Genomic DNA, 72,089 nt, shown 5'->3' on the forward strand with positions numbered 1-72,089 from the left:
TTAACACGTATGTATTTACCGTGAAAATACATGGAAATAAATGATATGATTCAATAACAAGCCCACCATTACCACACAGATGTTTACAATGCAAACCTTTACAACGCAACTTAAAATAGTAATGAATATGGATTTAAATCTTAAAATGTTTTTCTAACATAGGCAATAGAATTATAATGTGATATAACATCATTATTTAAAGCTTATTTATGAAAAAAATTATCCAATGCACATCTTGCAACAGAACACAAAACAACGCAACACATTGAAAGTTAATGCAATACATCGCAATCCTATGCATATTTTTCCAAGTTCATATTACCGAGCAACATAACACACAGAAATGCACATGTATGCTAATTCCATAAACATCATTATATATCAATGCAATATAATGCAAAATATTGTAACCCTTCACAAAAATTTGCAACAATAGATATAAAAGAAAACAACACATCAAAGCATGGAGAAAACATTTTCTACAGTAATTAAACAGTATTAATGCTTAAAAAATCCAAATTTCTTTCATCTCTACATAAGCAAACACCATGTTCCCAAACGAAATGGCTGACACATTTGTGAAAAGGTCAAAAACAATACATTTCACCACAAAAATAATTAGAACTTAAGTCATGATTTATTTCAGAGAAAAACACTTATTATTTTGTAAAAACAGGTGTCCACCATTTCGCTGTTAGCAGTACACTGCCTTCTTACATGACCACATGCACTAAAGTGAACAGGAGAGTTATATACCTCTCCAAGTAAGTATAACTTAGACATGTAATACACTTAGAAATTATTAGCTATATCATAGAACCCATTAATTTAAAAAATGTGCACTCACTTTTTTAGATATTGTGAAGTTTTGCACACTTGGAGTTTGTGAAGCTTTTTAATTAAACATTAATGTAAGTCAAAATATATCCTTTTTTATTTGCAAATGCATGATAATATTTCCTCAAGACTAGCTGTCACCATTTAAAGAAAAAAACCTGTAATCTACCCAGGGAAGGTGCTGGACAGTGGCTGGGGGTAAAATTACTATTCTTATTCAACATCGTGAAAGAGCTTTCCAACCCCAGCGCGGGAAACAACGACATCACCCCATCGCAAGACCTCTGCAACTCCCTTGCTTCATACTTCCACAACAAGATCGCGGACATACACAACAGCTTCAACAACCAACCAACGCACACCATGACCGAACAACCACCTCCCACCACCACCCTCCACGCCTGGACCCCGATCAGCACCGAAGACACCATCCTCACAATGAACTCCATCCACTCCGGATCACCGACCGACCCCTGCCCTCACCACGTCTTCAACAAGGCCGACGCTGTCATCGCACCCCACCTGCGGGACATCATCAACACCTCCTTCGACACCGCCACCTTCCCTGAGAGCTGGAAACACGCCGAACTCAGCGCTCTACTCAAGAAACCAACAGCGGACCCCACCGAACTCAAGAACTACCGCCCCATCTCGCTCCTCCCGTTTCCAGCCAAAGTCATCGAGAAGACCGTCAACAAACAGATGGCCGCCTTCCTCGAGACGAACGGATCCCTCGACCCCTCACAGTCCGGCTTCCGAGCCAATCACAGCACCGAGACCGCCCTCATCGCCGCCACCGACGACATCCGAGCCCTGATGGACAATGGAGAAACAGCGGCCCTCATCCTCCTAGACCTCTCCGCGGCATTCAACACTGTCTGCCACCGCACCCTAGTACAGCGCCTCAGCAACGTCGGAATCCAGGACAAGGCGCTGGAATGGATCATCTCCTTCCTCGACGGAAGAACACAGAGAGTCCGCCTACCACCGTACAAGTCAGAGGCCTCCGAAGTCATCTGCGGCGTCCCTCAAGGGTCATCTCTGAGCCCCACCCTCTTCAACGTCTACATGAGCCCCCTCGCGGCCATCGTACGCAAACACAACCTCAGCATAATCTCCTACGCCGACGACACCCAGCTGATCCTCTCCCTGACCAACGACCCCGCCTCCGCCAGAGCCAACCTGCACGAAGGGATGAAAGAGGTAGCCGAGTGGATGACGACCAGCCGCCTGAAACTGAACTCTGACAAGACGGAGGTCCTCATCCTGGGCTCTTCACCCTCCGCCTGGGACGACTCCTGGTGGCCTCCCGCCCTGGGCACCGCACCCAAACCGACAGACCATGCACGCAACCTGGGCTTCATCCTGGACTCCTCCCTCTCCATGACCAGGCAAGTCAACAACGTCTCCTCGGCGTGCTTCAACATCCTACGCATGCTACGGAAGATCTTCTGGTGGATCCCCACCGAGACCAGGAAGACTGTCACCCAGGCCCTCGTCACCAGCCGACTGGACTACGGCAACGCCCTCTACGCCGGTACCACCGCCAAGCTCCAGAAGAGACTCCAGCGGATCCAGAACGCCTCAGCCAGACTCATCCTCGACATCCCACGAACCAGCCACATCACCGGACATCTAAGAGACCTTCACTGGCTCCCCGTCAGCAAAAGAATCACCTTCCGCCTCCTCACCCACGCACACAAAGCCCTACACGACCAAGGCCCGAGCTACCTCAACAGCCGAATCAACTTCTACGCTCCCAAACGCCACCTCCGATCAGCCAACCACGCCCTCGCCGCCGTCCCCCGCATCCGAAGAGCGACTACGGGAGGAAGGTCCTTCTCCTACCTGGCCGCCAAGACCTGGAACTCCCTCCCGACCGACCTGCGCCTGACCCAAGACCACCTCTCCTTCAGGAAGAAGCTGAAGACCTGGCTGTTCGAGCAGTAGCGGCACCCCCCCCCCCCCCCAGCGCCTTGAGACCCTACGGGTATGTAGCGCGCTATATAAGTGTCACTGATTGATTGATTATTCTGCCAAGTACTTACCTAAGGGAGTTGCTGGACTGTGGCTGGGGTGGGTATAATTACTATTCTAATTCCACCAAGTACATACTAGGGGTGGGCGGCATTTGCGTAGTCACGCAATGCAAAGCTCAGAGAAACAGTAAAAAATCTCAGCGACCACGCAGAGTTCTGCGAACACACGGAATTGCTTGTTCGGTCCTTTCGTGATGCTTTTTTCCTGTTCGCGAACGTTATTTGCGTGCTCGGTGAGAAATATCTTGCGAACACGCATTTTGAAAGCATGAACAAGCAAAAAAATTCTGCAAAGCCGCAGATCGCGGAATTTTTGGCAATTCCGTGTGCTCCGCGGAACGCAAAATTACCCAAATTCCGCAAATTCCGGGGGCGGAACGGAATTTACCACCCAGGCCTAGTACCTACCTCAGAGAAGCTCCTGAACAGTGGCTGGGAGGTAAAATTAATATTCAAACTCCACCAAGTGCTTACCTCAAGAAAGGTGCTGGGCAGTGACTGGGGGTTAATATTTCTATTCTAACTCTTACAAGGACTTAGCTCAGGGAAAGTGCTGGACAGTGACTGGGGGCAAAATTACTATTCTACTCTGCCAATTACATACCTTGGGGAAGGTGCTGTACAGTGACTGCAGGTGTATAAAATTAACATTCTGAATCTGCCAAGTGCTAACTGCAGGGAAGGGGCTGTACAATGACTAGGGGGTAAAATTATTACTCAAACTCCCCCAAGTACTTACCTCAGGGAAAGTGTTGGACAGTGGCTGGAGGTAAAATTACTATTTTAACTTCTCCAAGTACTTACTTCAGGGAAGGTGCTGGACAGTGGTTGGGGGTATTATTACTATTCTAACTCAGCTAAGTACATACATCAGGGAAGGTGCTGGACAGTGGCTTGGTGGCAAATTTCTATTGTAAATCCGCAACATGCATATGTCAAAGAAGGTGCTGGACAGTGAAAAGAGTGCATATTTGTTCCTTAGAGCATAAAAGCAAACTGCATCTAATGAGCACCGACCCCATAGTAGGAATTACGGTGCAACATCACCCCGATCAGAGATAGCAGTGTTCCCTCGCCCTCTGACCACCGGCATCATAATCTGGCAGTCAGACCACTTCTCTAGATGTCAGGCCGTCAGTGATGGTCTGCCCGACATCATAATGAGGGCCTAAATATAAATGTACAATTATAATAACTTTCTTTTCACACTACACAAAAAGATTTAGGGGCTTATTACGAGTACAGCGGTCACTTGGACCGCCGTACTCGTGATGGTGGTCTAACCACCACCTCAGTGTGGGCGTATCCACAGTATTCAGAGTGTGTTGGCCGGACTGCCACAGGACCATTGTGTCTGCCAGGGATCCAGGATCCCACGGTGGTCACACAGCAGTCAGAAGCAGGAATATGCTGGCCGTGCTGCTTTGGCACCTCCGAGCATATTCTGAGTTTCCTGCCCACCGCCCTTTTCATAGCTGAGTATGCTATGAAAAGGGTGGTAGAAAGGGAACTAAGGGGGCCCTAACAGGGCCCCTGCCACTCCTGGGCCAGGGGGTGCATGCAGAGGGTAACATGTACTGCCTCCCTGGAATTGCACCCCGGTTCCTGGATGGTATGGCATGCAGTGCCACAGCTTGCATGAACATGCTGCAGATGCTCTCACAGCAGCGCTCTGCATGACCACAGCCTTGAGACTACCTCAGCACAGCCCGCCCGTCCAGGGTTACACTCATAATCCAGCAGGCGCACCAGACTTTGGTGGTCCTCCAGCGCACCGAATGGTGCAAGCGCAGCTGGAGAACCACCAAAGATGTTATAAGGCCCTTAATTTCTTCTCTTTCACTAGGGTAATTAAACATTTTGTTGCTCAACTGACTACATCAATTATCCTTATGATTTTATTTCTTAGCAGGACCAGTTTCAAAGAAAAAAAGAAACCTCCAAGAATTTACAGTAAATTCATATTTTTCTGTTTTGTTTTTTACAGACGATTAAAAAATAGAAAACCCAAGGCGAGTCAGCTATATCAAATCGAAATTTTGTAATAGATTGTTTAAGTATGGTAGCTACATTTATTATAAGGAGAGATTAACTGAACCTAGGAGTCACTGGAGATTTGGTGAGTATTTATCATCCATTGCAAAGGCGGAGCAGTTACTCTTGGTGATACACGGGAGAGAACCACAGAGCATAACCACTCTGCCTCTGTAATGGTGATTAAAGTTAGGGAAAGTATTCAACAAATAAAGACACTTAAGGCAACGCCAATGAGCACTGTGGCTCAGTTTTGAAGGAGGTAGTCCAGAACATCCCCATGCACGTTGCCAATATTATGCCTACAATCCCAGATTTAAGAAGGATGGTTCAAGGACAAAAACAGACGAGTAATCCCAAAGAGTAACTCCTCAAACCTATGCAGACATTAACATTCCTCTGGTTGTACTGTTAGTTTTACTAACACACCTTTTCGACTCAATGTTAACAAGAACTCTCAAAAAAAGAATACTAATCTTTAGTATATTACAGTACGCAGTAACCCTAGAAAATAGTGAAAATTGAATGAAGGATGGAACTTTTAAATCAACCACCCATTCATTCAAACAAATTTATACTATGCATGCAAACATTAATAACACAGAAAGTACGGAATAGACGAGCACTCATCATGTATGAATCCCTACAGCCATAAATCCTTCTTAAATCTAAATCCTTTTATGAGTCCATTAATACATCATTGTATATACAACATTTATATTACTTGGATAGTATAGAAATAATACCTAACTAATTAACTTCTAACACTCAGGGTCTGGTATGAGTCACTTAATTACAGATACATTTGTTTGGTGACAATTTTTAAATATGTTGCTATTCATTCTCCATGGTGTATTTCGTCCTTAATGGGACTTTCTCAAGGCTATGTCCAAGTTGAATGTTCAGGTTGAACATCCCTTGCATCCCTCTCCTAAAACTTTATTTTTTATATTTTTAAATTCATTTCCAATAATTATTTTAAAAAAAATTGAATTATTATTACATGGATTACAAGTTTAATAATTAGGTATCACTGTTGATACTTGAGTATTAATACACTTCCCCACCCATTACCTCTATATCCCTTGCATTCCGCTCTTAAAACTTTATTTTGTAATACTTAAGTGCCACAGTTGATACCTGAGTATTACTACTCTTCCACACCCTTTACCTCTATATCTGTATCATCACACTCCTAAAGTTTTACTTTGATATTTTTAAATCAATTTGCAATAAATAATGGATTACAAAATTGACATGCAGGCCTCACAGTTGATACCTGAGTAATAATACACTTCCCCACCCATTACCCCTATATCCCTTGTATCCCACTCACAAAACATTATTTTAATATTTTTGAATTCATTTACAGTAATTATTTTAAAAATATTAAAACTGTCCTTAAATGGATAGCACCTTTAATACTCAGGTATTTCAATTGATGCATGAGTATTAATATACTTCCCCATCCATTAACCATATATTCCTTGCATCCCACTCCTAAACTTTTTTTTGTTTAATTAATTAATAATAATTTCTTAAAAATAGTTCATTTATAATGATCATGATTACAAATGTAATGCTCAGGTATCACAGTTGATGCCTGAGTAATAATACACTTTCCCGCCCATTACCCCTATATACCTTGCATCCTACTCCTAAAGGAGTATTTTTATTTGTAAAATATTTTGCATCTAATATATATAAAAATATTCATACATATAAATAATATGTATATACAAATACATCAAGTGAAAAAAGCCCATACTTACATATGCTTACCAAAAATGTGTGGCAAAGGAATGCGGGGTAAATGCATGTGTAGTAAAGGCATGAGTGGTACAGGCATATGCATGGTATAGACTGTGTGGTAATCGCACTGCTTGGCAAAGGATGTGGGTTTAAATACATGTTTGGCGGTCTTTGTCTGGGACCATCACAGTCGCAGAAAGAACACCAAGCCCACGGTGCCAATGGTGCACCCGCCTCCTGGATTCCGAGTTGAATCCAGGGCAGGCAGGTGGTGCGGCGGCGGTGTCACAGCGGCAGTCTGTTATGCTCATGGGTAAGCCTAACAAGCAGACTACCACAGTGACTGCAACTACTGAATGTTCCTGCATGGTTTGGCATGCACCATGTTTTGCATGCAATACTATGCATAATCAGAGGTGCAATTACACCGTCAATTTTGAGCCGCCGGAGTCTCACTTTTTTTAAGCTCTGGTGGGGCAATATGCCACAGCATATTCACCAGGCCAAACAAGCAGGGCCGGACAGGCTACCGGGCAGTTGTGTGTGCTGCCGAGCAGGGGGATGATTTCGTTGATGGGGACCTGTGTGTGCGAAACGAAATTCGTTTTGCTTTTTTTATTTCAAAGCGCACGTGGGTCCCCATCAACGAAAGAGGCCCACACCACAGAGAAATCATCCCCCTGCTCGGCAGCACCCACAACTGCCCGGTAGCCAGTCCGGCCCTGCAAGCAAGGCCACTTTACGTGGCTTTGCATGGCCTGGTAAATATGTGCCCCTGTCATGCAGAACAATGCGCGAAAGAGGCATTCCAAGGGTGTTGGTTTGGGTGTTCCCATGCAACACCCATGGAATCTGAAGCATTCCCAGATTTATGAGGAATCTAACACCACCCCAGGGGTGGCATTAGGGAGGCACAAGGAGGAGAAATATCCTTATTTCTCTTCATTTTCTCCTCTTTCTATGTATTTTGCATTCTGCAGCACACATAGAAGGAGGAAATTGACTTCATTGATTGATTTCGTGTACAAAGGTATCCCTTCCTGCACAAAATCAATCATATTCACAACACAGGCACCCTTGCAACATGGCACACATGGGCTTGCGTTGGCACTAGACTGCTTTTTTAGTGCTGTTGCAGGGGTCAGTATAGGATAGCACCATATTTTTGTACACACAGCGTATTTCTGCGCTTTTTGAATGACTCAGGGCGGTGCTGCAAAATAGCTTGCGGCACCATGCTGTGCCATCATATTGTAAATGAGGCCCACCAAATGCTTGAGAATTGCTAATTGCCTTTTGGAAAGGAATGTAAATTGTATTTAGTGATTCCTATTTTGAAAATATTTATTTGTGACAATTTATACTTGTCGAACTTGAAGACGCAAATTGATAATTTTGCAAAATTTGAACTTTAGACTAGTTGGTTACATACGGATCCCTGCAACTAACAAACTAACCCACTGAGCTATCATATTAACATACAATCTTATGACTTGCAGGTTGCCCATGGCCCTCTGCAGTAGCATAATAATCCACTAAGCTATTTTCTAAAGATTGTATTGTATTGTATTGTATCAAATATTTATATAGCGCAAAGCTGTCACCCTACGGGTATTCTGGCGCTTGACCTTCAGATAGTACGACAATTGAACAGATCCACATTGGCAGCAAAAGGTCTAAATATCCCCCCTAGGGAATATCCAGGTTTTCACAAGCTTTCTAAAACAGGTTAACTAATTAGCCTGTCTAATGGTCTGGGGAAGGTCATTCCAGAGTCGTGCGGCGGCCACGGCAAAGGCTCTGCCCCTCATCCTAATTCTCTTGAAACCAGTAGTCATTACCAAGTTTACATTGGAAGAGCGGAGATGCCTTTTCGGATTGTACGAAGTGAATCTCTCCCGTAGAGGAATAGGGCCCACGCCATGTGCCGCTTTGTACACAATACAAAGGGATTTAAAGCAGATTCTCTCTTTAATAGGCAACCAGTGTAAATCTTTCAGGGCTTCGGTCGTAGAGGTCCTGCGTTGCCTATTCAAAGTCAATTTTGCTGCCATAGACTGGACTCTCTGTAATCTCCGTACGATGTACTGTGGTGCTCCCAAATACAGAGCGTTTCAGTAGTTCAGTTTGCTAAGAATAACACTCTGTACCACAAGTGAACGAGTGTCCTTAGCCAAAAGCGGGAGGATCTGTTGTAACATCCGCAGCAACAAACTTTATTTGCCTGGGAATCCATTTGGAGACTGCCCTCCATTTGTACCCCCAGATTGGGCACAGTTTTGGCCGGAAACAGGGGGTCATCCTCTGGTGTGAGCTTAAACTCTGGCATTAACGATTGATGCACACTGGAGGATGGGCAGAAAAGCACCTCAGTTTTCCCCCCATTAAATTGCAAAGAATTTTGCCTGAGCCAGCCTACTGTCTGGCGCATACACTCTTGAAACTTGTCCATCGGCACCGCCTATTTCCCTTTCAGGGAAAACACCAATTGGGTGTCGTCCGCATAGTTAACCAGGTCGATGTCGTAAGACTTGATCAAAGAGAATAAGGGGTGCAAGTAGATATTAAAGAGGATGGGACTTATCGCCGATCCCTGCAGAACCCCATACGCTACTAGAGACTGACTCGACTCATGTGGAGGCAGAGACACTACCTGTTGCCTCCCAGTTAGATAGGATTGTATCTACTGCAGGGCTCGTCCTTTTATCCCCGTAGTTTTTAATCTCTCCAACAGTACTCTATGGTTCACAGTTCGTATGCGGCCAACATATCTAGTAATACTAGGACAGATGATTCGCCCTGGTCTGCTCGCATCTGAAGATTATCCATAACAGTGACCAAAGCAGTCTCAGTACTGTGGCCTGGGCGGAAGCCAAATTGATCATTGTCTAATAGGAGATTATCCTCTAAATATCCGGACAAGGTTTTGCTGACTATTTTCTCCAAAATTGTAACCGGGTATAGCAGGAGGGATATAGGTCTAAAGTTGGCTGGGACCAGGATATCAAGGGAGGGTTTCTTAAACAAAGGAGTGATTACCGCCTTCTTCCATATGTCTGGGACCACTCCCTCTTCCAATGATTGGTTGCAAATTAGGCGCAACCAAGGGAGGGTCTCCTTTCCAGATGTTTTCCAAATTCTATGAGGCAGGGGATCCCGGGGGGAGCCTGAGGTGATACTTTGAGCCAAGTCATTAAACCGGTCCTCGGAGGGAGCCTGAACGTTTTCCAGACAGGAGACGGCTATAGGCTCTTCTACTGATCTTCCAGTCCGGTCATCCCAGTTGTTAAAATATTGGGGCCTAACTCACTCACAATTCTACTGATTTGTTCTTCAAAATGTACGGCAATCGTATCACAGAGTTTCTGTGAAACGACCACCTTATTTCTTGTGCATGTTGGATGTGAGAGATTCTTCACAATACTAAAGAGTGCTTTGGTGCAATTCGGGACATGCAGAATAGAATTGGCGAAGAAATCTGCTTTGGCCTTGACTATGCCTTCCTTATAACTGGCCTGAGCTAATTTCAGTTCCTTTCTGTCTGTATCTGAATAATTCCTCCTCCATTTTCTCTCCGTCTTCTTACAGCTGAGTCGTAACGATTTCAGTCCCTATGTAAACCATGAAGCAGAGGCTTTCTTCCTGTTTTTGAATCTCTTGATTGGCACTAAATTATCCAGGGAACTACCTATAAAATTACAATATTCCTGATAGTTTATCTCGACTGAGTTAGAGGGAACAAACAGATTTTGATTCGGTGGTATCAAATATATCTAATTTTTAACTAGCTTAGTCCACTCTCTTCCCTGTCGGTAAGTAGTCCGACAGTTTTTGCTAATCTCCTGTCTGGGTATTAAAATATGAAAATGAACTAGGAAATGATCCAACCAGCTTTGGGGTAGTATGTCCATTATCTTGGTATCTGTCTGATTGGCAAATAAGAGATCCAGCACGTGTCCTCCATGATATGTCAGCTTCTGTGCAAATTGGCACAGATTACAGTTCTCACACGTTTGGCTCCGCTCTCTCAAGTGATTGCCTAGAGTCCCATTTTCTCAAAATCCCCTAATATAATCATTCTGGAATGTGCTAGGGAGAGATCAGTAATTATGTCAAAAAGTACTTGATCCAGGGGGTCTAAAGCAGATGATACCTGTGACCAACCTCCCCTAAGTCTCCTGCTGTGAAAAGATTCAAACCACTAAATGACCAGCAAACTACACATAGATTTCTGCAGCAAGTGCATTAGCCTTCGAACTTATCTTATCAATATTAAACCTTGAAATTTGCTGGAGGCACTTGTCTCTGCTCCAGGTGTCATTACACTCTGAGGCACCTTAAAGTGTGTCTGCTTCAGACCGAAAAAATAATTCCTAACAGGTGTCGTTTGTCAAAATAATGCTGCAGCACAGATGAACCATAGGCAGACTGTCACTGTTTCCATTCTGCACAACTCCACCCTTTTTCTATCACTTCCTCTCAATATGTAATTTTCTGGTGACATGGAGCATTATGTTTATGCCTCTTGGTGTCAGATTGGAAAAAACTTCAATTTTGCAAGTATCAAAACAGTGAAATCTCTTACAGAAAGAATAATGTCAGAATTTACCTCACTTATGTGCTACATCCATACAACACAGTATAGGGCTCTGTGCATCCAATGCTGTCCACAGGCTAAATAGCTCTATAAAGGTTAAAACATAAAAGAAGACAACATCTTTCATGCTTTGCGATAGACAATGAAGTAATTCACTGCATTTAGTGGCTCTTTAGTGCTTCAACAAAAACACCAAGGTAACTCTCTTACTCTGAGCCTGTATCAAGGTTGCTGTCAATAAACCGGAAACAAGAGTCACATCATCATTCATAAGATGTTACATGCATACAAATTGTTGCTGGAATATGAATTTACCTTGAAAAAACAAAGATAAGAGGCGTTTGGCAAACCAGGAACAGTTGGTTTAATCAAACACTACAGCCGAGAGTACAGCATAAAGAAACAGCTCTGAGGACTGACTCAAAGTGCTATAATTTTGAGCTTCTTAATATACATTTCTTGAAGCATCATAAAACAATTCATTGATCCTGCTTTGGAAGAGGAATGTTAGGCCTAGTCAAGGAGCCATAAATTACTCCCACCTGATGACAAAGGCAGGTGGATCTCGACCTTGCGTGGACGCAATGAAGGCCAGTGGGTAGCGTGTCCAGGTGACCAGCATGGGGAGGGGATTATCACTGGGTGTGATGTGTGTGCTGTGTTGTTTGCTGAGTGTTCCTATCTTCATGTGGCAGCTAACTTTATGATGTTTTGGCAACACGCACCCCATGGGTGTTTTATTGGGGCCAATCTCCATGGACCATTGTGGTTCCTATTCACACCTTTGTCCTGCTGGTTTTGTGCCACCCCACCTGTGATCTGTCAATCAGTAGCCTCAAGCCTAGGTCACAGGGCCTGTCTGACCACATATTTCAGACTCAGGGCATGAATACAACTTTGGAGGTGCTGCGCCGGGTCCGCAACATTGCCACACCGCCAAAGCCATGGTCGGACCACCCGTCAGATTAGGAAATTCCTCCTGTCTGCCTGTTTTTTTTTTGGTGTTCCCGCGGCGTTGCCTCTAAAATGGGCACTGCAATGGAAATACCAAAAACAGTTCCTGCATGGCATGAACTGAAAAATCCATGCTGTAAAGGAACTGGTGTGCTTGCGCACAGAGGGCACATATTGTGCCCCTCTGTGTGCATCCACCGGGTCCAGAGGCACCAGAGAGCCCTGTAGGGCTACCTTTGTTTCCTCTCCACCAGGGTTTTCATGGAGGAGGAACTGCCATGAAAACCCAAGCAGAGAGAAAACTCAGAATATGCTTGGTGAGACCGTGGACCAAGCATATGGATGTTTCTACACTGCTGCAACACCACCAGGAAATGGTGGTTCCCGGGCAGCGGGGCTGTGGTGGTCCGACCGCCTGACTCCCAATACGGCAGTCAGGAGACCACTGCTTCCCTGCGAGTCTAGCAGTCCGTGTACCACCAGACTAGTAACCAGGGTCTCAGGGTTGATGGAGAGGTCTTATCCGGAGATTTTGCCAAAAGAGATTCTATTTTGTTATTTTGCATACATGTATCATTATGTACATTGACATCAATATTAACAAAATCTTCTTTAGATGTATATTGCGTGTTAATCAAATCCTAGGTCAAAAAAACACCTTTGAACTTAATGAACAAATCTCTGTTTACACACAATGCTTATAATGTAGTCATGGAACAAAACCCACAATAGCTTTGAAACTTTCTTTTTAGTGAAGAAAAAAATGTAAACTATATCTATTATATAACATATGTTTTCCCAAACATCATCCAAAGTAAAAGGTTTCATGGTGCCAGGCTTGGATGCACCGTATTCATGTCCTTATGATATATTCTTGCTGCTCCTGAGCTCCTGCGATCCTGAGCCTTGCGCACCAGCCAATTCACCTGCTACAAGTCTTAGGACCCGATTATGACATTAGTGGTCACACTGCCAGCCCGCCACAGCAGTCGAGAAAATGCTGCCAAGCCGCCAGCATCCCGACCACCAAATTGCAACCTTCCCACAGGGCTGTTGGTGTGTCGGCAGCACTGCCATGGCAGCGACATGCTCCAGCACCTCCAGTCAGTCCGGCCAACTGTTTCCTTGCATAATGTCATGCAACGAAAACAGTGTGCGCACCAACACAACGTCATCGGAGGCCATCGTATATGCCCAGCCACATCAAATAAGCGCAATACTCACCCTAGTGCCATGTATTTTTTGGCTCACTACCTACCTTTCCTCTTACCTTTTCATGGCAGTGTTCCCGCCATAAAAAGGTAGTCGAAAAGGCAGGTCATAATTTAGATGGCGGCACAGCCAACATTGACTGCCGCTGTCCTCGCCACCACGGAAGCTTGGATCTTGGCAGTGGCAGCAGTTAGAAGGCGGAGTGGAGGTGCTATCCCCATCCACCTCATAATCCGGTACTCGGACCGCCTGGTATGCCGACAGTCAGACCTCTCGAAAGCAACGGCAGGTCCCGGACCGCAAGGGTCATAATCAGGCCCTTAGTCATCACCATAGTGATCTGAGATCAGACAGGCCTCCTTGTAACCCAGCTGAAAACCATAAGAGGTTAAGTCTTTCCTGTCAGTCTACTCAGGTTTCCTAAAGAACAGCATGCCTAATTGATGGATAAGTCCTCTTCTGTATCACTTTTTACGAACATTGAATCATGTGTAAAATAGTATGTAAAATATTATCACCGGTAAGTGGTATTCATGAAGTCAAGGTTCAATAGTTCAGTGGTTAGTAGCCAAGCCGTGCCCTCATTTTTATTTATTGAAAGATTAAGCCACAGCCAATGCCGTTTGAGAAATAATCTGAGCTGGTTTTTTTGCATCTATGACTCCAGGGGGAGTCTATACTCAGAAGTTCTTTCCAGTTTCAGCACCCAATGTTCCCATTGTGTCAGCATTGGATATCTCCCCAAATGGAAAGTCATGATTCTCGTCTTGAATTACTAGGCGGATGCCCTCTACTAAAACATATATGTGAAACTTCTTTCTTATCTGAAATGCAAAAGAGGTTCTTATTTTAGGAAAGAAATTTCACCAAACCAGCACTAATGTGTGGCATGCTTCATCCGGGGGCGGCCCCTCCATTAGGGCGGAGGAGCGCCGCCTCCTTGCTACCACCCTTAACTAAAACGATATAAAACATATTTTAAATCCATTTCATTATCTTTTTTCATAATCCCCTGGACCCACCGCCAGGACTCTGATGAGTCTTGTGGGCGGGTCCAGGGGATGACACTGCTGGTGGGGGAGTGGTAGTGCACTCCCTTCACTGTGCATGAGGGTTTGGCCAGCCGACTCACGCAGATGCAGGAAGAACGCGAAGTGAGGGCGATGGCGGGAAGGCGGCGGTGTTAAGGTACTTCTTAAATTAATTTTTTGTCCCCCAAACCCCCTTTTCCCTTCCCACGTCCCCTCCCCACTGCCCTCCTTTGACCTGTTCTGCCACTTTGGCAGGGGACGGGCCGCTACTGGCTTCGTCCTGCACATGTAGCATTACTGGGTGGGCCCAACCTCACTTTTGGAGGGATCACTTTGAGGATATTTGAAAGAGATTTAGGAGGGATCTGGAGGGTAGGTATAACATGTAAATTATATATCGGAAATACGTAATAATAAGGTATGGTAACCATACAGAACAAGCCAGATATAGTAGAAAATATTTTTTCTGTATGGTGTGCTCCCGCCTGATCCATGCGAGATACATGATGCTGACGTGATTAAATCACACACCACCCTCCCTGTCCCCAGGACACAAATACCATCTTTCTTTTGTAAGGTAAGCTTTATCATCTCGTTATTAGCATGTTTGAAGAGTTGAATTTAAAAAATAATAACTCTAACATACAAGTGGAATGAAATACCCTTAAGACCTGAATCACCAATGGTAAACACCAGTATCCAATACTGCCTAGGTCCTAAAGAAAAGGTATCACCATCTCATTCTGCCATTTTTCCATTGTATGCAAATATTTGGAGTGAAATGGGCACAATAAAAGTAGTAAATGCTATAAAAATACCTTGACAGGATCTCCTAACAAAGTAAGCAATTCACTCGGGTGGGCAGACCCCATCACCAGGCTTAACATTTAATCGTGGTTTTACCACCGTGCAAAATATACTGCTTGTACCCTCAAATATTACATCACTCATGACATGGTCAATGACTAAATTGATAACACGCCTAATGACATCTGAAAAACCATGATTGATAACCCTGTGCATTGCGAGGGTGTGTGCTATAGTTTCTTCAGAGCACACATTATAGTTACTTGAGGTAACTATAACTTTTGAATTGCAGTGATTTTGTTAGTTTAACCCCTTCGCTGCGGCGGCAATTCCGCCGCAGTGCTAGGGGGGAGGGGGGGCCGAGTGGCGCTCTCATGCTGGTGATGGAACCGCTCTGTCACCAGCCTCGGTAGCACTGTGTTTATGACGGAGCGGTTCCGTCATGGCCCCGCCCGCGTCAATAGAATGTGCCCACAGGAGCGAAATCAGCGCCGTGCAAGCGCGCCGAGCGGGCCATGACGGAACCGCTCCATCACCAGTACAGCGCCACCGAGGCTGATGACGGTCATCAGCATGGAACCGGTTAAAATGTTATATTTTAAATGACATTTACGCCTAATGATAATGTCCCATTAACCCTAGTTTTTGGGACCCGAGACCTCACCTGCGGGCCTGGAGAGGTACTGTGACCCGATAAGACTTTGGCAGCCTGCTCAGCAACCCCAAATATTTTTATGCCTAATCTCTATTTATGACGGATATTAATCCAGAAACACTTGTCTAGAGATGGCCAGCATTGATGTGCACCAACCTGGTGAAACACTCGAAAAAACATTTGTGCATGCACACGCTTGATGAACTGCATCCACCATAATGCTTAGGGGCAAACCCGCTGGGAGGTGAAGCAGTGTGATCCCACATTTGTTTCCTGTTTTTTTCAGGGAATGTCTAAGGGTTTTTTAATCTAAAGTAAAATAGTATTAGAATTCCAAATTATAAAGTCACTTTAACCTTTGTTTCATGCACACACATGTACGCACACACACACACACACACACACACACATTTTGTGGGATATTTAATTAACCCTATTCATCACTACACTAAATTTTGTGTCCATTTGCACATCATTGCCGCTTTTTCTCAGTTCTTCAAAACAAGGAAGGAAGTTAAAAACACTAACCCGAGTATTAAAGGTAATGCAAAAACCGACGCATACCAGACCTGAACCTTGTATTGAAGGATAAAACTAGACCTGACCTGCAAAGAGACATTTGCCAGAGAGGGATGACTCGGGCTATCTGCTCTGTGATACAAACAACTCCCAAATCAGACAAAGTTTGTGTTTTCATATTGCATAATTCATGATTGATTGAGTCGCGGCCTGCCTGGCGCACTCCTCCAGCTGAAACATGTGCAAGTGGAAGGCTTGACAGGGAGCAGGAAACCAGGCAGCGGATAGCAAAGTCTATGTCCTGCTTTGGAACATCCTCCTCCCTCTGGGCACATTAATCAGACATGGGCTGTAACTTCGGTCATCAGCGCCCACCTGCTGGCACATAGTTGCCTGCACTCTGCAATCAGTCATGGTGCCACTGAGCAGTTACCCCCACCCCCATGTGTATTACAAATGCTGGTAATGACAGCTCTTGGCTAAAAACTTACATTTTTCAAAATCATAAAAGCATTTCTCCACAGGCAAGCAGTACTTCTGAAGAGGCAGCAGCTGCACTTCACCGCAAACGAGGCTGCATTAATGGGGCTGCAGCAGAGTTTTTGAGCAGTCGTCTGATAGGCTGTCTCTGGGAGTGGTTCAGTTTTGACTCATCTTTCAATCAATTTTGGGATCCAGACTTACAAAGACTTTGTGCAGGGTTTGTGTTACCTTTTTAACGCAGACCTGACGCAAAGTTTACTGGGAGTATTTCCAATGTGCTGGCATGTGCTACTTTGTGTCAAGGGCTGTTCCACGGTTGGTGGTGAATAGGTGTTCCCATACAGCCACCCACGGGTTATGACACAAATCCCTATCTACAAAGAATCATAGAAGGGGGTCTATCCCACAATCCTGCACCTCCCGAGACAGGCGTAACGAGGTAAAATGTTTTAATTTCTCATAGTTGTTTCCTCTTTACACGATTCTGCATTCCACAGCACACATACAAAGAGGAAAATGCCGTAAGGCATAGTTTTTGTACAGGAAGGGACCCATTCCAGCGCAAAACTATTCCGACAACAATGCAGACCCATTGCACTATGGCACTAAGGTGCCTGCGTTGGGGCATGGATGCCAAGATTGCACCAATGCAGAGAGAGAGAGCAAAACTGCCCCACATCTTAGTAGAATTGACACAGGTCTGCCCTCTCCCATCTCTGCAACACAGCACTGCAACTTTACTTGCTGCGTAGCGATGCAAAAACTCTTTGTAAATCTGCCCTAGATCTTCAAGATAACCAATATCTATGTAAGAGATTCCCACATAGGCCCGCTTTAAGAGTTGCCTAGTGAGGTATCTGGGCAACTATGAGCGGTCTTGTGTTTCCGCACCTGAAACTACCAAGTGTGCAAACATTGGGTTCGGTTTTACAAGATGCTAATCCACACTCTGTACAACCATAAGTCCAAAAGGAGCTGGGCTGCAGGTTGAGGCTCAGCCCTATTAGGAGAGGAGACAATGATCCCCCCGGAGGGGCCATGGCCTCCACACACTGTACTCATCTTCCCACCTCCTAACCAACCTCTCCTGATCCGTACTGCTCTCCGCCGAATGCTCAGAGCTCCGCACCAGCAGAACATTGTTGCATCTCATTTTGACTTGGAATGAGGTGGCTACTTGTTTCAAGACCCCTCCTCTTTTGCAATTAACAATTAGTAGCACAGTGTAGTTTATGAATCAGAAAAGCTTTTCCATTTTGTAAAGCACGCTCAGGGCCTGATTATGAGTTTGACGGTGTGGGTACAGGCCGCCACGCCCAACCCCACACTCACCAAACACGACTGCTACCCGCTCCAATATTCTCGATGGAGGGTGGCGTGGCGATCCCGCAGCAGGCAGTTTAAATCCTCTTTAGTGATCCTTAGAACTGCACTGCTGCTGGGCTGCCAATGCACTTTCCTGCCTGGCGTGGACTAAGCAGTCCATGCCATGCAGGAACAGGTGTGCATGCACACAGAGGGGCACTAGCATGTGCCCTCCGTGCTTACAATAAGGGCAGGCAGAAAATTACGCTCTGCCAGCGGAGTGTGCGGAGATTTGCCTACTCCGCAGAGAACGCATAGTATAGGGCAAAACTCCAACACCGCAGCAGAGCTGAGTTGGCCATCCCCCACCTCCACCCCCCTAAAAAAATATGTACAAATGAATGTAAAAAGAAATAAAAACACACTTACCTGTACAATGGCGTCCCCGGGCTGCCCTCCTCCTCCTCACTGACATCGGACATACATCTTGCGAGAACTACGCATCCGCGTGCGCATTTCTCACAAAACGTCTTGCGAGAACTGTGCTGCGCAGCGGCACCACCATGCATATTGTTTCCTGGGACTGCCCTACCGTCACCAAGGATCATGGATCGCTGGCAGTTGTGGCAGTCCCAAAGTTGACCGACCGCCGCACTCCTAATACGGCAGTTTGACCGCTGGTGAAGAGCTCCACAATGAAACGAACACCACACCTCCACCACGAATTTGGCAGTCTGATGGGCAAACAAACTTATAATCAGGATCTTAGTACATTGTGCCTCACTCTTTCAAGGTCGAAAAGTCTGTGATTTTGCAGATTGCAAGCTTTGCTACCACGGAAGTGCTTAGAATAGCAGGTACAACAGAGCTTTAAATGTGTCGGGACAGAAACCTTTCTGCAGGATGAAATATTTTTTATGGAATGAAAGTACTTTTCTATTGGACTGTAATACACATATCACCTCAGGTATTACACTGTTATACATTCACTCACAATTTAGCAGTGACACATGACTTTTGCCGCTTCAGCACAGGAGCAGCAGTCATTGCCAACCTACCCTTTTGATCTAGACTGCTTCAACTACTGGCCCCTACTGGCCAGTGTCTTTCAACTTTCTGAATTAAGCTAACTTCCTAACATACACCCTTCAATCTATGCATCAGCCAGTAAGTATTCCAACAAGGGCATTGCTATGCAGAGTGTAGCAGGTGCAGTTGTACCAGGGCCCATGGGTTTGAGCGGCAGTCTGGATCCCAATCATGGATGTAGCTCAACGTTTGCTGGGGGTTGCACATTCCTTGCTTGTATGTAACCCTGGGCGTAGTTTGCGTAGTAGCGATACGCGAAGTGCACTTCGCACTATGCGAGCTACGCAAACTGCGTAGTGCGATAGGGAAAATGCTGTCCGCATATTTGCACAGTGCCGGATCCTTGTCCGCACTGTGCAATCATTGCAAACAGCATCTTGCACAGTGCAAGCAGTTGTTTTCTGCCGCTCGAGTAGATTTGTATTTGAGCGGCAACTTTCTCAACGCTGACTAGTAGTTTCTCATCGCAAGCGGTCGCGAGCATATGCGCCCACTCGCAATGAGAAACCTGATCTCCCTGCATTGAGAATCTTGCCGGGAGTTTTATTTTCCATGCTCGCAATTGGTAACTTTGTGAGCCATCTCACTCCCCGTCGAGAAGAGGGTCACCTTCAAACTCCTCACCCACGCCTACAAATCCCTCAACATTATCGGACTCAAATAACTCAATGAGAGAGTATCCTTCCACATACCCAAGAGGAACCTCCGCTCCGCCGATCTCGCCCTGGCCGAGGTCCCTTGCATCCACAGAAACTGAACAGGCAGGAAAGCTTTCTTCTACATCGCAGCCAAGACGTGGAACGAGCTCCCTGTGAACATCAGACGCTCCCAGACCCTGCACGCGTTCAGGAAGGACCTCAAGACCTGGCTTTTCGACTGATCAGGAGCTGACCCCCCTTCTCCCCCCCACGTCCCAGCGCCTTGAGACCCTCACGGGTGAATAGCGCACTCTATAAACCACTGATTGATTGATTTAAGAACTTGTCACCAAAATGTTATAGTTGGATAGTTGGGTCATCGCATAAGTGTCAGATGGGAGGGAAGTTCAGTACTCCATGTTAGGCCCCAGGTTACGGTCGAAGCAGGTAGGTCTTGCTAGGGGTGCCTTCTCCCTACAACTGTAATCATCTTCCAGGCTTCAGCCAGCACACAGACACCAACATTCCACGCATCATCCAATGTCTACCACACCCACTCTCACTATCCTACCGCAGTCCCACACCACTTCACCTCTCCCATGGGTCTATCTGATGTTTACATTTCAGCATGTTCAACGATCAGCCCTGCTGAAGGGCCTATAGCTTGAAATCCACTGGGGGTAACTTCATCTGGATGTCTTGAACGATTATAACCATTTTAAGAGAACATTTCTTCATGGATGAAATGTTTCTATGCATTTTTGCTGTGCCGTGTAGGCATGCGCGACTGTTGTGAGTTAAGGATAGGATTGGACTGCACCGACCATCGTGTTGGGTTGGCCGATGGGACGCCATATTGAAACATCTGCCAACCAATGAGATGCTTTCTTGATGTGTCCCTGCTCCAACACCGGATACCTCATCTGAGAAGATGGCCAGAGGTCAAACATGCCTCTCCTCATCCAATCATTGAAATTACGCACGCAAGGGCGCACGAGCTCATACACAAAAACTTGGAGATGGAATCCGTGGGGTAACAGTGCAATATATTAGTAGGTACAGAGCTAGGTGGTGGGATACCGGAACTGGAGAGGCAACGATGATAAGCAGAACCAAGAGGAAACTATAGCAGGAGCACAAGAGAGTTAAAAAATAAAGAAAAGTGGAATATATGTGAGAAATGTGTGCACATCCATTTGCTCCCATTTGTACATTTTTACACCACTGGCAAGAGCGTTCCAGAAGTTTCTGTCTTCCCTTACACCCTTAGGGCGCTATTATAAAGCTGAACACGCCGCACAACCTAGGCCCCAGTTTCCACTTAAACATTAATTCCAATGTAAACAACACTCGTTAGAGTGAGCCCCAGGGGGTTTCTTTGCCAAGCTCAATGCGCCGACTCCTGTCAGTCACAATAACCAAACCTTTTCACGGGGCAAATTCACTTATGATGGCTGCTTACATGGCTTCAAATTTAGATCAATTTCATTTTAAAGACCTCATTCATATTTTGTTTCTATAGACTCTAAACAAAGTAAGACAAAGTGTGTTGTGATTCTCTTTTTATGCCTCGGACCAATTAAAGAAAGGCTGAGCAAGCAGTTTTATAACAGTGCTTTTCCTCTAGAATATACAGTTTGCGGAAAGGCCCATAATTGTTTATATACGTTGGTATGATTTTTAATGGACTTTAATTCAGTGCAGAACACGTCATTGGGGGCATCAGAGCGCTCTGCAAGAAAGAGCGGGTGCCAGAACTAGTTAACAGAGCAGAGAGAGCATCATGAAAAGGGCACCCAGATGAAGAAAGCGCAGCGATGCCCTACGAATAGTAAGAAGCGCTATACAAACGCTGTGCACATAATATAGGGCCCGATTCACAGAAGTTTTGCACACATACATGAAAATTACACATATATAAAATCTATTTGCAAGCAGAATTTTCTTGATCCTTATTGTAATTGTATTTATATAGCCCTTACTATCCCTGACAAAGCATTGAAGCACTTTCGGCGAGTAGCACGCTACTCCGGAACCCAAAAAGGTTTAGTGGTGCATTACCAAAGGGAAACATGCGTTAATTTGAGTATGCAATTCAACATTATCAGCAGATGTTTCTGCTTGCACCACCCCTGCCAGACATACAACAGAGCATTGTACTCTGAAACTGGGGGTAGAAGAGATGCATTTCTGGGAAGGTGAGACTGGAATAGATTGTGAAAACCTCAGATATCTTTCTGACTATTCAACAACTTTCTGCATGTCGTTTTCTATCCAAAAATGTACCCCTGCAAATAGGAGTAGGTCGCTTTCCTCTGTTGGAAAGGAAAGGGTACAACTTCCTTTTTGTGGTCTGACTTGACAGCGGAGATGACGCCAGGCAATTATGTGAGCATCACTAGAGGGGAATTGGCTCCCCCCACATGTTGGGAACCAGGGGTACATGTTTTGATTGGGCGGAAGTTGTGTGCTCCACACAGCTGTGTTAATTTTATTTATCCAGCTGCCTGAGGTTAAACTCTCTGGGGCACACACATGACACTGTAATGCTGTTAAAGTGGTTTATGTAACTAGATAACTAATGGTGTTTTTCTCAGGCAGCAGCACAGATGGGAGAAGGACAGTCATTAACCTACATGCATGTTTAGATCTGGTTTGACAGTGCAACTGTCACCTGACCTTTTAATCTAAAACAATATTACTCTACAGTTCTTTCCTTCCAAACACATATCTATTTTCATGTCATTGAATTATGATGCTTCGCATTATTGTATAACCGCCTTTTAAAGCCAGATCTATTGGAATTGCCTCGATTGTCTATGAAAGTTTTGGTGGTGGGCTTCCTTTTTGCTGTTGCGAAAAAAATGTGCTTTTAAACTTCACCATCTTGCACCCGCTGGCGACTTTTCCCACATGTGCGCAATCTCCAAAGTATATGTTGAAGTTGTCTCACCGCTCAAGGCACATTACTATAAGAGTTGCATTAGGAATGATAGCATATTATCTAGTTATCAGCTAAAGGTACAGACTTTTGTACTTTTTTTCTTTTAGATTTTTCTCTCCTCAATTTTCTTGGTACCATCGTGCATTCATTTTCCTACACTTAGAAGTGCTACATACCTGCATAAAACCTCCAAATTTATACTAGACATAATGCAAAATACAGACATCCATTGTGCCATACATAAAGAAACAGAAAAAAGAACAAGCATGCAAGCCATATAATTTAACTAAAAGCATACCTGAAAAGAAAATGAGCTGAGTCAGCTGACACAAAGAGGAAACAAAGCTGAAACTGGAGAGACGCTGTAAAATGTATGCTAAAATGTTAGCAACTAGATTTTTTCACTATATGCCACATTATTCACCTTGAACAGACTGGTTTCCAGAGAGGAAAATTATCTTCACACAACACTAGATTACTATCTCACACGTTATCTTACTTTAAGAAAGCCCTGCTGGCTTATGAGCATTAGATGTTGAAAAAGCCTTTGATAAGCTTAATTGGTCATTTTTATTTAGAACTATGGAAAAAATTCTGTTTTGGTGATACGTTTATTTTAACAGTTAAAGTGCTGTATTGCTCACCCATGGCAACCATTTTTGTTCAGAGTATTAGCTCTTCCCCTTTATGATTGTTTAGAGGCACAAGACAAGAATTCCCTTTTTGTCCTTTACTTTCTATGTTGGCCACTGATTCCCTTTGAACTCTTATTCGTTCTTCTACGGAAGTCACAGGTACCATAATCAATGCTATAAGACCTTTTTACGATGTCGGCGGAAGGCCATCTGACAGCTTGTCGTGACGGTCCGCCCAACATCTGAGCCATTAATCCATCTGCTGCACTATGAAACAGGCGGTCCAACAGATGCGTTCTGAGGGATTCCGCTCAACCTCCAACAGGCTCAAGGAGCCCATCGGAGCAGAGTGTTGTTAGAATTGGGGGTCTCTGGTTGGCGCAGGTATGAACTTGCGACAAGCAGGGACCCTCTTCTCTAAGTCAGGGCGAAGGATTACCCTCTAAAAATAACCCCTGCTTACCCTCGAGGTAGTGTGGCGCAAGCAGTCAAGGCTAATCTCTAGAGCACATAGGGTTAAACAATTGCAATGTCACATACACCCACCATCAACCCACCACACAATGACACCAGACTGTATTCTTGTAAAAATATATCTTTATATATAGTTTCAAAGCAGGCTTGTAAATACAGTCTTTCAAACTTCAAATAGCGGTTCCAGTTTACTTTGGTTTAAGTTGCCACAGTTCTTTTTAGCAATAAGCAATCTTTGTTCAGCGTTTTAAAAGTAATTGTAGTTCTTATTCAGCTTACAAAGGTCTTAGGGTGCTCGTTATTACTCATGGGCCAATGTTCTTGAAAAATGACCTTTCCCAGATTACTTTAGGCTTTACAATGGTCCAGGCACCGTGTGCCGCGTGTGGGCCCCCTTCGCTGGCTCTGGTACGCTTCGCAGAGCCTCCGTGCGACTCGTTCGGTAAACTCAGCGCGGCCCCGCTAAACCTCACGCATCTCGCGTGAGAAGCGTATGGCGCTGAGGAAGGGGGGCGAGGCGTACTGTGCGCTGGAGCTTGTGCGAGTCATACCGAAGCCGGGAGACAGGATGGGGACATCTCGCAGGTACGGCCACACAGCGGAGGGGCCTCAGGGGGCTCGAGGGAGTGCGCGCCTCACGGACTTCGGGTCCTGAGCGCCGCGCACTTTGCACACAGAGTCACGGTACCTTCTTGGGGGTGAGGCGAAGTCCACAGCAGCGGGGTCAGTTCTGGTCACGTGGCGGTGCTCCTTGGGGGCAAGGCGGGCTACGGCTCGTCAGGCGTAGGCGCGGGGCTCTCAAAGGACGGTGCGTTGTGGGGCAACAGACGCATCCGCAGCGTAAGCTTCGACCCTGGAGGGAGAGCGGCTGCAGGTGGGCTGATGGGGGCATGATTCCAAGAACCAGACGTACCAGCCAGGCGCGGCCCCGCAGCACTTCACTTCACAGCTGCGGGGAGCAGGTCTCAGCGCACGGGTCAGGGAGGGCACAACTTGCAGGCAGAGTCCGTCTTTGCTGGGTAGCCTGCGACACGGGGATCAGCAGGCGGCGGTGCTCGGACCGGACAGGTCCACCCTCACGGTGTGAGCTACGGCTCAGGGCGGTGACAGTCACGGTGCTCGTACCAGCGAGGGGCTGGTCTTCACTTTGTAGCTGGCGCACAATCAGGCCACAGTCACGGTGCTCAGGGGACACAGATGCTCAAATTGGTAGAAAGCGCGGCGTAGAAGCACGACGCTCTCAGCTCTCCTTCACTCGGCGCTGCAGGGACAGACAGCCCACACCAGCAGCAGCTTCCTTCAGGGGGAGTAGCGCCCAATGTTCCTGGGGCGCAGTTCAGGGGGCAAGTTCCACAGCAAGCCCTTGGAGATCTTTAGTAAAAGTTTGGCACAAAGTTCAATAAAAGCAAAAGTCTCTTGTAGTCTTTTCTTTCCTCTCCTTCTGCAGCAAGGCACCAGACACAGGCCAGAGACAGCACTCCTCCTTGTAGTCTTCTTCCAAGTCCTTCTCTTCGGGCAGAGTTTCTTCTGTAGCGCAAACAGGATCTAATTTACAAGGAGCAGGGCTCCTACTTTTATACCCCATTTCCTTTGTCTTCTCAGGCCAGGGGGGCCTCTGCATAATTCCTTTCAGTCTCTGAGCACTTGATGGGTGTACTCTGGCTGTTGCTTTCAGTGTGAGGGCAGGCACATCAGACGCTCCACAGGAGGTGGAGCCAGCATTGTGTGGCCAGGGGCAGCCAGGAGTACCTTGATGATGGTGCTTCGCCCTTCCTGGGCCAGGTGCAGGCTGAGTCATCAGTCGCTCCCCAGGGGGGTGGAGCCAGCATTGTGGTGGCAGAGCACAGCCTGATTAGAAGTCCAGGGCCACTCCTACCTCCCACTAAGGTGTAATCCTTGCATTCACCACCTGTCATCCCCAGCCCTGTCACTCACACATCCCAGACAGTCAGATACACAAACTAGCAGAGGCGGGCTGAAATGGTTAGGCAAGCAAATGCTAACTTTCTAAAAGTAGCATTTGCAAACACAGGATATTAAAATAAACTTTACTAAAGGATGTATTTTATTATTCTGAGTTCAGGCATACTAAACATTATTTTCTACCATGTTCCCTGAGCCTGCTGGGATTATAGAGTGTAATAATTCCAGCAGCCCATTCTGGCCTAAGGGGAGCAGGTAGCCTTACAATAGTGAAAAACGAATTTGGCAGTAATTCACTATTAGGACATGCCACACACATCAGAGCATGTCCTACCTTACACTTACAATGCACCCTGCCCTAGGGCCTACCATAGGGGTGACTAATAGGAAGTTAAGGGAAGGTTGAGGGGCTGGCAAGTGTGTGCACTTGCCCAGCCAGCATGACAGTACCAGACTGCACGCAGGTTCTGCAATCGCAGACCCTAGAACACTTTAAGGCTGCTTCTGTGGGTGGCGCAACCAGCGCTGCAGGTCCACTAGCAGTATTGGCATTCACAAGCCCTGGCACTCCTGGTGCACTTTACTGGGGACTGACAGTAAATCCAATGAACCAATCAGGTATACCAATCACAGTTATACTTTTCATAGGGAGCACTTGTTGTTATTGTTATTGTTATTTTTGATTTGTAGCGCGCTCAATCACCTACAGGCCTCTAAGCGCTCGGGAATCGATGGTAAACAACAACTTTGACAATACAGAAGGCATCCACTAGCCTAAGTGGCTCATAGTGCTCTCCTAAATAGCAACGTTTTCAACCCCTTTCTGAAACGTAGGAGGTTTCCTTCCTTATGTAGTGGCTCAGGTAATGTGTTCCATAGGTGAGGAACCAGCACCGAAAAGGCTCTTCCGCCCTTGGTGGCAAGTTTGTACCGAGGGCAGACCAGTAGCTGAGAGTCTGAGGATCTAAGAACTCTCTTTGGGCTATACACTGCCAGACGATCTTTAATGTATGCGGGCGCCATGCCATAGATGGCTTTATGGGCTATGCACAAGTTTTTAAATTCCACTCGCTCCTTGATGGGGAGCCAATGGAGACTTTGTAGCAGGGGGGATGCTTTGGTACGTCTTGGCAGTCTGAAGATAAGACGAGCAGCGTCATTCATCACCACCTGTAGCCTATTTGTCAGGGTTTTTGGTAGGCCAAGGTAGAGGGCATTTCCATAATCTAAACGTGAGATCACAGTGGCTGCGACGATGGAACGTAGCATAGATTGGGATTCTATACTGTGCAGCCCATACTCGCCAGGGAGGCAATCAGAGGCTGTAGGTATAAATTAAACAGCAGTGGGGATAGGGCCGAGCCCTGAGGCACCCCACATTCTAACTCTCCCACTGTGGAGACTTCTTCTCCAAGTTGTATTCTTTGTGTCCTTCCTGACAGAAAAGACTGCAACCACCTAAAAGCCAGGCCTTTGATGCCAAAATCACTCAGTCTTTCCAGTAACAACGCATGGCTGACGGTATCGAACGCCGCTGAAAGGTCTAATAAAATCAGGGCGCTCGGTTTTTTACCGTCAGCTAGGCCTCTCAATTCATCCAGCACCGAGAGCATCACCAACTCGGTGCTGTGATGTGCTCGAAACCCTGCTTGTCGTTCGTGAAGCAGGGAATAGGACTCCAAGTACATGGACAGAGATTTTAGTACATGTTGTTCCAGTACTTTAGAGAGGAATGGTAATTGAGAGATGGGCCTGTAATTTTTTAGTATTGCGGGGTCTGCACCTGGTTTTTTCAATAGCGGTCTTACACGCGCTTCCTTGAGTTCTGCTGGTAGTTGTCCTGTTTCCAAGGATCTATTTAGGAGAGAGATGACATGCTCCTCCAATAGAGGACGGGCTGCCTGAAAGACTTTAGGTGGACAAGGGTCCGCTGGGGATCCAGACTTGATTCTGACCATCAACTGCTGCAGGCTCAAGGTGTCAATCTCTGGAAACAGTGTGATAGTACAGTCAGTTTGATTTCGAGGGCCTATAGGTATGGCCATCCCATTAAGCGTCCCACTTTTTATGTCCTGGATGATGGTTCTTACTTTCTCCAGGAAATATTCCTGAAAGGAATTGCAGTTTATGGGGGACTGAACACTGTCCGGTTTTTTGGTCAACTCCGACAGGATCTTAAAAGTCTCTTTCTGCACGTTTGCTGCCTTAGTTAGACGGGATTCGTAGTACTCGGCTTTGGCGAGAGTGATATGTTTTTTGTATGCGTTCAAGGAGGTTCGGTAGAGGTTCCTGGCTGAGTCCTGTTTAGTTTTCCTCCAGCCTCTTTCTATGGCTCTAAGTTTCTTTTTGTGGTCCCTCAGTGCTGGCGTGAACCATGGGGCATCCTTACCCGGACCTTTTAACACCTTCATTTTCATTGGTGTATCTGGTCAATAGCTAGTGTCAGACATCGCGTTAGATCCGCGTATTGCTGATCTAGAGTATGATCTAAGCTCAGGGGGCAGTCTCTGGGCAGGAATACCTTGGTCAGGGTCCTCAAATCGACCTCTGCCCATTTACGAGTTTTTCTAGCCTCCAATGTTGGTTTAATTATTTGGCCCTTGATACTTATCTCACAGGATATTAGATAGTGATCAGACCAAATACATGGGGCTACTTCTTTCAGTGTTAGGGAGGGGTCTGTAGTCCACACCAGGTCAAGGGTGTGACCTTTGGTATGCGTGGGGACCTTCACGATTTGTTTAAAGTCTAACGCTGACATCAAGGTGTCCAAGTTGCGCATAGCAGCGTCCCAGTGGGGTTTATCCCAGTGCAGGTTGAAGTCTCCTGTGACTAAAATTTTCGAGTAGCGAGTTCAGAGGTCTGATATAATGGGGGCAAATAGGTCCTGGAATATTGGGGTTGCATTGGGAGGGCGGTAAACCGCTAGCACCACCCAACATGATCTGTTTACTGTAACTTTCACCCCAAGCAAATCAGCCAGGTCGACTGTCTCTGATAGTAGAATTTCCACTGACAGCGTCTTTTTAAAAATCACAGCTACCCCTCCTCCCCGTGTATTTCCTGGGCGATTTTGCCATAAAGCATCATAGCCGCTAGGGAGAGCGGCCAGGATGTCTGGCATTGAGCTCTCACTCATCCAGGTCTCTGTTAAGGTCAATATATCTGTGTCGTTATTTTGCAACAGGTTATAGACCTCAACGTGGTGAAAATGGAGTGATCTGGTGTTTAGGCTTGCTATTTTCAGGGTGGAGTATGCATCTAGAGGTGTAGTATTCAACGGTTTATAGATCGCATATGTTTTTAGTTTCTTCAGGGTGTCGTTATCCAGGCATGCCTCACCCTTGCACTGCGGCACGGGTTGGCCGTGGCGCAGTGCCCTGAGCGGCGGACACCAGCAAAAACATCTGAGGCACATCAGCAAAAAGTGGAAGGGAAACTCACGCTAAGGTGCCAGGTCTAACACGTGTCCCCTCCAGCTGAAATGTGGGGAGAACTACCCTTCCCCAGGGAGTTCCTCATCACTAAGGCGGAAAAACCTGGACAGACCGTCAGCATTGGAGTGATCTGTGCCAGGGCGATGTTCCACCGTGAAGTCCATACCCTGTAGGGAGATGGACCACCTCAACAGTTTTGGGTTCTCACCCCTCATTTGCATCAACCATCTGAGGGGCCTGTGGTCTGTCTGAACCCGGAAGTGAGACCCAAACAAGTAGGGTCTTAGCTTCTTCAGTGCCCAGACCACAGCAAATGCTTCTCGCTCTATTGCACTCCACCTACTTTCCCGTGGAAGTAACCTCCTACTGATGAAGGCTACAGGTTGGTCCCAGCCCTCCTCAGTCATCTGTGAGAGAACAGCCCCTACACCATGCTCTGAAGCGTCTGTTTGCACTATGAATTCCTTGGAGAAATCAGGAGCCAGGAGCCAGGAGCACGGGCGCCGTGCACATGGCAGTCTTCAGGGTGTCAAAAGCCTTCTGACCGGTGTCAGTCCAAATCACTTTCTGGGCTGCTTCTTAGAAGTCAGCTCTGTCAAGGGGGTCACAATAGTGCCATAGCCCTTGACAAACCTCCTGTAATACCCAGTGAGCCCCAGGAAGGCTCTCGCTGCAGTCTGGGTCTTGGGGGGTTCCCAAGCCAGGATGGTCTCAATTTTGGGTTGCAAGGGTGCCACCTTGCCACTCCCCACTTGGTGTCCCAAGTACACCACTGAACCCTTCCCAATCTGGCACTTGCTTGCCTTGATTGTGAGGCCTGCCTTGCGCAGGGCCGTCAACACTTCCCAGAGGTGTTGCAGGTGTTCGGGCCAGGTACCACTGAACACCGCGATGTCATCCAGGTAGGCGGCACTGAACTCATCCAGCCCAGCCAACACCTGGTTGACCAACCTTTGAAAGGTGGCAGGGGCATTCTTCATTCCAAATGGCACAACCCGGAACTGGAAATGCCCATCTGGTGTAGAGAATGCTGACCTCTCCTTTGCCCCATCGGTCAAGGCGATCTGCCAGTACCCAGACGTTAAATCAAACGTGCTGAGGAACCGGGCAGCCCCTAGCCGATCAATGAGCTCATCAGCTCTGGGGATAGGGTGCGCGTCAGTCTTGGTGACTGAATTGAGTCCTCTGTAGTCCACACAGAACCGGAGTTCAGGTGTGGCTCCCGGCGCGGCAGCCTTTGGGACCAAGACCACGGGGCTGGACTAAGGACTGCTGGAGGACTCAACCACCCTAAGAGCAAGCATCTTGGAGACCTCCTCCTTGATGCAGGCCCTGACCCTGTCAGTTACTCTGTAGGCCTTATGCCTCACAGGTAAGCTGTCTCCTGTGTCCACGTCATGGACGCACCAATCTGTGACACCAGGAACCAGGGAGAACAGATCTGGAAACTGCCCCAGCAATTGGCTGCAGTCTTCCTGTTGCTCAGGCGTCAGGGTGGGTGAGAGGTTAACTCCATCCACTGACCCATCTTTCCCAGAGGCTACCAAGAGGTCAGGAAGAGGCTCAGACTCCTCCTCCATTCCATCATCAGTTGCCAACAACATGCCCACTTCGGACCTCTCCAAGTGGGGCTTAAGGCGGTTAACATGTAGGACCCTCAAAGGGTTCCTGCGAGACTGCATGTCCACCAAGTAGGTGACTGGACTTTTGCGCTCCACAACCTCAAATGGACCTGTCCACTTATCCTGAAGTGCACAAGGCTCCACTGGGGCCAAGACCCACACCTTTTGTCCAGGCTGAAGCTCTACCAGAGTGGCATTCTGGTCGTACCACGGCTTCATCTCTTCCTGGCTGTCTTCCAGATTTGCCTCAGCAAGTTGTCTGAAGCGCCTGGTCTGGTTTCTGAAGGCCAGCATGTAACTGTATACATTTTGGGGAGGTTTCCTGGGAGATTGCTCCCAGCCTTCCTTTACCAAACTCAGAGGTCCTCTCACTGGGTGACCATACAGCAGTTCAAAGGGACTGAACCCTAGGGACTTCTGTGGTACCTCATGGTATGCAAAGAGAAGGCATGGCAAGAGGACATCCCACTTACGCCTCATTGGACCTTCAAGGCCCATGATCATGCCTTTCAGGGTTCGGTTGAATCTCTCAACCAACCCATTTCCTTGGGGATGGTAAGGGGTAGTGAACTTGTATGTTACACCACACTCTTGCCAAAGAGACTTCATATATTTGGATATGAAGTTGGTCCCCCTGTCACTCACCACCTATAGAGGGAATCCCACTCGTGAGAAAATTCCCAGCAGTGCACGTCCCACCACGGGGGCCGTCACTGTCCTCAGAGGGATGGCTTCAGGGTACCGGGTGGCATGGTCCACCAAGACCAGGATGAACCTGTTGCCCATGGCTGTCTTGGGGTCCAGAGGCCCAACAATGTCAATACCCACTCGTTGGAATGGCGTACCGACCACTGGGAAGGGTTGCAGAGGAGCCTTGTGCCTCCCTCCGCTCTTACCACTTGCCTGGCAAGTCTGACAAGATCTACAATGAGCATCTGAGCTCTTGTGCATTTGGGGCCAGTAGAAGTGGGTGACAAGCCTGTCATAGGTCTTGTCCATCCCCAAATGTCCTGCTAATGGGACATCATGAGCCTGCCCCAGTAGGAAGGCTCTGAACTTCTGTGGTACCACCAGCACACGGGGTGACCCAGGTTCAGCAGCCTTAGGCTCTGAATACAGGAGGTCATTCTCCCAGTACACATAATGTGTTTTGGCCTGAACACCATTGGCCTGGTCTGCAGCCTGCTGCCGCATACCCATGAGAGAAGGGCATTCTTTCTGCTCCCGGCAGAATTCCTCCCTGGAGGGGCCTCCTTCTTGCTGCCAATGGGTCAGCTCATGCAAGTCCCCCAGTTCAGCAATCTGTTCCCCAGTAGGCTCCAGGGCATCCCCCTCAAGGGCTGCTTCCTCCTGGACCGTGGGAACTTCAGGGGCCGGTTTCCCGCGCCCCCTGCGCCTTCTCCCTAAGGCCGGTTCCTGGGCCTCTCCTTCAGGCCCCAGGATCCCTTGATCACCCCTACTGGCTGCCATTGACCGGGTGGTCACGCACGCCCAGTCAGGCAGACCCACCATCCTCAGGTGAGTCGTCTTCTCCACCTTTTCCCAAGGGGAGTCCTCCAAGTCATTCCCTAGCAAACAGTCTACAGGCATGGTTTTCCTCACACAGACCTGCAGAGTACCAGAGACCCCCCCCCACTCGAAGGGAACTTGAGCCATCGGACACTGACTCTCTGAATTATCAGCATTGATAACCCTACAGTAGGCATGGGGTACAACCTGCTCTTGAGACACCAGGTGCTGCCTCACTGCAGTCACACTGCTCCTGTATCTCTAAGAGCCTCAGCTTTCTTACCATTGATGGTCACCACCTGCCCATATTTTTTAGTGTTAGAGGGCAGGTAGTTCTCAGGGACCATCTCACTGTCATCCTAGCGAGACTAGGGTCATCTGAACAGGATCTCCACCCCCAGGGACCACTACTTCTTCTCCCAAGTGAACACTAGTCACTTGCCGGGGTGGAGCACCAGTGGGTGCTGGTTTACCAAATAGGCGACACTTGGGGTCAGTGGAAATGTGACCTGGGTTACCACATTTGTAACAATTGAAGGGCCCCTTTGGAACAGGTCTACCTGTCGGGGCCCCGTTCTGCTTCGGGGGTGGGGGAGGCTGAGTACCTTTCTGCTGGTTCCCTTGGGGATTACTTTGGGGGCCTTTAGGGAACCCTCTCTGTTTACCCCTGTCCCCCCCACTCTTCTGCTGGGGACCCTGCCCACCCTTGGCGGAGTCTCCCACTGGACCCTTGTGGACCCTCGTGCTGAGCCAGCGGTCCGCCTCCTCAGCAAGCTTCCTCGGGTTGGACAGCTTGCTATCAATCAGGTGCTGGCGTAGCTCAGGAAAACAGTGATCAGACAAGTGCTCCCATGCAATTAAATCAAACAGCCCCTGAAAATCATTTACCTTGCTACCCTTCACCCAACCATCCAGTGCTCTGCAAAAACCAGTCACATACTCCACATATGTACTCCCAGTACGCTTTACACTCTCCCTGAACTTCTGTCTGTACATTTCAGGGGTAAGCCCATACCGGGTCATTAAGGCCTCTTTCATGCGGGGATAGGACTGCTGTTCTTCAGGGGGCAAATCTAGCAGGGTGTCCCGCCCTTCGCTAAGGAACCTCCCCCACAACCCCGCTCCCCAATCCTTCTCAGGGACCCGGTGGGAGGACATGGCTACTTCATAAGCCCTAAACCACTGTCCTATGTCATCCCCCCTAAAGAACTCCTTAACTATATCTTTGGGGATGTACACCCTGGACTCTACCTGCACCGGCGTTGTGCTGCCACCAGAGGGAGGATTCTCCAAACTTTTCTCCTTCAGACTCATCTCCCTCAATTTCACTTCATGATCCATTTGGATTCTTCACTCTTCCAGAGCCATTCTTTTGCTCTCAAGCTCCAGTTGGCCCTTCAATTTTAACTCTGCCAGCTTCATTTCATGATCCCTAGTTTCCTGTCTGTCTGCCAGCTCCTCTGGCGACAAGCCTCTGCCAGAGCTATGGACGCTCTCTGCTCTTTCATGATCAACAAGATCCACAGGTATATTCTGATCCTCAGGTGCCTTCCTTGATTCAATCCAGGCTTTCAGGGCCTTGTAGAGCTCTGGTTTGTTTCTGCATCCCGCATGTGGAACCTTGAATTTCCTGCAAAAGAACCTCAGTTCTTTCTTCAAGTAGTCATCCAACTTTGACTCATCCCATTCTATTTCCAACACTTCAGAGGTTTCAGATTCCGCCCTCACTATGCTGTTGGTGCCAGGCATGGCTTCAAACAAAAAGGGATCTTCTTCCAGCAGAGGAAAACAAATTAAAAAGTCTGTGGCTAAGTTACTGGACTGTAATCACTGTGCAACGGTCAATAGTTAATGTATGGACACTGCAAATGTAAATTTGTGATCCTCACCGCTGCGTCCAATGTTAGAATTGGGGGTCTCTGGTTGGCGCAGGTATGAACTTGCGACAAGCAGGGACCCTCTCCTCTAAGTCAGGGCGAAGGATTACCCCCTAAAAATAACCCCTGCTTACCCTCGAGGTAGTGTGGCGCAAGCAGTCAAGGCTAATCTCTAGAGCACATAGGGTTAAACAATTGCAATGTCACATACACCCACCATCAACCCACCACACAATGACACCAGACTGTATTCTTGTAAAAATATATCTTTATATATAGTTTCAAAGCAGGCTTGTAAATACAGTCTTTCAAACTTCAAATAGCGGTTCCAGTTTACTTTGGTTTAAGTTGCCACAGTTCTTTTTAGCAATAAGCAATCTTTGTTCAGCGTTTTAAAAGTAATTGTAGTTCTTATTCAGCTTACAAAGGTCTTAGGGTGCTCGTTATTACTCATTGACCAATGTTCTTGAAAAATGACCTTTCCCAGATTACTTTAGGCTTTACAATGGTCCAGGCACCGTGTGCCGCGTGTGGGCCCCCTTCGCAGGCTCTGGTACGCTTCGCTGAGCCTCCGTGCGACTCGTTCGGTAAACCCAGCGCGGCCCCGCTAAACCTCACGCATCTCGCGTGAGAAGCGTACGGCGCTGAGGAAGGGGGGCGAGGCGTACTGTGCGCTGGAGCTTGTGCGAGTCGTACCGAAGCCGGGAGACAGGATGGGGACGTCTCGCAGGTACGGCCACACAGCGGAGGGGCCTCAGGGGGCTCGAGGGAGTGCGCGCCTCACGGACTTCGGGTCCTGAGCGCCGCGCACTTTGCACACAGAGTCACGGTACCTTCTTGGGGGTGAGGCGAAGTCCACAGCAGCGGGTCAGTTCTGGTCACGTCGCGGTGCTCCTTGGGGGCAAGGCGGGCTACGGCTCGTCAGGCGTAGGCGCGGGGCTCACAAAGGACGGTGCGTTGTGGGGCAACAGACGTATCCGCAGCGTAAGCTTCGACCCTGGAGGGGGAGCGGCTGCAGGCGGGCTGATGGGGGCACGATTCCAAGAACCAGACGTACCAGCCAGGTGCGGCCCCGCAGCACTTCACTTCACAGCTGCGGGGAGCAGGTCTCAGCGCACGGGTCACGGAGGGCACAACTTGCAGGCAGAGTCCGTCTTTGCTGGGCAGCCTGCGACACGGGGATCAGCAGGCGGCGGTGCTCGGACCGGACAGGTCCTCCCTCACGGTGTGAGCTACGGCTCAGGGCGGTGACAGTCACGGTGCTCGTACCAGCGAGGGGCTGCTCTTCACTTTGTAGCTGGCGCACAATCAGGCCACAGTCACGGTGCTCAGGGGACACAGATGCTCAAATTGGTAGAAAGCGCGGCGTAGAAGCACGACGCTCTCAGCTCTCCTTCACTCGGCGCTGCAGGGACAGACAGCCCACGCCAGCAGCAGCTTCCTTCAGGGGGGGTAGCGCCCAATGTTCCTGGGGCGCAGTTCAGGGGGCAAGTTCCACAGCAAGCCCTTGGAGATCTTTAGTAAAAGTTTGGCACAAAGTTCAATAAAAGCAAAAGTCTCTTGTAGTCTTTTCTTTCCTCTCCTTCTTCAGCAAGGCACAGACACAGGCCAGAGACAGCACTCCTCCTTGTAGTCTTCTTCCAGGTCCTTCTCTTCGGGCAGAGTTTCTTCTGTAGCGCAAACAGGATCTAATTTACAAGGAGCAGGGCTCCTACTTTTATACCCCATTTCCTTTGTCTTCTCAGGCCAGGGGGGCCTCTGCATAATTCCTTTCAGTCTCTGAGCACTTGATGAGTGTACTCTGGCTGTTGCTTTCAGTGTGAGGGCAGGCACATCAGACGCTCCACAGGAGGTGGAGCCAGCATTGTGTGGCCAGGGGCAGCCAGGAGTACCTTGATGATGGTGCTTCGCCCTTCCTGGGCCAGGTGCAGGCTGAGTCATCAGTCGCTCCCCAGGGGGGTGGAGCCAGCATTGTGGTGGCAGAGCACAGCCTGATTAGAAGTCCAGGGCCACTCCTACCTCTCACTAAGGTGTAATCCTTGCATTCACCACCTGTCATCCCCAGCCCTGTCACTCACACATCCCAGACAGTCAGATACACAAACTAGCAGAGGCGGGCTGAAATGGTTAGGCAAGCAAATGCTAACTTTCTAAAAGTAGCATTTGCAAACACAGGATATTAAAATAAACTTTACTAAAGGATGTATTTTATTATTCTGAGTTCAGGCATACTAAACATTATTTTCTACCATGTTCCCTGAGCCTGCTGGGATTATAGAGTGTAATAATTCCAGCAGCCCATTCTGGCCTAAGGGGAGCAGGTAGCCTTACAATAGTGAAAAACGAATTTGGCTGTAATTCACTATTAGGACATGCCACACACATCAGAGCATGTCCTACCTTACACTTACAATGCACCCTGCCCTAGGGCCTACCATAGGGGTGACTAATATGAAGTTAAGGGAAGGTTGAGGGGCTGGCAAGTGTGTGCACTTGCCCAGCCAGCATGACAGTACCAGACTGCACGCAGGTTCTGCAATGGCAGACCCTAGAACACTTTAAGGCTGCTTCTGTGGGTGGCGCAACCAGCGCTGCAGGTCCACTAGCAGTATTGGCATTCACAAGCCCTGGCACTCCTGGTGCACTTTACTGGGGACTGACAGTAAATCCAATGATCCAATCAGGTATACCAATCACAGTTATACTTTTCATAGGGAGCACTTGCACTGCGGCACGGGTTGGCCGTGGCGCAGTGCCCTGAGCGGCGGACACCAGCAAAAACATCTGAGGAACATCAGCAAAAAGTGGAAGGGAAACTCACGCCAAGGTGCCAGGTCTAACAAGTGTGAATCGTAATCTCCTAAATGGATGCAGTGCCTGCTCAGGCACCGCCATGAGGATTACGACGTATGTTTCTGACAGTCTTTTCATGTCAGTACTTCCACCATGAAAAAGCTGGCGTAAATGGTCTTTTGGGGCCTGTAGCAGGGCCCCCTGTCACCTATGGTCCTCAAGCTATGAGTGCTGGGTGGCACCTGAGGTGCCCCCGTAAACATCCATGCATCGTGGGGTAGGCACCGCATGGTGCCTGCAATACATTGCATGGATGTTAAAAAGTTTATTTGTTCTATTGGTGCTTGTGCTGCGGCCCGCAGCACAAGCCGCAATAGGAAAAATACACTTTCTGAAAACCACGAAGACAGTCGCATTGTAATTTGGGAAGCTGGACCGCCGACTCCTTGTTGGGCTGTCCCATTTTCGACACAATGACGGGATCCATTTGGCATCGTAACAGATCTCAAAGATTCTGAATATGCTGCTGATGTATTATTATATGTTGATATATTATTATATGTTGATGTATTATTATATGTTATGACCCCGATGCATATTGTTTCTGTGACTTTAGATATTATTGATGGTTATGCCTCAGAATCTGGATACACTTTAAATATTCATAAAATGTAATTCTTTCCTTTAAATATGTTTGCACTGCTGATATGTTACATGGCTCAGGCATTCTTTGGAATAATACAGCTCTTGATATTTTTTTTTAAAAATACTAATAAAATAAAGTTGATTTCAATTAAAAAAACACATTAACTAAAATTATGTTGTATAATGTGATTCTCAGTGCTTAAAATAGTTCAATACCAGATTCTCAGTATTCAGGCATGGAGATATGCTACAATATACGTAACCTCTTCAGTCATATAGTTTTTAATACATAAAAAGTGTACTTTTGCAAACTCTATCAAGTTGTCAAGTAGCAGTGCTTTCTGGAATCCCATCTTAAATAATAACTATTCCTTATCAACACAGAAGAAAATCTGGTTATGTAATATTCCAAATTGGATTCCGTCCTCCATCTGTCAGACCAATGCTTTTACATTCATTAATTGTTACTGGACTCCTGTTAAGTTGTATAATGTAAAGTTAATTGACAAACCTGACGGCTGGAAGGTCCATTGAAACACGTTATTTGAACGTCAAGTTATATGTAACTTTTGGCCTGAGTTTTAATGTATTATCTCTAAGATTATGACATTGTTATCAGCACATCTTCACTCATTTTATTTCCATTCTCACATATGGTGCCAAATTATTTGATGTTTTAATTTCTTCTGCTGTCAAATCTATGACTATGAATTGGAATTGTGATTAATGTGTCTTCAATTGCTTGGTGGGACTGGATATAATCTATAAGTAGCCCTATATTTGTTTCAGTTTTTTATGTTCTATAGGTTATAGAATATGCTAATATTGTTTAGCACTTCCTCCACTCTTATTCGCTTTACACTAAAGGGCCATTTACCATCTCAGTCACTTCCGACCGCTTAATCACAATTTAGGTGGTCGGAAGTGAAATCGGCTGGTCATTCCGGCTGGATTCTGATGGGCTCAAGGAGCCCATCAGCCAGTTGGAGACTGGCCCGTTATCCATTTGGACAGCATTTTAAGCCGTCCAGATTACGATGCATGGTTTCCGACAGGCTTTCCATCTTGACTTTCCAACCTGGAAATCCGGTTGCAAAGTGAGTTTGGGGGGCCCTAGCAGGGACCCCTTCTGTTTGCAGCCTCTGGTTTGGGGCAGAGGGAGCACCGATCCCTGCACTGTGTGCCAGGCAGTGCAAGGATAAATACAACCTCCCATTTCTCTATGAGAGCTTGTTCTTAGGCTGGTTTATGGCCTTAGCACATGCTCCCATAGGAAATAGGAGTATGTGATCACACCTTGTGCAGTCGCATCATAATTACGCGGTCAGGACCGCCTACCGGAGGTCTGTCGGATAAGTATCTGTGACAGTACACCCAACATCATAATAAGCCCCTAAGATGTATGACTTTTTTGCTTTCATTTTATGTATGTCTTCATGTTCTTATTTTAGAAAACTTAATAAAATATTTTGAACAAGAAATTGGAGAGACAATGAGGAAAAGTTAAATCAAGAGAAAATTATAACACTAGCATAAAAGAATTAAAGGTAAATAAAAGAGAAATATATATAGGTTTGAAATTTATACACATGCATTCTCATCAAACATATCTGGAGCACCTCCATTTATGCAACCCTGGAAACAGTGTTCTAGAAGTTTCTGTCATCCTTTATACTCTTAGCGTCTTCTTAATTAAGCTATTAAAGCTTATATACCATGTTTGCAAGTGCCGCTCACTGACCTGCTCATCTGTGCTGAAACGAGGAACTGCTTTTCTGCCCAAATCCCAAACCGCATTCCCTGGGGCAGAGGTCGGCTGGTGGGAGCGTCACTGCAATCGGCAGTTTTCCATCTCGCTCTCAGCGCGACCCGCCCAGGTAGCAGTGCATTGGTTGTGCCCAGGAACAGCCTACCGGGGGACTGCGAGGCCCAGAAACCACCGCTCTTTGCAGCCGGCGCCTCTTCCCCCGGCGGCCACGCCCACTGATTGGAACGCTGCTTTATAACCTTTCGCGACACCCGCTGCGCGGGTGCCGCTCACTGACCTGCTCATCTGTGCTGAAACGAGGAACTGCTTTTCTGCCCAAATCCCAAACCGCATTCCCTGGGGCAGAGGTCGGCTGGTGGGAGCGTCACTGCAATCGGCAGTTTTCCATCTCGCTCTCAGCGCGACCCGCCCAGGTAGCAGTGCATTGGTTGTGCCCAGGAACAGCCTACCGGGGGACTGCGAGGCCCAGAAACCACCGCTCTTTGCAGCCGGCGCCTCTTCCCCCGGCGGCCACGCCCACTGATTGGAACGCTGCTTTATAACCTTTCGCGACACCCGCTGCGCGGGTGCCGCTCACTGACCTGCTCATCTGTGCTGAAACGAGGAACTGCTTTTCTGCCCAAATCCCAAACCGCATTCCCTGGGGCAGAGGTCGGCTGGTGGGAGCGTCACTGCAATCGGCAGTTTTCCATCTCGCTCTCAGCGCGACCCGCCCAGGTAGCAGTGCATTGGTTGTGCCCAGGAACAGCCTACCGGGGGACTGCGAGGCCCAGAAACCACCGCTCTTTGCAGCCGGCGCCTCTTCCCCCGGCGGCCACGCCCACTGATTGGAACGCTGCTTTATAACCTTTCGCGACACCCGCTGCGCGGGTGCCGCTCACTGACCTGCTCATCTGTGCTGAAACGAGGAACTGCTTTTCTGCCCAAATCCCAAACCGCATTCCCTGGGGCAGAGGTCGGCTGGTGGGAGCGTCACTGCAATCGGCAGTTTTCCATCTCGCTCTCAGCGCGACCCGCCCAGGTAGCAGTGCATTGGTTGTGCCCAGGAACAGCCTACCGGGGGACTGCGAGGCCCAGAAACCACCGCTCTTTGCAGCCGGCGCCTCTTCCCCCGGCGGCCACGCCCACTGATTGGAACGCTGCTTTATAACCTTTCGCGACACCCGCTGCGCGGGTGCCGCTCACTGACCTGCTCATCTGTGCTGAAACGAGGAACTGCTTTTCTGCCCAAATCCCAAACCGCATTCCCTGGGGCAGAGGTCGGCTGGTGGGAGCGTCACTGCAATCGGCAGTTTTCCATCTCGCTCTCAGCGCGACCCGCCCAGGTAGCAGTGCATTGGTTGTGCCCAGGAACAGCCTACCGGGGGACTGCGAGGCCCAGAAACCACCGCTCTTTGCAGCCGGCGCCTCTTCCCCCGGCGGCCACGCCCACTGATTGGAACGCTGCTTTATAACCTTTCGCGACACCCGCTGCGCGGGTGCCGCTCACTGACCTGCTCATCTGTGCTGAAACGAGGAACTGCTTTTCTGCCCAAATCCCAAACCGCATTCCCTGGGGCAGAGGTCGGCTGGTGGGAGCGTCACTGCAATCGGCAGTTTTCCATCTCGCTCTCAGCGCGACCCGCCCAGGTAGCAGTGCATTGGTTGTGCCCAGGAACAGCCTACCGGGGGACTGCGAGGCCCAGAAACCACCGCTCTTTGCAGCCGGCGCCTCTTCCCCCGGCGGCCACGCCCACTTCTCTTCCCCTACATCTAGCCAGTCTCTAACGCGCCGCGGGTCGCGCGCGGGTCGCGGCCCGGGGCGAAGACCGGGCAAAGACCGGGCCGTTTTAGGCCGTTAGAGGCTGGTAGAGACTGGACTGGGCCACCCCCCTGACATTAATATTATTATCTGACCCTTTTTTTATAGTAACATTTTCACGATTTTCTTCAGTTCCACAACCCAACGAGAACAGCAATGGTCCTTACGAGAGGGAACAAAACCAAAACCAAAGCCCCTAGCGCTGCAGGCAAATTGCTTGGCCCTATGGATGATTTTCTAGCGAAGGCAAACACACTCATAGATGAAAGCATATCACTCATTGAAGAAAGGGTCTCCCTAGATCTGGCATTCGCAAAAAGATCCTCATTAGGCATCTTGGCGGAAGCCAGATCTCCAGCACTAGGAGTCCCAAATGCAGAGTTGGCGCCAACTAGAGAGAGACGCAGCCTACCAAACACAGTAGACCTGTCAGTATCTCAGCTAGCGGACTCTCAACTCAGCTTTGATCTAGAAAAAACCCCCGAACTGCTTCCAACAACACCTGCACAAATGTCTTCGTCAGAAAAAAGATTAGAAAGGGGTAGGAGGGAGGGAGCAATTAGCAAGAAAAGGGTACCTAGAAACCCCACCACCCCAGAAAACCTGACAATACCACCAATCATCCCACAAATCCAAGATGATAGGGCGACACATATTGAGATCCTAGCGTCAGTCCATCAGGTAGAGAAGGAGCCATCTTCCCTGATAGTCTTGGACCCTTACTCCACTAAACAAACTCTGGTGGACTTGAACGTTGTTGAGGCTCAGGAACTAACACTCTCTAGTATAGCCAATGTAGTCAAACATGCGTTACAACCCTTAGAACACCGGTTAGCAACCCTAGAATCGCAAATTTCTAAACTTCTAAAAAATCAGCAGTCATCTCTACCACCATGTCCTCAAAAACCAGTACAAAATAATAGCAAAAAACCAATAAGCACCAATGCATCTATTGTCAATCCATCTTTACCCAAACCACAACAAAAGACCCTCCGGATAACCACTCCAAATCCGCCGACCAATAAAAACACCTCAAATTCGACCAAAACAACAAAAACTGTAGTAGCCCAAAGCTCCACTAGCAATTCACAACAGACCACCACTTCGACTTCCCCAGCTGTGGCCGCTACTACTGCCGCGATTCCGACGGCACCTAGCAGTACAGCCAATAAAACCCCAGGGAAAGTCACGCATAAAACAACAACAAAAACCTTACCCCCCCCACCCGTACTACCAAAAACACCTGCGGGCAGGCCCAAGAGAAATACTGCGGGGAATCCTGGTCTTCCAAGACTCCCAGCAGATTTCCCTCCAGAGGCCTCACCCTATGTGGTAGTTATGGCTGGAGTTCCAGAACTAACAGATCTTACCCCAGAACCGGTCTGGTCCCTAAAAAATAAAGCTCAGCACTGGCTCCAGACCAACCGCCCAATCCCATCCTCTTGGCGTGGAAGAATCAGATCTGTTGCCAGGGTACCGTGGGTAGGCAATACCCGAAAAACCATTCCCGGGGACTGTATCACAATCACATTCGAGGACCCTCGAATAGCGGATTATGTCTGTGCCTGGGAAGACATCACCCCAAATGGAGGAATCAAGATCAAGTCCCTCTCCTTTTTTTACCCCTTTAGGCAAGTGGACGGCTATATACAGGAGCAGGAGCCTCCTTGGTCCGTCCCATTCCCCAGGCAGGATGACCTTTCAAACATCAGATATCATGGTCCCCCAAATCTATACGAGCCAGACTACTCCTGGCACACAGTGAGACAACGCCGCCAGGGAGGAAGGTGGGATGATAGAAGACCTTATACACATTGGCCCCCACATAGAGAGCAATCACGATGGGACCCATGGCAAAACATTCCGCTAAGCAATAGGTTTAGCGGCTTAGAAATGGTCGACTGACCATTAACAGAAATCCCTCCCATTGACATCCAATTATCCTCCCCTCTACAGCCCAATACCACCTCCTCACTTATCAGTAACAAGGATACGATAACCCCAGAAGTAGAACCTGGCGATGACTCTTCATTTATCATAGCCTCTTATTGGAACATCGCGGGCCTCCGAAATAAAATCGAGGATGGCTCTGCGCAGAAGTCCCTAACCCCATACCAAATAATCTGTCTCCAGGAGACATGGTCTGTAGAAGAATTTCATCTACAAGGCTATAAAACTTATAATGTTCCAGCCCTAACCAGTACAATGGGCAGACCAAAAGGCGGGTTAGCAATCTACATCTCAAATTCCCTACCTCTCAATAAAGTGGTCACACTCTCCCAGGACGCCAATCATCAAATTCTATCACTTACCCTTCCCAACAAAGACATTATCATTTTGACCAATACATATAATAATTTATCGGAAGAAAACTTTATAATTCTCCTCACTACCATAACCGATAAATTGAAACAAGCACTCCACCAGAGCCCTGCAAATAAAGCAACCCATTTAATTTGGGGAGGCGATTTTAATCTCCATCCCTGCACAGCTCCCAACCTACTGTGCTGTGGGATCGTGGACGACTTCAACGTCCCACTAGCACACCTCGCTCACTCTAAATTAGGAAATATAATTAACATCGCCCTATCAGATCTGGATCTCCAGATTGCCAATCATGTAAAAGCAGACCCAAATGAATTTACACCAACCTATGTGGGCAGAGGACATAAGACCACAGTAGATTTTATATTTCTTTCCCAAAGCCTAATGACGAAATTTAAAGACTTTGAAGTAATTGTCACTCCCTTCAGCGATCACGCAGCCCTAACAATAACACTGTTCATGCCTGCCAACTTCTCCCATAAATCGGAGATGGCGACCACTCTCATGCAGAACAAGATTGAGGTTGGTAAATGTAATGGACTAACAATCAGATGGGCTAAAATTAACCCATCTGATATAATGAAAAAATTAATAACGCGGTCCTATCAAAATATAATGAACAGCCTGGATCTCGCAACTAGTCATAAGGAAGTCCTGAGAAATTTTAACTTAATATTAGACGCTATAAAGGACCTGCTCACCTCAAAACCTAAACCAAACCGCCCCACAAAACCAAAGTGGTTCAATCATAACTGCACAGCGGCCCTATCAAAGTTAAAATCTGCACTCAAAAACAACCCACGCGATGCGGCTCAGATCCAGCTGCTCAGGCGCCAATACACAGGGGAAAGAAAGCTGAGAACTGCCCAACTCAAGCAAAAGCTATGGGATGATCTCCACCAAGGCGCAGTCTCACAAAACAGCGAGCTTTTCTGGCGCACGGTCAGAACCCCATATCTTACAGAAAAGGATACCCCAAAAATAGAAGTCGCCATCGACGAAAATATCTGGGTTTCCCACTTTGAGGAAATTTTCAAGAACACCCTACCAACAGAATCCCCACTCCCCAAGGTTAATTACCCTATCCTGATCCCCTTTGACATCCCAGACCTCATAGACGCTCTGCAGAGTAGCAAATCAGGCAAGGCACCAGGACCCGACGGGGTCCCGGTGGACCTTTTTAAAAGTAACCAAGACCTCTGGGCCCCCATCTTAACTAGAGTATGTATAGCAGCAGCAAGTGAGGGAATCTTAACTTCTTGGACAAAATCAATAATGGTTCCCATTTTTAAAAAGGGGGACCGACAAGATGTAAAATGCTACCGGCCCATATCACTGCTGGATTCGCTCGGGAAAGTAGTGGGGAGAGTGATTCTAGAGCGTCTCCAGCAGTGGACCGAGGACCGGGGCATAATTTCGGATATCCAATTTGGATTCCGAGAAGGTTTTGGTACCCTAGAGCAGGTCCTCAATCTTACCCTAATAATGGGGAAATATACACAGGCCATCCCCACTAAGATATATATGGTCTTTGTCGACCTTTCCGCAGCTTTTGACTGCGTCTCGCACACAAAGCTGTGGAGGGTCTTAGCACAATTGGGAGTAGATCCACCCCTTTTAGATTTCCTCAGAGAGCTCTATACCGGGGCTACAGCCAGAGTACGCTTCGGCGTTAATGGAGAGTTGACGTCCCCGTTTAGCGTAGGGCGTGGGGTCAGGCAGGGATGTGTCCTGGCCCCCTTCCTCTTCTCACTCTACACTAATGGCTTGGAGGAGGAGATGTTGAGGGGGGCCCAGGACCTCCCACGCATAAATCGCCGCCTGATCCCAGCCCTGCTCTATGCGGACGACGCCGTCATCCTAGCACGAACACCCAAAGAACTCCAGAAAGCAGTGAGCAGATACACGTCCTTTATGGGCAACTTAGACCTAAAGGTGAACGTGAAAAAAACGTTCGTAATGACAGTCGGCAGAGGCCAAAAAAGAACCTATCCCATTGTCCTCAACAACCAAAAGCTTGAACCTACCCCCCACTATCCCTACTTGGGGGTCATGATAGATGACCAACTCTGTTGGAAGCAAGCAGTGAGCACAAGGGCACTTTTATTCAGGAGATCAATTGCAGCTCTAATAACTTTCTCTCAGAGATTAGGCAAAAGACCACCAGTAGAGCTCCTTAAGATTTACAATGCCAAATGCCAGGCAATCGCAACATATGGTGCGGGAGTCTGGGGGTATACTGACATTAGTCCTATCCAGAAGGTGGAAAACACCTTCTTAAGATTCTTGCTAGCTACCCCCAAAGGCACCTCAATCTACGCAATGCACCTAGAATTAGCTATACCCTACCTAGAGGATTTAATTAAAATAGAACCTCTGATGTTGTGGCGCCGCATTTGGAAATCAAACAAAAATGCTCTGACTCAAGCTATCATCGCAGACTCAATGAACATGGACAATTCTGCAAAAATAAAGTGGCTCCTATATGTTAGGAACTTTTTCACCGATCTAGGCCTTGAGAACTACTATTCAGACCCGACATCTATAACGGACATTCCAAAAAAAGATCTTAAACGCCAAGCACTACGCCATTTGGAGTCGTTAAGACTCGCATCCAATTCCTCAAAAACGGCAGTGATCCACTCAAACATGATCCAAGTAGCCTTTGTCATTCACCCGTACCTGGAACTCCAAATACCAACTTACGAGAGAATGCTCATCACAAGATTTAGGCTAAATATATTCTTTAGAATGGTCACTTTTCCGTCACAAAACTGTTGGGATGCTATACTCCCGCCCTGTCCTTGTGACGGTCTATCAACGCAGTCGAACTTGCATGTGATCCTGCTTTGTAAATACCACCAAGCCCACAGAAAGACCTGGCTTTTACCGATATTAAAATCTTGGGGATTGAGACAGTGCAGACCTGCCCTTTTAAGACTGCAAATGTTGGAAACGGCAAATGTCTGTTATTTTATTAGTAGTTTCCTAAAGTGTATTATGAAACATAGAAAGAACCTCTAAAAACCTTGTCAGTTCGAGCATAAGCGGCACCTTGCACATTTTGATTAACTTTTTTCTTTTAACTATGAAATGAATTTTACCAGAAATATCTGTAACATGTGTATTTTTACTGTGTATGATACTTTGTGTACTTTTATGGTTTTTCCACTGTGAATAAGCCGAATAAAGATTTTATAAGTATCTGTGACAGTACACCCAACATCATAATAAGCCCCTAAGATGTATGACTTTTTTGCTTTCATTTTATGTATGTCTTCATGTTCTTATTTTAGAAAACTTAATAAAATATTTTGAACAAGAAATTGGAGAGACAATGAGGAAAAGTTAAATCAAGAGAAAATTATAACACTAGCATAAAAGAATTAAAGGTAAATAAAAGAGAAATATATATAGGTTTGAAATTTATACACATGCATTCTCATCAAACATATCTGGAGCACCTCCATTTATGCAACCCTGGAAACAGTGTTCTAGAAGTTTCTGTCATCCTTTATACTCTTAGCGTCTTCTTAATTAAGCTATTAAAGCTTATATACCATGTTTGCAAGTGCACATTTAAGGCTGCTGGGTGTCCACAAAAGAAGGTTGAGGAGCGATAAATTAATTCACTCTCGGGTAATAAGTGCATGTCCTTTGTAAGGGGTGTGTATTGGAATATGCGATGTTACATCACATGTGGTACAATGCCTGCGATTACAACGTGGTCGTTACAATGACGGCGTTGTTACAACGCATTCTATTACAATGCAAGTCGTTTCTTTGACTTGCAGTAGGGGAGCGCTGGACTTAGGAATTTTATAATTCACAATTCCAAATCCAGTCTGCGCAACAGTAGGGAAGGTGTTGGAATAGTAAATTACAATTTCAAAAGAAGGGGGGAGGTACAGGAATATGCTAGGTTCACCATCCTATTCTGGTTGTAGACATACAAAATCCGAAATCACGGATAAAGAACCTAGCTGTAGAGATAGATTTTCATCAGTGTGATGAACAAAATCTAGAAGTGAAAGGATAAATGTCCTTTCTTGAGTCCCCTCACTCACCGGGGTTTCCTCACGGTGACATGCTCCATCATAGGAACTATCCCAACCCGCTGCAGGTTGAGGCATGCTGCGACTTGCGAGAATACCTAGGAGCACTGTAGTGAGGAACTATGTTATGTTATGTTATGTTATTTTAAGGTGAGCTTATAGAGCGCTCTGTCACCGTGGGTTTCCTGGCGCTGATCTGGTGCTGAGGGAGGCAAGGGGGATTAGCCAGATTGTGGGAAGAGCCATGTTTTTAAAGATTTGCGGAATTGAATGAGCGAGATGGAGGATTTAAGCAGGGGAGGAAGAGAGTTCCAGAGTTTAGGGGCCAAATGTGCGAATCTCCGGCCTCCGATTCTGCAGAGTTTGATAGAGGGAACAACCAGGAGGTGGAGGTGAGAAGATCTGAGGTTACGTGAAGGGCAGTAGGGACTGATGAGGGATTTCAGGAAGGCAGGGCAGGGACCAGTAAGAGATTTGAATGTGAGGCAGCCGATCTTGAAGTGACAGGAAGCCAATGCAATTTGGCAAGAAGAGGTTTAGCAGATTGCCATTTCGGGACCCCGAAGGCCAGTCTCGCCGCTTGGTTCTGAACGATCTGTAATCTAAAAAGAAGAACCTTAGGCAGACCGTGGTAGAGTGAGTTCGAGAAATCCAAGCGGGAGAGGACGAGAGCCATGATGATTTGAATCAGGGCTTCGGGAGTCAGAAGATAGGCCACCTTCCTGATCCTGCGCAGCTGATACATGCAGGAAGAGACCACCATCCCTATCTGGGGCTTAAGGGATAGCTCGGAGTCAATGATGACCCCGAGACTCTTCACCGAGGCCACAGGGGTGGGAGGAGGGCCAAGCTCTGCCGGTCAGAAGTGCGGACCCCAGTGGGTAGAGCTCTTGCCCGGGAGAAGGAGCTCCGTTTTCCCAGGGTTCAATTTGAGTTGGTTCTGGCTCATCCACTGGAGAATGTGGGACATGACCGCCTGAAAATTAGAAATAGCAGAAGAAGAGTTAAGAGGAAAGATAAGTTGCAGGTCATCAGCGTAGTTAAAGACGGTGACGTCCCACTGCCTCAGAGAAAAGAGAAGAGGTCGGAGATACAGATTGAAGAGAAGAGGAGATAAGGAGGAGCCCTGGGGGACCCCGCAGAGTGAACACTCCCTAGGTGCCCTGAAGGTACCCGAGCTGACTTGCTGAGACCTCCCGTTCAGAAAGGATTCGACCCATGCCAGCGCCGGGCCCTGGATGCCGGCCTGCTCGACACGGCGGAGGAGGATGTTATGGTCCACCTTGTTGAAGGCGGCTGACAGATCTAAAAGTACCAGGGCCTGGGGGGTACCCCTGTCAGCGCCGTCTCTCAGAGCGTCCAACACGGCCAAGATCACTGCCTCCGTGGAGTGGCCGGGTCTGAAGCCGGCCTGGTTGGCTTCGAGAAAGTTGGAGCTCTCGATGAACTGTGAGAGACAGGGGGTGACGTGGTCTTCCAGGACTTAGAGAAATAGGGCAGAAGGGAGATAGGCCGGTAGTTTGCCAGGACTGCGGGGTCGGCTCCAGGCTTCTTCAGTAAAGGCACCAGGACGGCCTCCTTGAAAGAGCTGGGCACAGTGCCAGAAGAGAGAGAAGAATTCAGCAGAGGGAGGATACAGTCAGGTAAAGTAAGGCAGATGTCCCGTAGTATGGATGGTGGACAGCAGTCGTCCGGTGAGCCAGACTTGACGCGAACGGCCAGTGTGGCCAAGGATTCAGGATCAAGAGAGGGGAAGTGTGTGAGGGAAAGTGCATTATGAGGGGGACAAACAGAATCAGTGTCAGGAAAGGTGACCGGGATAGTGTCCTTAATCATAACAATTTTCTCTAAAAAAAACGTGCTGAGAGCATTGCATGATTCCTGGGTCGGGAGCGTCCTGGAGTCAGAAGTTAATTCGTCGAGAACTTTGAAAATCTCCTTCGATTTACAGGGGGCTAATAGGATTCTCTTGGAGGCATATGCTGTTTTGGCCGCAATGATGGCTTTTTTGTATTTATTACGAGCGGCCACATAAGTGTCTCTGCTTGTAGGACAGTAATCTCTCCTCCATTTGCGCTCCAATTGGCGTAGCTCCAAATGTTGGGTTTTTAGTTGGGAGTCAAACCATTTATGGGAGTTACTATGCCGAGAGCGGGGAAACTTGGTTAATGGGGCAAAGATATCGCTCGCTGACGTGAGCCAGTGAGAGATGTTGCCGTCTAGCTCATTGATGCAGATATCGTTAGGGAGGGAGGGACTGGTCTGTGACAGGTGGGAGAGCAATTTAGAAGAGTCAGCGGCCCTCCACTTGCGGGCGACACCGCCATCCCGTAGGGGGAACCCTGATATGACCATCGACAGAGACTGTAGTCTCAATCAGGGAATGGTCAGACCACACACAAGGTGTGATCAGCGGGCAAGAAGACTTAACCCCATGAACCCAGATGTGGTCGAGAATATGACCACCACTGTGGGTGGGAGATTTGACAAGTTGAGTGAAATTTAAGCTTGAGAGGACTTCAAATAGCTCAATGGCGTGAGGCCCGGCATCCTTGTGTTGGAGCCAGTAATTAAAATCGCCAAAAATGGCGACACGAGGGGAAGATGTGATGAGATTGGCAAGCTGTTCAGTGAAGGATGAGGGGAAAGAGGGCATGGGGTGAGGGGGGCGGTAAAGTATTATAAAAGTAACTGCACCCACCTCAGTTCCCAGGCTGAGAACCAGGTTATCCACTTCAGGGAGAATCATGGAAGCGGTGGCTATGATTTTTAAATTCTTGCGTATTACTGCTGCCACCCCACCACCGGAGCGGCCCCCAGGGCGATTGGCATTCAGCAGATAGTAGTCTGGAGGTAATGCCGCCAGGATGTCAGGGAGGGAGTCGTCGGTGAGCCATGTTTCTGATAGTAAAAGAACTTCTGGGCTCTCGGCCATGAGTAAGAGAAAGATGTCAGTTTGGTGTCTAACAAGAGAACTATGTGTAGCGCAGTGGTGTATGTGGAGTGGGGTTACTTCAAAATATGTAACTAGTAGGCGATTTGACTTTATTCTTGCTCCTAGCTGATATATTAAAATTAAATTAATTATTAGCTATGTAGAAGCATGTCACAATGGGGAAACCTCGGTGAGTGAGGGGACTCAAGAAAGGACATTTTTCCTTTCTCTTCTAGATTTTGTTCATCACACTGATGAAAATCTATCTCTACAACTAGGTCCTTTATCCGTGATTTTGGAATAGTAAATTATACGATTCCCTAGTTTAGAGCGCTCCCTACATCAAGTCTTAGAAACGACTTGCGTTGTAATGGTTAGCATTGTAACAGCGCAGTCGTTGTAACAACTGCGTTGTAATCGCATGCATTGTACCACATGCAATGCAAACGTTGCTTCCCGTGTGGTGGCAATATCAAGGTAGGGTTTGCCTTGTGAGTGTATGAACACCCACAAACGTCTGAACTTGATGAAATTCACAAACTCCTCTTCCACACTTTCTAATCTTTCGAATTGCCATAGATTTCCTCTTATAAAGAGCAGATTATATCTACTTCTAGGGCTGGGAGGAAAATTTACTGCCAACAAATTTGTTGTGGTTGTAGACAAAGGAGATTCATCACAGGGAAAAATGTTTCCCCATGGAAACAATGGAGAAATAGCTAAATAAAACAGAATTACGACATTATTAGTAGTGAGCACGGAAAGTAGGCCAGGGCAAAATTACAATTATGCCAACGTAATTTGTGTAATGTCAGGATTTTGTCATTACGTTTGTGAAACTCCAGAAAATTCATCATTATGCATTTTGTTGTAGTTAGTCATTCACAGTAAAAACAGCACAACGTGAGTGGTTGTTGTTTGTGGTCCCTTTGTTTGAATGTGTCCTGGTGCCAACAACTGACACAAGGACACACTTACACTAAAGTATAGAGCTAAATGATGGATTTGAATTGTTCATAACTACGCGTAATTACACAAAAGCAAATTACGCAGATTTCATAAACCCCTGAGAAAGCTACAAATGGTGCAGTTTTCGAGGCAAGCTACAGGGGTATTTTTTGTGAATAGGGAAAGCAATCATAAATCTGAAACCGTCCACAGTAGTTTCTGAGTGCAGACTTACAATTCCCATTGTGAATCAGACCCAAGGGCTCAAACTAGGAGGTTTCCTGTCTATGTGGCAGTAATGGCTGCAGCAGCATTGCCATTACTGGCAGCTCTTTCCACTCTCTTATGAATTGGGCTACACATTTGTAAGTAACCGGTGGCAACAGTTTTCTGCAAATGCACACATGGAAGCGAAACATTAATTTCAACATTTGGTTATAATGTTGAAAAGGGGAAAAACTGAAAACTGGACATTTGTGCTGCTCAGTCAGCACCCTCACTGGCAGGTTTGCAATTGTTTTTATTTTGTCATGTAGTGCCATTGTGGCCCAATAGCTTTAAAGTGCTCTACAAGAGCACCACATTATATTAAACTTTTTTTTCAAGCACATAGAGATTAAGTGAACTACCCAAAATCACAGGATGTTGAGCCAAAGCTTGGACTCAAACCTGATTCTTCAGTTCCACAGTCAGCAGCTCTGGCAGTTAAGCCACCTGCCCCTCCCCTCATCATCCCTCCCTCATCCCCTCCCCTACATAGTGTATTCAGAAATGTCTTAAGGTAATCCAATGTTGGGATCCCTGTGGACATCACACTCCATGAGGTGTGCAAATTACAAGAGCTCCCTGAATTCTTGGATGAATATATCCTCACTTTGCCCCAAAAATACCCAAGATTGATTATTTTAGTGTCCTTCGACTACATGCCTCTAACCCAACAAAACTAAACATACAAAAGAAATATTTTGGGCTCAGATATATACAAATCACCATCGACCCTGCTTCAATTGGAACTGTTCATCCCAAAATGCCATGCCAGATCCTTCTGGAACTAGAACAGAAGCACCGAGAACCAGTTTTTGCCCTAGTTATCAGCCGAATACAGCTTGGCCCTAGTGACACAGTATGCACGGGACCCATGTCTGAGCCTACCGGTCCCACTTCAATCAATCAGTAATTTGTAGAGCATGACTACTCACCTGTCAGGGTCTCAAGGTGCTGAGTGTGGGGGGTGCTGCAGTTAAGTTGAAGAGCCAGATCTTGAGGTCCTTGCTGTATTGCAGCAGCAATGGTGATTTCCGGAGATGCAGAGGAAGGGGGTTCCAGGTCTTGGCAGCGAGGCAGGAGAGGGATCTCCAGCCGTGGTCTTGCGGATCTGTGGGGTGATGGCCAGGGCCAGTTGGGCCGAGCGGAGATGCTTGATGGTACTGTTGAATGTGAGGCGGGTGTTGAGGTACGCAGGTCTGGCATCGTGGAGGGTCTCGTAGGTGTGCATGGGTGACACACTAAAGTATACAAAAAAGTGATGGATGGAATACTTGAATTAATCTCAGCTACTGGTAATTATTCAGATCGCATTGTAATCCATAATTTTTTTTAATTCCATGTCACCTCAGTTTGGGCCCAGCTATACACACATCAGTCTTGACCCTGCTCCAATCGGAACAGTCCAGCCTGAACTGCCAAGTCAGTTTTTCCCTGAACCCAAACAGAAGAACACCCAGCGACCAGTTTTGCCCTAGTTATAAGTTCATCAGCTGGGCACAACTCGGCTCTAGTGACACAGTGTGCACGGGACCCACGTCTTTGCATACTCATCTCACATAGGGCGACACACTGAAGTATACAAATAAGTGATGGGTGGAACACTTGGATAATGTAAAGCACTGGTATTTACTCAGACCACATCCCAATCAATCTTTTGTTTTAACGTTTGGCCTACTGACCCAGAAATACTGATCACAAAGCAATGCAGTTCTGCCTCTGACCCATGACCTCCTATATGTATGGATGTGCAATTTCTATAGCAGAAAACTAGCTAAGAGGCAGCAGAGTGCTGTACAGGCGTCAACAGCAAAGACACACTCAACACGTAAGGGCAGAGGTAGCTGGGTTCTTGGAGAAGAAGTGACCTGTTACTGCATCATCATGTAGTGTTCTTTAAAGAAGTGTGTCTTCATCTTTTTTTCCTAAATTGGAGTAGGCTTAACATTGAGGTATAGTCTGCTCTCTAGACCAGGGGCACATTGGCATAACAGTCTTGTTTTATATTTTGGTGTATTACTTGCCTCCAGCCTCGGGGCTTCCTGGCTGCAGTTGTGCCTTGAGCCTCCAGAGCTGATAGGCTTGTCAGCTAGATTGGGGAGGTTCTGGTTGTAATGGCTTTGTAAGTGATGCAGCTGGTTTTGAAGACTTAAGGAAGTATTCTTTTGAAAGCATTGAAGTATTGAAGGCAAATGACGTGAAGGTCCAAGAAGTGAGTCAGAAAGTTGTACACAAGTATTGTGCTAATCATAGCGTATAGAAACCAATATATTCAAGCAGAAAACATACATATATAAAAATTATACATTTAGATAGTCACCAAAAGGTGTAGATGGATGGTGTACAGGAACAATTGTTGTGGGAGGGTCAGTGTGGTATAGCACAGTATAGTATGATAAACACTGATAGCTCTGGGAGTCTATGGGAGCTGGTTTTGGGAGATGTGGGCTAATGGCTCAGAGGTCAACTTCTGATTCTGGGGCTCAAATCCCAGTTCCTGATTTCAATCAATCAAGACATTTATGGAGCGCACTACTTACCCATAGGGTCTCAAGGCGCTAAGAGGGGGGAGGGGTGCCGTTACTGCTCGAACAGCCAGGTCTTCAGCTTCTTCCTGAAGGAGAGGTGGTCTTGGGTCAGGCGCAGGTCGGTCGGGAGGGAGTTCCAGGTCTTGGCGGCCAGGTAGGAGAAGGACCTTCCTCCTGTTGTCGCTCTGCGGATGCGTGGGACGGCGGCAAGGGCGTGGCTGGCTGAACGGAGGTGGCGTTTGGGAGCGTAGAAGTTGATTCGGTTGTTGAGGTAGCTCGGGCCTTGATCGTGTAGGGCTTTGTGTGCGTGGGTGAGGAGACGGAAGGTGATTCTTTTGTTGACGGGGAGCCAATGCAGGTCTCTCAGGTGTCCGGAGATGTGGCTGTTTCGTGGGATGTCGAGGATGAGTCTGGCGGAGGCGTTCTGGATCCGCTGAAGTCTCTTCTGGAGCTTGGCGGTGGTTCCGGCGTAGAGGGCGTTGCCGTAGTCCAGTCGGCTGGTGACGAGGGCTTGGGTGACGGTCTTCCTGGTCTCCGTGGGGATCCACCAGAAGATCTTCCGTAGCATGCGCAGGGTGTTGAAGCATGACGAGGAGATGGCGTTGACTTGTCTGGTCATGGAGAGGGAGGAGTCCAGGATGAAGCCCAGGTTGCGTTCGGATGGTGTTCCTGTGGATGATGGCGATGCCTCCTCCCATCTGGTTGGCGGTGCGGTCCCTCCGGGTGATCTTGTAGCCCTCTGGGATGGCGATGGCGATGTCGGGCGCTGAAGAGGCGTTCATCCAGGTCTCCGTGATGAAGGCAACGTCAGGGGCTGTGGCGTCTAGGAGGTTCCAGAGTTCGATGGCGTGTCTGTGGACGGAGCGGGTGTTGAGGAGGATGCACTTGAGGTGGTGGCTGCTGGTGTTCGGCTTGGCAGGTGCTGGTGCCGGGCAGGTCCGGATGCAGGTGAACTTGCAGGCGTGGCAGCTGAAGGGTCCGTGGGTTCGTCTCGGGGTGGCTCGGTAGCATCCTGGGGGTCAGCCGGTGTTGAGTGCGATGAGGGTGGCGGCGTTGTACGTCAGGCGGTGGGCCGGGGTCGTCGAGGGCCAGGGGTCCTGGTGCTGGGCGTGGTCCAGTCGCGGACGGGCACAGACGGGCTTACCTTTGGCGCGCCTTCGGCGCAAAACCGGCGCGCCCGCTGCGCGTTCGCACGGTCGCCATATATGGCGAAGTGCGCGGGGGCGGAGCAGCTGGGAGGCGGGAGCGGGGAGGGTACAGAAGGAAAAAAGGGGCGGGGTTAGCGGCGGTGGCGGGAAGCGGGGAGGGAGGACGAGGGTCAGAGAACGGCAATACAGGAAGGAAAATACGAGTTACAGCAAAAATAAATACAGGCAATACAGAAGGACAAAAACAGAACAGTAAAACGGAAAAACCAACAGGGGCAGGTCGAGCGAGCACGGACCACGCCGCTCTAAGGCAGGGGGCTTGGTCACGTGGCGGCAGCGAGGCAGACAGGCAGGGGGGCACACGCAGCAGCTGGTGGCCGTGCGGCGTGGGGGTGTCCTAGAACTAGGTCTAGGATTTGGGTTGTACATCTTATAATTCTAGACAAAGTGCTTATACAACATGCACTTAAAGAGTGTTTATAATTGTGAAATGTAAACTGTAATGTCCTTGTGAAATGCAAATGTGCAGTTCCCCAACTAATTTACATTACTGTTTCAATACCAAGCTAGAAGTGTATACCAAGACGAACATGGATAAGATGTACAACAAATGAATGTTGAAAAGAGAAGTCCTTCACCTCTCTCTGGAAAATGACATATCTGAGTGCGAAGGGAGCACAGCGCAAGCACAAGGAAGTAAAGCTGGGAAGGGGGTTCATTGCTTCTTACAGCATGAGGGCTGACAACAAAGTTAGTCCTGGCTACCCAGTTCCACCTGGAATGGTTCTATTGGCCAAGTAGTTGGGTTTCCTAGATGGCCTTCCTTGCACATGTACGTAAGGCGGCCTGGCTTGAATATACATCGACCTCCAAGTGGATGCCAATTTAGGGAGTTCAGGACAGCTGAGATTGTGGACATGTTTGGCATGTCTCTCTGCTGGAAGAATAAACTACATTTCTACCCTGCACTGTATACCGGTGCAGCATACCTTTGACAAGAGCACAACGAGGAAGATTAGGAGGCTGCCTGTCGAGTGAGAACTGGCAAAACATCTGAAGCTGGTACTGGGTGCTTTAAGGATCCCATCAGGGACTGATCGTGACACCATGTCCAGGCACATTGTTGTGACTACTTAAGTGCATTGGGGTCTCTAAACCTACATTCCCTACCATATTCCAGAGATTTACAAGTAGGTTGTCTGGGCCAATTATAATTACATCAATACTCTCATACCTTTTAAGGACAGAGCACTGGACCTGTGCCTCGTTAGCAGAGACTAGGGCATTCCCAGATTAGCAATTACCAGTATCAGTCAAAACAACTGAGGTGATCAGGTAAAAAAGGAGGAGTTTCCAACAACTGCACTTTTGCCTTTGCGTTGCCTTTTTAAAATGTCCCCGTTCACAGGGAGAGAGAAGCCTTTAATCTCCATAATCCGTGTTTTTTTTCTGCACCTTGGCCTGTGCATTGCACTTGCAGGATGTACCCATTAACTGGGGTGGGAACCTTCGAATCACCATCACTCTGTTGACCCTCTGCCCTTTTTTTAATTATTATTTATTTATTCATCTTTAATTTTATTAATATTTCTGTTAATAGAGTTTTATATGGCGCAAACTTGACCCGAATCGGGTATCAGAGCGCTTTATATAGCACCAATTGCATTACATGAGGGCACATTCATTTTTGTTAGGCACGAGGAGATTAAGTGATTTGCCCAGAATCACAGCATGTTCAGTGTCATTGCCAAGACTCAAACCCAGTTCCCCAGATTCGAGGTCGACCGCCCTAGCTGTTAGGCCAACTCCTCTACCCTGTTTGTCCCTAGTACCTACTATCTTCTTTTGTTGTTGTAGCTGCTGCTTCTAGTGTCTTGGAGCATGTTCCAAGGAACTTTGGGGCATATTATCAAGGGGGTTTATCTCCGCTTTTTTGGCTTTAAAAGCCAAGAAAGTGGAGATAAAATTATCTCCCTATTACCTAGCTGTCGCTAACACCAGTTAGCGACAGCTGGTAGGAGATAGCGACCATCTTGGGCCCCACTTTGCATGTCAGAGAAATGTATCACTAATGACATGCAAAGTGGGCGTGCCAAGATGTTAGCCACTGGAAGCAGTCGCTAACATCGCTATCTCCTATTACCAACTTTTGGAGATATTCGCGCTAAGCGCAAATATCTCCAAAAGCTAACACCTGCCCTGAGCAGTTCTTAGCCATGTTATCCAAAGGGAGGTGGATAACATGGCTAAGAGCATTAGCTCGGTAATGCATGAATATCGCTGATTTTTCAGCGATATTCATGCATTTTGGCTGATTTTTTTCGCATTTGCGATAAACCTTGGGAATGCCAAGGTTTATCTGCGATAAAAACTCGCCGCAGGGCAACGATAAATTTTTGTCTCTAACCAAGCAATAGCGATAATTATTGCTATTGCTTGGTAATATGCCTCTCTGTTCTAAGCCTAAGACCTGTAAACACAACACAAATAACGCCACACCCGACCCACTCACACACATTTAACTACATCTTAAACCCATACCCACAAGGGTCAATGCTTGTAATCTGGTTCAGAATCAGTATCCTGGGTTGGTTGACAAGTCTTTGCTTGGGCCAATGACTCACTTGCTTTGCAATTAGCATCCCAACCAATAGTACTGTCTTTTCAGCTTCCCGGATGTGTTGCTAGATAAACCCCGTCCACATCATAAAGGACTATAGGTCATCATAAGACTGCATTAATACCCTTCTTTGTCTTGCTGTCAATCAAAAAAAGCCAAAGTACATGGTCCCATAAAGGCTGGCAGGTGGTTACCCGCAGTACATTTTTTGCAGCCACCACACCCTTATCTGCAGGGCATCAACATGCAATTCTTTCCGCCTCTAGTCAAGTCCATCTTGGCTTGGCCATCCGATTGCAAGGAATAAGGCCCAGTCAATTCAATCTTTGCTGGAGGCAACATTTGAAATATTGTCCCATCTTTGTGAAGAGAGAAGTTTTAATTTTGCTCAGTCATGGTGGGAATGACACTGGAATGCAACAGGACACAAGTCAGGCCTCAGTCCAAAGCACATCTGATATCCAGATACAAGTAAATGATAGATCACTCACAGCAGAAGTACCTCCAAGCAGGATCAGATACCTGATGTGGAACACCTCCCCTCAAAAGGATTCTATAACCCACCATCTTTCTGCATTTACTGATGCATACACCAGCTAGAACATTTTGTCAAAAACTGTTGCACATGATTAACATAAGGCTGGTGGCTATGTGAGGAATGCTGTCTAGAAACTTTGCATAATGTATTGTCAAACGTCACTAGTGTCACAGTGTAATGCTTCCAATGTGGACGGAAACAGTGTCATCAAATGGTCCTGCTGTCACCCACAGCCAGGAGCAGCAGCTGCACGTGCACCACTGCCAACAGGAAGTCAAGGGAGAAGTCAAATATCAGGCAATCTTCTCTGGCAAATTGCTACTTATTCTTTTAACAAGGGGATTGGTGTTTACTTTTCCTGCTCTGACTGCAAAGTGAGAGGATTTTGCTTAGCTCTACTCAGTAATGTGCAAATGATGAACATTGCCAGAACCCCGCCCAGTCTCGTTTATGTCTTATATAGTTTTATCAGAAAAACTGAGTTTTGCGTCCATTTCAATGCAAGATGTGCTCGCTGCACATAACTGTGCACTACCACACCATCATTTAGTAATATATTTGTAACAATGTTTTCCAAACCGCACCACCTGCTACATACCACCCTGTATCCCTCTTCTACCTAATGGGCGTGGTTCATTTGCTACATTTGTTTGTGTGTGATGCTTGGATTTTTCACAATCCTTATGACTTCAGTCATGTAACATTGATGGCAGCACCCCCCACTCTGAACAGTGCTCCAGCATCACTGGCTTTATCCAGGCTTTGAAAAAAAATGGAAAAACAGTGGTGGGTTGACCACTTCTCGCTAGGCATGGGCGGAAAATCCGTTCCGCTCGCGGATTTTGCGGATTTTCAGGAAATCCGCAATCCGCGAGATTTGCGAATCTCCCGCAAAATCCGCAAATCCTCGAGCAGCGGATTTTGCTCGCACTGCTCGCACTGTTCGCGTGAGTTCGCGTGAGTTCGCGCCCCGCGAATAAGTGCAAAATTGCAGAAATACGATTTTAGCAAAACTGAAAGTAACTACTTACCAGGTTCAAAAGTTCAGGCTCATCATTAGTAGCCATTTCCTGTAGTGCTTCCTGAGGGGCCCCTCCAGAGTTCAGTTGCCAGTTGAAACTATTATGTGACCCTGCTCTGAACCTCAGAATAGTTACACATATGCCACAAAGGTCCTGAATTACAGCTAAGGGAGACAAGCAGGAGCCAGGCTGGAAGTTAAAATCCATTAATCAGCCCCTAATTCATTATTGTCAGTTGGGGCAGGGCAGGTGTTGTAACTAATTTTGCAACAATGAAAGCACTTAGCAAGTGCAAAAGATCACTAATCAGGGCGCACTAAGGAAGCAGGTGCCAGCTAAAAAAATATTCTGTGACACATTAATCAGCCCCAAATTAATTCAGGTCACTTGAGGCAGGGAAGGTGTGCTTTGCTTTGCCGAAAATAATGTACACTGGACAACCAGAGGGTGTGGTGATGAAACAGAGGGTGGCATGGGTGGGCCAGAGGGTGGCATGAGTAGTCAGAGAGTGGCAGTGGTGACAGAGAGTGGCAGTGATGAAGAAGAGTGTCCCAAACAGGCTGGACACGTAGAAACAACAAGTTCGCGAAACTTGCGACCCGACAGGTAAGTTCGCAATTTGCGAAAGTGTACAAAACCCTCGCGAACTGGCAGAAACACGGGCGAACACAACAACAAAAAAAAATCCGCAAATTCGCGGGAATTCGCGGATTTTGCGGATTGCGAATCCGCAAATCCGCAAAATTCACGAACGCGAGATCCGCAAAATTCGCTCATGCTTACTTCTCGCCCTCTAAACAAAGAACAACAATGGGTGTCAACTTTCTGGTGGTTGAAGGTCACTTTTGGAACATAGCCAGGCATGTCCTTACTTGAGCTAATAGCACATGGTTAAAAAAAGCCAGGAGGGCTTTTAAAACCTGCTGCAGTCTGGCTTAATTATAGTGTGAAGACAAGCAGCTTCCATTCCATTGATCTTGTTATCACACCAAATGAAGCGCGGCCTCTCTCTCTGTCTGCAGCATCACACTCAGATGCACCTCATTAGGGAGCAGCCCCCTGCCTGAGAGATGAGTGCCCTGGCACTGAGAGGAAGCCACAGGCCAGCCCCGGCAAGGACTCAAAGCAAGCATGCTGCTGCAGCTGGGACATTCATTGCCTGCTCTTCATGCTGGGCTCCCAGTGAAACAGTCATGACGTTTGATTCTACCTCTGAGTGCCATGCAAGGCTATTTAAATCATTAGATTGGCTGTCTTTATATGGAGGAGACCTGTACCAGTGGATTGATAGTGTGGTACCAGCATACCTTTGTCAGTATATGGACTGATGGGAATGCTATGTTCTAATTATCATTTGAATACATCCCACCATTTTAGCTAACAACAGACACCTCAAATCAGTGGCACAATAGAGGATGGCAGGAAATTGATATTTACTTCACACAATATTTCTGCATAGAACATTTAGATTTGCACCTGAAAAGGAAGGATGACGGCAGGAAATATACAGTTTCATTATATGCTGATGATCTACTGTTATGAATAACAAACCCAAGCGAAGCTATGCCGCGACTCATGGGCGTAGTGAGGGTGTTTCACATGGAAACTGGCCTGGATATAAATGGGCAAAAATCACAAATGTTTCCGCTACAAAGCTTGGCGGGCTTGGCCATTGCAGATGCCTCCAAGTGTAAAGATGCTGTGGGGACATCTTTGGTCCTGTACATGGGGATACTGGTGACTCACATGGAGCAGAAGTGGCACAATTTCAGTAGGAAAAAATGGTTGCAGACTTACAGAGGTCACTGGACATAAGGCCCCACTGCTTCTGTCAATGGGAGGCCAGATAGTTTTTTTCAAAGCCATGGTCTTGCCTAGATGAGTGTACATACTTCAATGTAAAGGCTCTCCCAGGTGTCCCTTGAACCGTTGCGGGTGATGCCAATTGCACTGATCATCTGACCTAGAAAGAGAAGCAGCGTCAAAGTAGACATCTTACATGTAACTAGGAAGAAGGCAGGCTAGAGTTCCAGAGCTAGCAGCATCCTCTGTAGTGGCCCAGCTGCAATATGCAGAGGGTTGGGTTGACTCAGGCTGGAGTATAGATAGGGAGTTTCTAGGTGGCTCTTTCACAACTGATGCTCTGTGAGTCTGCACCCATTTACCGCCTGCTTGGAGCTGGGTGGTGGGTGGTGGGACTGGGAATGGGCAGGGAAGGTGAGTTTGAGGCTTGAATACCCAGGGTTTATAAATATTGACCTTAACGGTAAGAAAGACATATTTAAAACTGAGAAATAGCAAAGCTGGGTGGTAAAAGCCACACATAGTAAATGACTATGTTTATGTTTCACTATATGACTGAGAGAGCTGCATTTGTTCTTTCCATAGTGTTGCTATATTTTGAAGCTCTTATTTGCATATGTGTAAAAAGGGAGACAGCCTTTACAACGAAACTATTACAACGAATGCCATTACATCACGTCGTTGTAACGCAAAAGGTGTGCAGCAGTGGGTAGAAGGTGTTGGATTTAACTCCAACACCTTCCCTACTGTATTACACACTGGAGTTGGAATAGAAAATTAATCTATTCGAACTTTCAGCGCCCCGGACAGAAAGTCCAAGTAAAAGTTTGCGTTGCAACGGCATGCGATGGAATGGCATGTGTTGTAACATCACCTATTTGTATCAAGAGAAGAAGTGAAAGGTGAACACACACCTCAACTTTAGAAGAGTAGGAAGCAGTGCATCATACCAAGCTGGACGGCACTTGACCTTCTCTCTTTGAACAAACAGCAAGTGTTGCAAAAAAAAAGAACTCTCCATGGAACTCCTTATGGATCATCCTCCATCCTAACTCCTCAAAGGTCATCCGCGGGCGGCAAATTCTAGAGAGCGTTTCTTCTCTTTTAACAGTCTCACTAAAATATTACAATTAAAATGAACTCTTCAGCCACGTAATTTACATCAATTATCAATATATTTTTCTATTTGTACCCGGAACTATGGTTTTCGATGTGTGAGACTTTCACACGCGTCTTCCTTGGTCGATTAAATATCTTATGCACATGCCTGGCCCTCCAGCAGTGTTTGATTCAGACACAGCAATGAGCAGGCATGCCACTTGTTCTATACTCCCCTTGATGGAACTGTTTCCATAGTATTCAGTATATTTACAACAAGGGGTGGTGAGGGACAGAGTCTCTGAATTAAGCAGAAAGCTCTCACCCAGTCAAGAGATCAGGGCTAGATCCAACACCGTTTTTTAGCTCACTGCACCATCCCAGTTTCAGAACCTGGCTGTATGCAAATTAGTCTGTTCCTGTCCCAGTGCATGATGGGAACAGGGCAAACCAAACTACAAAAGCCAATTCTTACACTGGGAAGGAAACAAGCTCCCGGGGACCGGTTTCTGGCATTACAGCCGTCTTCGGCCCGGTTTGCTTGAATCCTGATGGTGCAATGAGCAAGGGTCTCACATCTGAGAATACCCTTCCACGCTTAGGGTGGACAAAAATATTTACAACAAGGGGTGGTGAGGGACAGAGTCTCTGAATTAAGCAGAAAGCTCTCACCCAGTCAAGAGATCAGGGCTAGATCCAACACCGTTTTTTAGCTCACTGCACCATCCCAGTTTCAGAACCTGGCTGTATGCAAATTAGTCTGTTCCTGTCCCAGTGCATGATGGGAACAGGGCAAACCAAACTACAAAAGCCAATTCTTACACTGGGAAGGAAACAAGCTCCCGGGGACCGGTTTCTGGCATTACAGCCGTCTTCGGCCCGGTTTGCTTGAATCCTGATGGTGCAATGAGCAAGGGTCTCACATCTGAGAATACCCTTCCACGCTTAGGGTGGACAAAAATATTTACAACAAGGGGTGGTGAGGGACAGAGTCTCTGAATTAAGCAGAAAGCTCTCACCCAGTCAAGAGATCAGGGCTAGATCCAACACCGTTTTTTAGCTCACTGCACCATCCCAGTTTCAGAACCTGGCTGTATGCAAATTAGTCTGTTCCTGTCCCAGTGCATGATGGGAACAGGGCAAACCAAACTACAAAAGCCAATTCTTACACTGGGAAGGAAACAAGCTCCCGGGGACCGGTTTCTGGCATTACAGCCGTCTTCGGCCCGGTTTGCTTGAATCCTGATGGTGCAATGAGCAAGGGTCTCACATCTGAGAATACCCTTCCACGCTTAGGGTGGACAAAAATATTTACAACAAGGGGTGGTGAGGGACAGAGTCTCTGAATTAAGCAGAAAGCTCTCACCCAGTCAAGAGATCAGGGCTAGATCCAACACCGTTTTTTAGCTCACTGCACCATCCCAGTTTCAGAACCTGGCTGTATGCAAATTAGTCTGTTCCTGTCCCAGTGCATGATGGGAACAGGGCAAACCAAACTACAAAAGCCAATTCTTACACTGGGAAGGAAACAAGCTCCCGGGGACCGGTTTCTGGCATTACAGCCGTCTTCGGCCCGGTTTGCTTGAATCCTGATGGTGCAATGAGCAAGGGTCTCACATCTGAGAATACCCTTCCACGCTTAGGGTGGACAAAAATATTTACAACAAGGGGTGGTGAGGGACAGAGTCTCTGAATTAAGCAGAAAGCTCTCACCCAGTCAAGAGATCAGGGCTAGATCCAACACCGTTTTTTAGCTCACTGCACCATCCCAGTTTCAGAACCTGGCTGTATGCAAATTAGTCTGTTCCTGTCCCAGTGCATGATGGGAACAGGGCAAACCAAACTACAAAAGCCAATTCTTACACTGGGATGGAAACAAGCTCCCGGGGACCGGTTTCTGGCACCCCCCTTTTGTAAATCATCCATAGTATTCAGAGCATAAAACAAAGATGCTAATTGTTTCAGTTTTTGTTTTAGCTTTGTTTGTCATAAATCTATGAAGATACATGATTTGCTCTCTTTCCTCTTGCCTTATTTTCTGTTTATTTGCACACTGGAACTCTCTTAAAAAAAAATTAAAGAAATTTCCAAGTTCTTCAACGTGGTATCTTTTTTTCTTTTTTCAGTTAACGGCGGCATGTTCAAAGAGGCATAGTTCAATTTATGAACAAAACACATTTCACAGTGTGAGACTCTGGCACTTTATCACTAAGCCCAGACATTGTTCTTTTCTCTGTTTCATATCAAGGATGCATTTGTCTCTTTTTAAGCGATATATGGGTAAGAGGTATTTCCCATCTCAAGTTTTATATTATACCTACCTTTAGACAGTTAGAACCATAGCTATCCCCACTTTTTGTTATTTCTTCTTGGGTGTTACAATGACTAATCCTGAAGAAGACCCAGTGGAGGTTACTGCCACTAGGGGGTCGAAATGTCGATGATTTGAGTGTCTCTTGTTATCAAAAGACTTTGGGGCATATTAGCAAGCTGAAGTATCGCCGCTTTTTCGGCGAATTGTGCCGAGAAAGCGGCGATACTTCCAGAGCCCTATTAACAAGGGCATGCTAGGGGGAGGAGCTTCGCGGGCAACCAAGATGGCCGCGTAAGCTCGGAGCTCCGCGGACCCTCCGATCCACCGCAAATATCCTGTTCGAAATCCTGATCCACATTGGTGGATTCTACTTGCTGACGGGTCACTGAAGCGGGAGCCGCTTTCCACCTCCAAATCGGTGGTTCCTACGCTGAGCTACGTCGAGTGGAACTCCGTGCCAGGGATGCGCCATTGTCTCCCCGATCTCCGTCACTCCACACGACTGGAATGCGTAGTGGCTGCTTGAGGTCCCTACTGGCGAAGTGCTTGTGACTGCGGTGCTCACCATCATCGGACTGGCCTGAATATCTGGCTTCGACCCCTTTTCTTGGTTCGCTTGGCTCTGGCTTAGGTGGTGTGCCCCTTTGTTCTCATCGGACCCATCATGGCGGGCAGAGGGGACCCCGACAAGACGTCGAACAAAGGCGTTCACGGCAAGACCCAAACACAACTGAACAGGATTGAGCGGTATGTTCAGCCGCGGACGCCACATGCTGCGGTGGCCTCCACTAAAGACCTTCCTTCGGCGGGCTCGCCCAATGGATCCGAGCCTACCCTCAGTGACATTATGGGGGCCATCGCGGGCATACGGTCCGAACTGCAGAAACAGCATGAGGTCTTGACTCACAAGGTGGACACTTTGGCAGTTGATCTCACCCTTATCAGGGCCGACCTGGGTAAGACTAATGACCGTGTGAAGTCATTGGATATCAAAACCTCTAGCCTAACCACCGATGTCTCGGACCTGCAGACTGAGGTCCGGACTTTGCGGTTGACTACTGATCATTTCTCCAGGAGGCTGGAGGATTTTGAGGGACGTGCCAGACGGCAGAATGTCCGAATCATTGGTGTTCCGGATGGCTCAGAGGAAGCGGCAGTGGACCTTTTTGTGGAGGAACTGGTACAGACACATCTAGCGCCTTCTGGCCTGAGTAATTTCTTCTCAGTGGAGCTCGCTCACCGGGTTACGGGCGGCCCGCCGAAGTCGGGCATGGCGCCTAGACCCATCATTGCACGGCTCCTCAATTTTCGGGACCGGGACGCGATCCTACAGGCGTCCAGAAGGCGTGGACCGCTTAAGTTCCAGAATTCTGAAGTACATTTCTATCCTGATTTCACTAGGGCTGTTCAGAGACAGCGTCAGAGCTATGCGGGAGTGAAACGGCGACTGAGGGAAATGGGCTTTAAGTACTCGATGTTGTTCCCTGCCAAGCTTCGGATTGAACATGATGGTCATGCCCTGTTCTTTGACGTCCCGGAAAATGTGAGCGACTGGCTGGACACATTGCTGCAACGCCGGGATGACCACGGCGAACACACTGGAGGCGCGACTGGTGGTTCTGATCAATGAGGCTTGGCTCTACTGCAAGGACTTTGGCGGTTGGTGGCCCTGCTATATGTGACTGTCGATACTGTTATTGCGTTGACTTTGCCAATTCTCCTGTCGCTTACAAGGAGGGTGGCGGGAGGTGGTCGTGGGGATTCCTTACTCCTCTGGGGGCTTCTCGTAGACTAGTTAATGGGGCGACAGGCACACTGCTGGTTGGGGGGGCTCTTTAGTCTGATGCAGGGGTGCAGGGTGGGGGGTGGGATTGGGCAAGTTTATTCGTTTGTTTATTCTTTCTCTCTTCCTTTTCTTAGGCAATGGGTCGTGTACACTGCTGAGTTTCACTTGCTGTTGAGGATTGTTGGGGTTGGGTGGGGCGGGCGGCACGATGATGGGGGGTAGGAAACTACGAGTACTCAGTTGGAATGTTAATGGGCTGGGTGACCGTATCAAGAGAGGGGTTGTGATTCAACTGCTTAAACGCCACATGCCTGATGTTGTCCTTCTACAGGAGACGCACTTGGTTGGGAACACGTGCAAAGCACTCAATCGTAAAGGGTATAAGATGGTGGCCCACTCGGGGTTCTCTTCGGGCTCTCGGGGGGCGGGTGTCCTTGTACGTACGTCCCTTCCGCTTGAGATAGACGTCACCATGATTGATGAGAGAGGGCGTTACGCCGCAGTGGCGGGAAGATGGGAAGGGCGTGCCCTGACGTTACTTTCGGTTTACGTTCCCCCAGGCCTACAGTCTAGTACTTTCCAAGACCTTGGTGGCGCCATTTTAACTTTGCCTGCTGGTTTGTTGGTTGTGGGGGGTGACTTCAACTCAGTTTGCTCTGGCTCCTTGGACCGACATCCGCCTAGAGACCTCCGGAGTTCCCAATGGTGGTTGCCATCTTTCCTCGAGTCCATGGGCTTAGTGGATAGCTGGCGGCTTTTACACCCTACGCTCTGCCATTTCTCCTTCCTTTCCGGTGCACATGGTAGTCTTTCTCGTATAGACTATGTTCTCACCTTAGCAGCACACGCGCCTGCCGTGTCTGAGGCCCGATTTCTGGCGCGGGGCATTCCCGACCATTCCCCGTTATGGGTTTCATTTGATTTTGACATCGTCCTGTCGGACCGACCGGTGGCGGTTAACCCGTGGTATTTCCGCAATCCCAAAACTCGCGCTCTCCTAGCCAAGGCCATCCACCTTTATTTTTCTGAAAATGAGGGTTCGGTTGGCTCGGCCGCGACCCTGTGGGAGGCATTTAAGACTGTTTTGAGGGGCGAGGCTTTCGCTCTTATAGCGGAGGCCCGTAGAGTCAGAGATGCCGACTTGGTACGCATCGAGGAGGAGGTTATGAGCCTTGACTCCCAGTTGGGGCCCGAATCCGACCCCGCTCTCCTACACGCCCTTTCCCTCAAACAGTCTGAATACCACGATCTTGCCACAAATGCTGCCCTGGCCTTGGCTAAGGAACAGCAAGGTCGTATTTATGACGTTGGTGACAAGGCTGGGAAGTTGCTGGCCTGGTTGGACAGGAGGGAGATGGCCAGCCGCGTCATTCCCGAGATTTTGGGCGACGACGGGGTTGCTGTCACTGACCCCAGTGCCATTGCCGAGTCTTTTGCTGATTACTTTCGGGGTGTCTACACCTCTACTTCGGACTGTTCCGAGGCTGACTCGACAACGCTTCTCTCGGCAGTTGACCTTCCCTGTCTCTCTGAAGAAGACCGTGACGATTTGGATAGAGACATATCTGCCGACGAGATCGCTCTTGCGATCCGCTCGTTGCGGTCGGGTAAGGCATCTGGTCCCAACGGCATTCCGGTCGAGTTGTATAAGATTCGGCCAGACGTGGTTTCCCCGCACTTGCGTACTATGTTTTTGGAAGCGCGAGACGCCGGCCTTCTTCCCCTTAACCAGAGGTTGGCCACCATTGTGGTCATCCATAAGGAAGGGAAGCCGAGAGACATGTGTCGTTCTTATCGTCCCATCTCTCTCCTGAATGTTGAGCCTAAGATCCTTGCCAAGCTATTTGCTAATCGACTGATTGGAGTTATTAGCGACTTAGTGCATCCGGACCAGTCGGGCTTTATTCCTCACCGCAACACTGCCCTCAACTTGCGTCGACTCCACGGCGCCCTGGCTAGGGCCCATACCCTTGAGGAACCAGCAGTCCTCGCTTCTCTTGACGCCACAATGGCCTTTGACTCTCTTGAGTGGAGCTACCTCTGGGCAGTGTTGACGAAGCTCGGTTTTGGCCCGGTGTTCGTGAATTGGGTGAAACTTCTCTACGCTAGTCCTCTGGCTAATGTTACTGTCAATGGCCGTCTATTGGCGTCTTTTGCCCTTCACAGAGGAACCAGACAGGGTTGCCCCTTGTCGCCTCTTTTGTTTGCCCTTGCTCTTGAGCCGCTCGCGGCCATGTTGCGCACGCACCCTGATCTGCATGGCATAACCTGGGCCCCCAGCTTCGAGGACAGGGTTTCCCTGTATGCCGACGATATTCTGCTCTACTTAACCTCCCCCTGCAAGTCACTCATCGTGGCATGCGACGTACTCAGACTTTTTGGACGGTACTCTGGCCTAGTTATCAACTGGGCCAAGTCCTCCCTGTACGTACTAAAAGGGGACACGCCGCACCTCCCCAGAGGCTGCAACATCCAGGTGGCCGGACAGGGTTTCAAGTACTTAGGGATTTACATCTCCGGGAGTTCGAAGGCGCGATATGACCACAACTTGCTCCCTCCTCTCCAGCGTCTCCGGAGCGACGTGGAGAGTTGGCGCAAGCGTCCGCTCTCCCTACTTGGCCGTGCGGCATTATTTAAGATGATGTCTTTGCCCAGGTTCCTTTATGCTTTGCAGAACACCCAAGATCCGGTTCCGGCCCGCTACTTTAGGGAGATTGAGTGTCTTCAACGGGCCTTGCTCTGGGACGGTCGCCCCTGCGTCGCTGTCACGAAGCTCACGCTTCCGTTTTACGACGGGGGCATAGCACTGCCGGACGTGCGTAGGTATTACTGGGCCTCCCAACTCGCGGCTATCAACCATGGTCTCTACGGTCCGGTGAACAGCCCCGGCTATGCCATGGATAGATGGCTCCTGGGCGGTGGTAATTATTACCGGGGCCTGTACTCGAGGTCTTTGGATCGGCGAATGTCGGGTCCAACAAAGACAGCGGTCCACATCTGGCGGGCGATCACCAAGGCGCAGGGCTGGCAGGGCAGACTGACCAGATTCACCCCTCTGTATGACTCTGATATTTTGGGCAGGTTGTGGCACACCAAGGGCTTCGATAAATGGGACCTCATAGGCATCTCCAGGGTGGACGATATGATCTCTAAAGGCGAAATCAAGACCTTTCTTCAGTTGCAGGCTGAATACCAGTTGGGCGGCTCGGAGTTCTTCCGCTACGCCCAGCTGCGGCACGCGCTGCTCTCTGCCAAACCGACGGAGGGGGCGATTCCAGAGAGCTCTCCCTTGGAAGACAGAGTGTTGGATGGCCATATGCCCGATAGTGCTATCTCATTGTCATATAAAAAACTAATCAATGTCCGCACCGACCTTCTCCTTGGAGTGCGTGATCAGTGGGTGGGAGATGGCCTAGAGATCGACGATGAGGATTGGCAGAGCGCAGTGTCCTCCCCTAAAGAGGTTGCCATCTCCTCTCGTCTTAGGCTGGTGCAATTCAAGATCCTGCACAGAGTGTATGTGACTGGCCCCCGACTTGTGCATATGGGATACTCGCCCGACGGACTTTGTCGTCGAGGCTGTGGTGCCCTTGCTACCTTCCTGTACATTCTATGGGAACGCCCCGTCATAGCCTCCTACTGGAGAAGGGTGCACCGGATTATGAGTGAGGTGACTGGGGTGGTGGCGAATGCAGAAGCTCGGAGGTGTCTCCTCAACATCTGGGAACCATCTGATCACAACACGGCGCAGACCCAGTGGGTGACCCTGGGTAACATGGTGGCCAAGCGGGACATCGCGCAAAAGTGGGGTGCTGCCACGGCTCCCCTTGTGGTACAGTGGAAAGCCAACATGGATTGGTGTATGTTCCGGAAAAGACGGTCTATGTTGCCAGGGGTAGGCCCCAGAAATGGAGTAAAGTGTGGGGAGCCTGGAATGCTTACCGGGGTGATGTATGCTTGCCACCCGAGCCTGTTTCTCTAGATGAACATATGTCACCATAGCCTGGGACACCAACTGTGACACGTTGAACTGATTGATCCTGTTTCTCCTCCTCCCTTCTACTATCCTGCTTCACTCTCCTGTATTAGTGACTCACTGCTCGCTCTCCCCTGCCCGCTACCAATACCTTGACAGATTTCTCTACTCCATTGCCACTCTTTAGCGCCGTTTGGCGTTTCTACTTTCTTTGTTTTCTGTTCTCTTCCAATATAAAATATAAAAAACACCTCCACTGTTCTGTTGCGAATGTTTTTGCACTATTGCGCTCCTGATTCACCATGCTGCCTTGCCTCCGGGATGTTAGGCTGAATAGCAGTGTGCTCTTTCAAACTAAAGGTTTTAAATTTTTTTTTTTTTAAAACAAGGGCATGCTAACGCCTGCCTCAAGCCCACTTTGCATGTCAGCGAGAAACATCGCTAATGACATGCAAAGTGGGTGTTCCCACGTCCAACCACATGTAAAATGTGGTTGGAGGTGGGAACACCCTATTACCAAGGCAGGCGTTGGGAGAAGAAGACCTGTGATAAACTAGTTTATCGCAGGTCTCCCAACGCCTGCTCTGACCAGGTGTTAAGGCATTGATAACATGGGGGTGTGGATCATAACGCTGAATCCACCCCCCCATATTATCAAGACACACATTAGCGCGTGAAAACAACGTTTGTTTTCATGCGCTAATGTTCCATATCGCCGACTATCGCCGGATTTAATTTCGCCTACGTGTTGCGCATTGATAATTACTCGCTAACACGGCGAAAAAATCCAGCGATATGGAAATGTGCGATGTGTGTTATATAACGCACATCTAGATAATATGCCCCTTTGAGTCATAAGTGGTGCATCCTGTAGCAATGCCCCCCTGTCCCACTGAATGATGTGACTTTAAAACCAAAACACTTCAATTTTGCAGGTATGATTTGTATGCTGAGCACTGTCTTATCACTTTCAATGTATTGCATGTTCACTTGATGCACCTCTTTTCAAATCAGTTCTTTGGATTATTGTGAATGCAAACTAAGACATAAAATTACTATTTTTATGATGTTTGACAAATGTTGTTTTGCTGTGATCTATTTTGAAACAAAAAAAGATATTCATGCTGTGGTCTTAATCATTAACCCAGTCTAGATTCTGAGTAATCGATGTATATGAAAAGGTTAGGAGTGATCTGCTTAATCCTTCAATGAGTCAAAAAATTGTACGCATATGTCTAGTGAATGAACTGCTCAGGTTCATGGGAGGTACTAGACATGACCCCGTGTTCTTTACCCTCCCCACTTTCAGCCACACCCTAAATGGTACTGACCAAGGGGCATATTATCAA

The sequence above is a fragment of the Lissotriton vulgaris genome, chromosome 10, assembly GCF_964263255.1.
Source record: "Lissotriton vulgaris chromosome 10, aLisVul1.2, whole genome shotgun sequence".
Classification (NCBI taxonomy): domain Eukaryota; kingdom Metazoa; phylum Chordata; class Amphibia; order Caudata; family Salamandridae; genus Lissotriton; species Lissotriton vulgaris.